The sequence below is a fragment of the Scylla paramamosain genome, chromosome 13 (genome assembly GCF_035594125.1).
Source record: "Scylla paramamosain isolate STU-SP2022 chromosome 13, ASM3559412v1, whole genome shotgun sequence".
Classification (NCBI taxonomy): domain Eukaryota; kingdom Metazoa; phylum Arthropoda; class Malacostraca; order Decapoda; family Portunidae; genus Scylla; species Scylla paramamosain.
Window position 1 is genome coordinate 20168294 of NC_087163.1, and position 66291 is coordinate 20234584.

Genomic DNA, 66291 nt, shown 5'->3' on the forward strand with positions numbered 1-66291 from the left:
TATCAGTAACAGGAGAGTTCCTAATCATAGAAGCATTGCTGACTATTATATCATTAGGTGTATGTCCATATAAAATGAGGGATGAAATAACTATACAAGACAGTTTTCTTATGTAACAGGGAAATGAGGAAATGATTAACACCAATATTTCTTCTTCACTTCCAGATTGATGACCAAATTTGTTTATTGATCAATTCTTGGTGCGAGTTGCTGCTTCTGTCCTGTTGTTTTCGATCAATGGACTCCCCAGGTGAGATCAGGGTGAGCTCCGGCCGCACCATGACCCTGCAGCAAGCAGAGTCCATGGGCATCGGACCATGCATTGAGCGCATGCTGAACCTGACCTACCAGCTCAGCCGCCTCCAGGTGGACAAGTATGAATACATGGCAATGAAGGTCATCGTGCTGCTGTCATCAGGTGAGCTGCACCACCTGCAGGGAGATACAGGGGGAGGGTAATGGTTGGATGCTTCCACTGGCATCACTGCAGAAGTGGGAGGGACTTGTGAGCCAGCCAGACCTGTGAGAGAAGACTACAACATTAAACAAAATGATGATGGTGATGATGGTGATGCTTTAAATGCTGCAGGAAAGAAATGCTTGCTGATAATATACTTGTAATATGATAAGAAATGTAAATTGTAAATCATGGTATTAAATTCAGATCTAATAAATGACAAAACATTTTCTTTTAAAGCAGATGATAAACTCCAGGAAGTTAGTCATTGTTATGAGATGTTTTATGAAGGGATTGTGCAAAGCAGGTGACAGTGTGGAAGTTTTTTTGTTTGATGGACATATCATGTGTCTTCAGTTGCACTTACGCTCTATGTTTATGATATACAGTGGTCAGTATTGGAAATTTGTTGTAAGCTCATCTGCACTACATTAAGTGTAATAATGAACAGCTATTTTGCTTTCATTGCATAAATCTACATTGTTATGATATCATGGGTTTGCTTCATGTTCACTTTTTCAGCAACAGTAGTACACACTATAAATCTGTCTATGTTCTTTTGTATTTGTATATGTTTTATTTGAAAAATTTTAATCTGTTCTTCCTTCTCTCTCTCTCTCTCTCTCTCTCTCTCTCTCTCTCTCTCTCTCTCTCTCTCTCTCTCTCTCTCTCTCTCTCTCTCTCTCTCTCTCTCTCTCTCTCTCTCTCTCTCTCTCTCTCTCTCTCTCTCTCTCTTGTCAGACAGCCTCTTTTTTCACATCATTTATACTAATTGGTGTTGCCAGTGTACTCTGTTTGCATCAGGACCACACCTCATAACTGCCGTCTTCCAGATGTGTCTGGACTCCAGGAGGGAGAGAAGGTGCGGGACTCTCAGAAGAAGGTGGTGCAGGCACTGCAGGAGTACACTCTCACTCATTACCCTCACCTGCCGCCTAAATTCGGGGAACTTCTCCTTCGCATTCCCGAACTTCAGCGGACCTGTCAGGTGCAGTTCAGCTTTAAGATTCTTTCCTCATTGAACTTCTTCACAGCTTGCTGAAGAGACACCCAAAGATTTGAGTAGCCGTGAAAATTATGCTTTATGCAATGTATTGAATATTAAACTGTGATTGAATATTAAACTAAATTCTTTTGCTTTAGTTAGTTATGTGCTGTATGTATGTGCTCTTGGTTCTCATGTTAGCCCAATTATAGACTGATTTCCTCTTTACTAATTTTATTATAGTGTTGTTCCACTGAACTTCATTAAATTGTTCTATTCTTTTCTCAAATGTCATCTGACATAATGTAGGGAATGGCTAACTATACCCACATGAAGTAATGCCACACAAGGTACACTACACACCACAGCCAAAATTTTGGTTATAGCGTTTCAGTTTTTCTACAATTGGTTTTACTTCCACAGGCGAGTAAGGAAATGCTCTCTATGAAGAAGAAAGAGGGCGATGTGCCAAGTTTCAACTTCCTCTTTGAGCTACTAAGAGGGGACCATTAGTTAAGGTGGGTGGTGCTCTGCTCTCTTTGCGTACTTGGACTCTTGAAATGTATCACTGTATTCACCAATTTTTGGAATAGAAGAGAATAGGGATATTGCACTCACTACTTGTCTCAAATAGAATGTAATGACTAAATAAACACTTATCATTTTTTATTCTTATCTAGTCATACCCTCCCTTGATCTCTTCTCTTACATAATGTTCTTCCTTCAGCCCTTTTTTACTAAAGATGTGTCCTGCTTCCATCAGTACACCTTACCTATCTCCTGAACACCATCTTAAGCAATGCATCTTCATCCACCTTCTAGATGTGTCCACTCCATCTCAGACTGTTTCTCTTTACTCTTTCTGCAGCTCCACATTTCATTTCTAAAGCCCAGTCTTCCACACCCACCATATTTCATCATCTATACTCTCATGGACAGGATCCTCCCATTGTACCTTGCACTGATTTTCAAGATGTGTTTGCTCAAGATATGATGGCATGAAACTGAGAAAGATGTCTTCCAGAAACACAGGTACATAATTGTTCTCCCCGGCAGGTTGGAGTGCAACCTCGTGTTAAGCATCAGTTGCTGCATCTCCCTCAGGTATGTGTGATCACTTTGGCCTCATGACGTGTAGTGTTGCAAGGGTACAGCATCAGTGCAAGAGTCAACAACATGCCATGATAACTCACCTCTACAGGGTTATGACCTAAAGTGATGACAACATTTTGGCTGTGATAGTGGACGTCACCATCTCATCCACCTGACTCACTGGATCAATAATTTCCTCCTCCAAGAGGAAGATTCAGGTATAAATCTGTACAGATTGTGTATGTTGAGCTGGAAAGTACAGGGAGTTACTGAGTAATCTTTGTTATTTTGTGAATAAGAGAGATGACTCAGCAGCACTCGGTATTTTAATATTACGTATGTAGATACGATTCAGATGTCCTACATGTAATTCTGAGATACCAAATGCAATATAGAGTTTTATAAGTGAGTCCACTGGGTAGATTAGAGAAGTTATAAGGATATGCGTGACCTGAGTTACCACGTGTTGAGTGAGCGCATCTGTCGCCACTATACCTGATGGGAGATCATCTGAGGCTGTGGCATGGGCTCCGGGCTACACGCTGTCTTCCAATGGATATACTCTCAAGAAGCAGTACAGTATTTTTTTAGGGAATATCATCTGCCATGCCATGTGTCCCGCATCACCATGTTGCCGACATTACCTCTGCTGTCTCCCCTCACTCCCTGTGGCCAAAGATTGTGATAGCTGGTCGGGCAAGCTGGGCACTGTGCACATTTGCATATTTCTTTAAATATGACACCCTGTGCACCTTTGTGTTAATTGCTATTTTTGTACTCTCTTTAGGTTAGTCTCTGCTCTCTCTGTAGATAGAGCCAGAAGACTTTATAAGTCAAACTCAGTTTAATTCTACATAGAAAACTTATTTTTGTTAAACAGTCTAATGATAAGTTATTTTGAATGTTGTGGAGATGTGTTGATGGTGGCTGAGGTGAGAGGGAGCAGCTGGGCAGATGAGGCAGCATGGGTGAGCAGCAGCAACAGCAGCAGCAGCAGCCGCGGCAGTAGAGGTGCCAGAGGGCCACCATAGACTGAAACTCTCTAATGCTAATTGACGATCAACAAAATCTTGTTGTACCAAAAGTATGAATTGAGATTGTGTAAATTGAAGCTTATATTAGTAGATGCTTTAATGGCATAAATCTGCCCGTTGACTGACAGTATTAGACACCTACTAGTCACTCGACAGTCACTTTTACCGCTAAAAAGTCATGCACTCTTGAAGAAATCCCAGTGATGCCCAAGTCAGTAGTATTAGAGAGCTCTGGTCTTGGTTCGGCTTTGTGAATCTGTGACAATTCCACTGTGCTGGGGAATTGTGCAACATGATCACGCTGGGCAGGTGTTGAGCGGCACCAGAGGGCCTGTGGGATTCTACCTCAGTCAGTCCCTAATTTCTCATATGCTGTCACTCCTTAGCTACAATTTCATGATGTCAACATCACAACTCCTGCCTTCACATTGTCATGCATTGTGGAGGCCTTGGGTTGTGAGAACTTGCATACATGTAACAGTACTCATATTTGCGTGTACTCATGAGTGAAGTGAATCCTGCAGCCTCGGTCCGCCCAACACCACAACCCACCAACCTTACACACAGTACCTGTCAACCAGCAACTAACCAAGTGTGGCAGTGTGGCACCCTAGAGTTATAACCCTTTCACTATTTTTATAGTTTCTACTACTCACCTTCTTTATATATGATATATTTCCTAATGCTATTCGATACATTTTATCTACATGAAAATTCTATCCTTGTTATATGTTGATATTGTTTTATATATTTAAAGAGATCTTATATGAAATTTTTCTTCATAACTCTACGTTTCCACATTGTCCAACATGATGAGCTACGAATACTGTAATATCTTCTGTGATGATAATTTAGCACTGTGTTCCATGTACTATACTGTCTCCCTATGCTACCCTTAGCATTCCAGGGTTAAACAGAAGTGAGAGAGGAGCACAGTGCAAGCTTTTATACTCAAACTTTAACCTATAAGATACCTAATAGGCTGTGGCCAATATCTGCTACATTTGTAAATGGAGGTGCTTCCTTGAGTGGTCCTCACCTGAGGCTCCGTGTCTCCAGAATCCTCAGCCTTCACTCAAATCCTTCCTCAAAAAAAGTCAACCTTCTCTCTGTTGGCCCAGTGACAACGGGCTTCAGGACAGGACCACTTGGAACAGGCCACGTATTATGCAGTGTATCAGTGTTGGAGTCTATGACGAGCTGTTTCTTAAAACAATAAGCTGTTTTCCAGTGTCTTTCCATTTTTCTAGTAGCTCTCAGTGTATCGTTGTTTTAGCCTCTCTTCCATCTTGCGCTGTGCACAAGATTATTTGGGAAGAGACGAAGAGATGGTACTATCGAATTTAGTGTTCTATGTTTTCTACAGAAGAGATTTTTAATTTATTGCATTACATTTCCTGATATATTTTTTTTCTCAGTTTCACACCACTTTCATGACGGCTGTTATTGGTAACATTCCATGAAGTCTAAGATATTTGTTGCCCTCTTTTTGATAAACAAGATTTTCTCATGTGATATTATTTTAATAATGAGCAATTCAGAGGCTGCTGGGTAACTCCAAAGAGTCGAGACGGCCTCATGAGAGTGGTGCTCGGGTCGGCGGCGAGATGGCGCGCGGGGGCCCTCCCATCTGGCCTACACCACAGTCACTTGTTCATAAAACTTGATTCATTAACTTTTTGGCACGATATGGATGTACGTAATCAATTCTTTTTAATCATTACTCATTACCGATGCATATGTCATCTTGAAGCCTTGAGTGGTCCGTGGGCGAGAGGGTGAGTGGTCTCAGGGATCCCCCGTGCAGAGCGCAGCAGAGACCGTCCAGGGTGCTGACATTGACAGAGGCTAGCGGGCGGGGCTCGAGCCGTCGGGGGTGCAGGGGCGGGACTCACCTCTCTTTTTCCCGATGCACCGAAAACTTGTCCATCTCTGAATTACTGTCACCATTCATTCTGGAGAAAAGAATCCACATAATTTTTTCATACTTTATTTTTACCTCATAACCATAACAGCTTTGTTTTCATACATTTTTTTTAATGTATAATTATAATTAAACTCGGGATGGACAAGTATTCCATGCAGTCCACCACCGCATCACGCCCCTGCCCCCCCCACGCAGCACACGCCCACACCAGTCCACCCCGGCAAGCCAAATCACTAGTCCTTACACACTTTCTATTTTTCGGAGCTCGACTCGTGAATACCACAAAAGGTTTACCAGATTAGCTTTCAATGCTAACACCAACAACCTTCGCCTGGTAACACTGGAGTTATTGGAATCTCTTGCCTCATTGAATCTCATTAAAAAGAAAATTAAAGAAACGAAAAGGTGATGTCTAAAATTGTTGTGAAAAAAAAGTATATAAATAAAATATATATATGTATATGTAAATTCCAACGATAAAGGAAGAAACCTGCAAATCAAAATGAACTGTAATCTGTGCTATGGAGGATTTTTCATAAAGCTAGGTCGTTTGTATTTTTGGTATCCTGTACATAATTGTTGTCTACTGGAGCAAGTACTTAGTATTTTAAGGAAACTTTTAATAAATATACTTAAATACCATGCTTCTCACTTCCCATGTCATGCCTAAATGTTTCCCATATGCATGTTCAGATCACAGAGTTGCTGTTTCAGGAGTGGAGCTGAGAGAGGTGAGGCCAGAGGAAGGTGAGACCAGTACACAGACAAGCAGGCAGGCAGAGAGAAAGAAAGAGGCACTTCAGGAGCACAACCAGTTAAGCTGTTTACCTCATTCTCCTGGCACTGTAGTATTTCTAGTTGCCAATAAAAGTAGCACTGCACAAAATTACCATAGCAAAATATGAAGTAAGTTTATCATTACACTATCTCTGCATTATCTTACAAGTAGTTATGTAGTAATGTAGATTTTGCTTGTAAGAGGGCACTGGCCAACAAAAAAAAAAAAAAGGCCACTGAAGTCCCAATCACTAAAGAATGATCAAAAGGATTTCATGTCATATAAAGGAAGAAATACAGAAACGGAAGGAGTTGCAGAGTTTACCAGAAAATGGGATGAATGATTGGGAATGCTGATACTGGTTAACTCTTGCATTAGAGAGGTGAGCAGAGTAAGGGTGAGATAAAATAGAAAGTCAAATGGAACTGTAGTAGTTAGTAAAGTCTCATATGAAACGCAAAGGCAAAATCTGAGTCATGAAGTATAAGGTAGAAATATTACACTAGGAAAAAAAAGAGGACTATAGATACCAACAGATTTCAAGTGAACTTTTTAGAGGTTACATATATAAAAAAAATTTTCTCTCTCTCTCTCTCTCTCTCTCTCTCTCTCTCTCTCTCTCTCTCTCTCTCTCTCTCTCTCTCTCTCTCTCTCTCTCTCTCTCTCTCTCTCTCTCTCTCTCTCTCTCTCTCTCTCTCTCATGCATTGTTTCCATTAGGTGTGTGTGTGTATATGTGTGTGTGTGTGTGTCTGTCCCTGAGCTAAATTCTATAAATACTACACTCACGTGCAGTACAGTTTGTACCCAACTTGGGACACGAATAAGTGTGACAACTAGACAGGATGATCATCCCTATTTCAAGCGAGTAGCGAATTACTAGAATATTTGCGGGAAAGATGCTTAGTTTATTAGGCACATAGTTACAATGTTTCCACACACACACACACACCTTGTCTCTTTCCGAAACTGGTCGCTGTGTTCTTTCCTCAGACTTTCATCCTCTGTACTCTCCTACTTCGATCCCCACTTACGTTAAATCCAGTTCTAGTTCTCTTCACCGCCTCATCTGCGTTCTTGATCCCATCCACTGCATCCATCTCCTACAGTACATGTGGCACAGGCAAGTGTTGTGTATATACATATATATTAAATTTATATACAAATACAAACGACCATGAGGGTTTTCTTGTTGTGCCTCGTGTTCGCACTGGTGGGGCTCGGAGCTTCCCTCAAGGAGAAGCACGGTGCAAGGGGCGTGGCGTCCGAAGTGAGCAACAAGCGTGACACGTGCGAGCAGCCCCGTCCCTGCGAGCCGCCCAAGAAGCAAGAGATATGTGAGCCTCGTAAGATGTGCTGTCCTATGAAACCTAGGCGTGAGCCATGCGAGCCCTCTCCGCTGTGTGACCCCTGCCCACCCTCTAATGTATGCCCGGAGCCTTGCCCAGAGCCTTGCCCGGAGCCTTGCAAGCCACCATGCAAAATGTGCGTGAAGGAATGTAAGGTACCTTGTCCTGAAAGCCCCAAGTGCTGTCTACAGTGCTCTGAGGAGGAGACTGAGCAAAATGTTGTTCTGGCAGCAGGGATCCTGTCCTCGTAACTTGGTAACATCGGATGTATCTTCTTCGCGACATTTCCCCTGCTACTCAGAACGATGAAGGAATAAAGGGCTTGTAATACCGAATCCATGTAAACATTCCGGCGAGTCAACTCGATGTCTATTTCACTTTTACCTTTGTCTACCATTGAAGTTGTTTTCTTTTAGCTTTATTACTGGTAGTCGTTTTCTTATTCTTATGCCATACTATAGTATAAGAGATCAGAAAGTATGAATATGTATATGTAATTCTTACTATCTGTATACATAAGTCTTACATAGTCCTCGTGGTTTATGTTATAGAAAAAATATACATTTCACACTGTCACATTCAAATAGCGTGCAAAGATCAGCTCCCATTGTTTTGTGAGCGTTGCATCGAACTTTGACGCAGCGCATGGCAACAAGATGGGCCTGGGAAGGGATCGAATTGACATGCAGGAAAAGTTAGCGTAATAATTAGATTATTGTTGTATCCAGTCACTTCAAACCTTGACGGCTGGTACGTGAGTCATGCGTGTGTGTGTGTGTGTGTGTGTGTGAAACAGTCCTTCATTCTTTTTTTTTCCTTCTTTTTCTTTCCCCCAATTATTGCTGATTGTAATGAACATCATACACAGAAGGGTAGAGGGCCTCATAAGGATCAACTACTGTGTACTTTGCCGCAATGTTCACCTCTGTATCCTTGGCCTTTAAACTTGTAGCAACACGCAGCTTGATTAAGGCATCCACACGTTATCAGTATACATACTCTCCATTGTTTTCCAGGCACAGTATCTTGACTAAACCGTACTGGAAATTAAAGTTACTCGGTCCTGAATCAACTAACTTAATTTGACCAAACATAATATAACCTTGCTGAAAATTAAACAGTTATTCGGCCATGACTGAACTAACCTAACTAAACTGACCTTATTTAACTTTAGGTAGCATAATGAAAAGAACTAATTACTTCCTTCCATTTTCTGTTGGTTTTGATAATGTTCTATATATTTGTATTAAAAGAAAATCCAATTATTAACCACTTAAAGTTCATTAACAATAATTTTTAGGCATGTTTTAATTATGTAATCTTTTTTTCTATATCTGTCTTTTTACCTTCACTATCACTATTTTAGAAGGTGATGTTATAATCTCAATGGTATCTTTTTTCTTTTTTTTTTTCTTTTTCTTTTTTCCTGCCTCCTCCCCCACCTTCTCACATCCTCCCCCTCTCATCTCCCTTCTTATTCAACCCCGCTTCAGCTGCACAGCGCCGCGTAAATGTTGACTATCCTAGAGTTTATATATATATTTTTTTCCTTCTCTCTCTCTCTCTCTCTCTCTCTCTCTCTCTCTCTCTCTCTCTCTCTCTCTCTCTCTCTCTCTCTCTCTCTCTCTCTCTCTCTCTTTGTTGCCCAACATAACGGCATAACTGGTAATTCAGGAATTCGACTGACTGACTGACTGACAAACCGACCTACTGACTGATTGACAAACCGACCTACTGACTGACTAACTGACTTTCTAGCTAACTGTTTGACTGACTGACTGAATAACCGACTTACTGTCCGAATGATTAACTAACTGATTGACTGTCTTATTAAATTATTATTTGATTTGCAGAATTTAATTGTTTGACTGACTGACTGACTGACTGAGTTACTTAGCTGAGGCGCCCATGTAGCTCTGCCGCAATGACTTTTTATTAATCTATTTTTTTTTTTTATTTATCTACTTATTTTCTTACACTGTTCTCCATTCAGGTACATAATATCAGTCTTTAGCTAACGGTTTTTAGCGTACGTTGTAGGTAAAAAAAAGTAGTAGTAGTAGTAGTAGTAGTAGTAGTAGTAGTAGTAGTAGTAGTAGTAGTAGTTTCTTTAATTTTACTAATACATTTTTTGTCTCGAAATTCTTCTTCTTCTTCTTCTTCTTCTTCTTCTTCTTCTTCTTCTTCTTCTTCTTTCCCTTCATTTTCCTTTTCTTTTTCTCTTTTTCTTTTCTTCTTATTATCATTATTATTCTTATTCTTATTCTTACTATTATTATCATAATAGTCATTATTTTCACCGCAAGTTATACTAATGTTCTTTACACCATTTTCTCATGACGCGGTACTACGGGCTCCCTGTTGGTCGCGCCAGTCCCCGTACACTCAAGGAAAATGGACAAGACGGGGTTGAAATGTCATGGCTGTGCTTGGTTACCTCGCTGCGTGTGTTGCTTTAAGTTAAATCTGTCAAAGCAAAACTGTCCCTTGTAGCGCCGCCTCCGCCTCTACTAAGCGTGTCAAGTGAGAGGAATCACGTTGTGTTGTGAAGGTGACTGAAGTAAATGTGTTATAAATTCATGCATGTAGTGAAGCAGTGAGGCTCGTATTCTCAAATGCTTCGAGGTCTCACTAGGACTCTTTTAAAGTGCTACAGCGATGTCTAGTCTGGTTTCTCTCTTTCTCTCTCTCTGTAGATGCAGAATTCTTTTTAAATTATCACCAGAAGGATGAAAGCATTCCTGAACTACTTGTAACTTCTAATGCAGTCTGTTAGAAGTTGTCATGCTGAGGTGTCGAAACGTACAAGAATTCGAACTTAAATGTTATGTTTGTTTATAATGTAGGAAATGATACTCGAGTTAAATAATAATCTTGTGTTAACGTATATGATTATTTTTTGCGTTGATTCCGTGTCTTCGTTTTATGTACTAGTCTCGTCTTCGCTATTCTCATGCTTGATTAGTTGATGTTCATTCTTGCAAACTCAGTCACATTATTACATTTGCTGTGGTCGTAAAAGAAAGAGGACTGATTTGTTTTCCCCTTATTTATTTAATTTTATCTTAATTCATATTTTCAATCTATCGTTCGCTTTTATCAGAGAGGCAGCTATCGAAGTCACGTGTACATGTGTGTGTGTGTGTGTGTGTGTGTGTGTGTGTGTCCGGAATAAATCAGGTTTGGCGTGTGGAGAAAGAGGATCAGATAACAGCAATTATCTGCCAACCAAGCCTTCATCCTTCCATCACCATAACCCTTCATAGGCAAAAAAAAAAAAAAAAAAAACGACAAGGTGCCTTCTAAGCTACGGATTTGCCTGTCAAGACGAAATTAGCTGATTCACGTTATCCAGTACCCGGTGAAAGCCGTTTATTTATATCAAGAACTACTGATATTAGAATGCGGGTGAAGAAAAAAAAACGAAAAAGAAAAAGTTATGATATTTAACAGTATGGTGGGTAACATTGCATTACCTTTTTTTTTTTTTTTTTAGAAAGTCTAGTTTGAGCATATTTTAAGACAATGATACTCAGCCAGGGGTAAATTTACCCCTTGGAGGTAAAAGAAAATTACATGGAAGGGGGTAAATAAGTAAATAACCTGATAATTGAATAACAATTCAATTAAATTTCATTTTGTAAAATCGAGAATGCTAAGTGTGTGTGTGTGTGTGTGTGTGTGTGTGTGTGTGTGTGTGTGTGTGTGTGTGTGTGTGTGTGTGTATGTGTGTGTGTGTGTGTGTGCGCGCTCGTGAGGGATAGGGACGAGGTGGAAGAAGAAAGTCTGTATGGAAGGAAGGGGATAGATGAAAAAATACATCGAGGGGATTAATGACAAAGGAAAGGATGAGAATCACTGTCAATACAAGGACTGAAATTGTCATCATGAAGAAACGTGAATATTTACTTTCTTTTATCATCTTTCTTTACTTACTTTACATCTTGAACGAAATAACTTAACAACATGATAGAAGCCTCATTAAACTAACACTCACAATCAAAAGATGTGGAGGAACCAATGCATTTAGCCATACAATATTCAAACAATTAAAACAACTAATTACACCACTAAGAGAAAACATGAACAGTTCTCCTCGTATTCCAACACGAGCACATCCTTTCTTATCTATCCCGGAAAGTAATGAAAAAAAAAAAAAAGTGAATGCGGGAGACGGCGAGGCGAGGGGGAAGGTAGTGACCCATATTAAGATAAGGATATATAGGTCAGGCTCCGTGTGTGGGGCTTTTACTGGGAATGTACATGCAGGGAAACGACTCTCCGCGACTTCTGGACATGCATTTTGTCAACTTACCTTGAAGTGCCGCCGTGAGGGTGTTGTGAGTAAGGAATGTCTAATCTAACGTAACTCTACTACCATCGAGTGTGTTATAAGTGGTGGCAGGAATGTCTAACCTAACTTATCCGTACCGCTATACATCCAGGAGGGTGTTATGAGTGTTGGTGAGTAAGGAATGTCTAATCTAACTTAACCGTACCTCTAGCAAGATGTGAGTTACAACAAGCGGTGGCAGCATTGTCTAATTTAACTTAACTGTACTGCTATAGGAGGGCGTTATTAGCGGTAGTGAATAAGGGATTGTCTAGTGTAATCGTTCCGCTGGCAAGATGTTAGTTACAAGATGTGATAAGTAAGGAATATATAATAGTCTAACTTAACTGAAGTACTAACAAGGGACGTGTTACAAATAGTTAATGGTAACGAACAGATAACTTAATTTAACCGGCAGTACCGAGCACCTAATCTTATCTAATGTAACTTGATGAATAAGTAACAATTCAATCTGTATGCTAGTAACAAACACCTAACGTAACCTAACTTAACGAAAAGCAAGTAACGAACTTGTACTTAATCAAACCTAACATAACAAATATGTAATCTAAGTTAACCAAACTGAAAATAACGAACACCTCATCTAAGTTAAGTTATGGACAGAAACAAGTAAACAACTCCTTGCCTGAATATGTATGTCCCCCTTCCTACGACATGACCTTGTTTTAAGACAGGAATTTCAAGGCACCTCCGTTTCTGAATTGCTTCTTCCTTTTTTGATCAGAGACAAATAGATGAACTTTTTCTTCTTAAATTGTTTGTCCTTGGTCTGTCTCCTTTACACATAACAGAAAAAGAAAGAGAGAGAGAAAAAAAAAACTAACTTAACTTTGCCTAACCTGACCAAACATGGAGGCAGTAACAGGGACGAGACATAAAAAGTGACAGAAAAAAAATAAATGAAATTCGCTGGAAATTATATAGAACTACCATTTCAATCTATACTCTGAAGTTACAAGAAAATTTAACCGGATTATTACATGGGAACTGTGGGGAAATATTTACGCAGTTTGTTGGGTAGCTATACGAAGACATGTCTGGACTTTATAGTTGACAGCACGCGTGAGAGAACATGGAATGAGGGAGGAGGAGGAGGAGACGGTGAGGACACATTGCGTGGTAGGAATGTATTAACTCTTAAGAAAAACGCGAGGAGAGAGGGAGAGAGAGAGAGAGAGAGGGTGTGTGTGTGTGTGTGTGTGTGTGTGTGTGTGTGTGTGTGTGTGTGTGTGTGTGTGTGTGTGTGTGTGTATGTGTGATAGAGCACAGGAAATTATGTTGTAGCGTTATCTTATCTACACTGACCACCAGAGCAAGCAGCGGTGATAGTATAACAAATACTACAGTTTACACACATCCTCTTATTTTCAAAAGTTTTGATGATAGTCACATTCGTAGGTTTTTTTTTCCTTTAATGGCGCAGAATCCTTCTCAAACTACCACCAGAATCAATCAAAACACTCATGAAAACCACAACAACAGTCCCTAGAACCTGTTAAAAAGTTATAGATGTAAGACCCTGAAGTGTTTAAGAATGCGCTCCCCTTAGGTATGAGATAAGATACACACACACACACACACACACACACACACACACACACACACACACACACACACACACACACACACACACACACACACACACACACACACACACACACACACACACACACACACACACACACACACTTCCCCTCCCCTTAAACACACAAAAAAAGTAATATATAGTAGTAAGAGAGTGGCAGTTTATCGCCGACCGTATCAAATAAACTGCCATGGGATAAGTCAAAGCAGACACATGACAGCGCGCTAAGACTCCGCAGCATAGACATTTAAAGGGAGTATATAGCGATCGTTTAGTTAAGACGTGTGGGTGGGTGTGAGTGTGTCTGGGTTGTAAAGTCGAAGAGGGGTAAACTGTCTTGCATCTTTATTTAGAAATGGATACAGATGGTAAAGGGTAGGAGAAGAACGAAGCAGTTAATAGGAAAAGAGGAAGACGAAAATAAACAGAACGAGGAATACGAAGAGCAACGAAGAACATGAGAGATGAGCGACTATAAATACAAAACGTGCAAGATTGAAAATAGAAGAAATATGCAATGGAGAGAAAAATGAGAAAATGAAAGGAAGTGTAAAGAAAAGATGCGTAAAGATCACAAGATATAAACAAACATAAATACAAGAATAGGACAGAAGAATGAAGGAACGAATATGGAAAAAGAAGAAAAAGGAAGAGAAAAAGGAATGAGAGGAAGAGAAGTAAAGACGAATTCGAGGTAGAGAAACAACAAAACGAAGAAGAGGAGGATGAGTGGGAGAAGGGAAAAGAGGAGTTTGATATTAATACCTCTTCTATTTGCATTTCATATGAAGATTCCTGGCATTGCTTTGATGTTGTGGCGGGAAGCGTTCGAGGTAAAAGACCTTTCCTTTCTTTCCCCACCACAGCAACGACCATATTCTGAAACACTTCCGCACCGCAATAACTGAAATGACACAAGGGGGACGGGGGGGTGGTTAAGGGTGTTTCTATGGTGTTAGTGACAGATTAACAACATTTCTACATTATCAACAGGAGAAACAGTCTTAAGAACCCGGCTTATCATATCCGTGGCCTTTGAAAATATTTGTGGGGAAAGAGCAAAGAGTTTATGAATGCGAGCCCAAAGCCTCGATCCCGCGCTTCTAGCCTACTCTTCCTTCTCAGTGTCGCCAGCAAAATAATGTTCTTTTACCGTAAAAGAGAACCAGGACAGTTTATCTCCCACAGCACGCACACACACACACACACATACACACACACACACACACACACACACACACACACACGTCAGTAGTAAATTTGCCTCGTTTATATCCTGACGCAGTAAGAAAAGAAAGAATGTAACGAAACTGAGGCAGATGATTTAGATGAGCGAAAAGGACAGATTTCAAAATAAATGGATAAATAGAAAGAAGCTATTGTAAAAAATAAACAAGTGACGAACTTAAGCACAGAGGGAAGATAAGATAAGCATCAGAGGTAGAAGCATATGTACAGAGAGAGAGAGAGAGAGAGAGAGAGAGAGAGAAATAAAAATAGCTACGAACGAAAAAATCAGAAATATACTAAACAATAATCGAATAGAACAAAAACAAATAGAGATAGAGAGAGAAAAAAAAGAGAAAGTAGACTGACGAATGGGGAAAAAAAGGAAAAAAAGAGAAAAGAAAGAAAGAAAAGAAAAACTGTGCACAAAATTAAAAAAAAGAAAGAGAAAGTAAGGATAAAAAAAGTTAAAAATTTAACAAAGTCCCCCCCAAAAAAACGAACAAAAAGCAGGAAATCAGGGGAAAATCGAGGAGGGTGGAGTGATTAAATAAGTGTCCGTGTTTACTAATGGACCTCCTTCGACCCGGTGAGCGAGAACAGGAATCGATGAACGCTCTTCCATTGATTTCCTCTGAATTAGATAGGAAGGGAAGGGAGATGTCCGGGAGAGAGAGAGAGAGAGAGAGAGAGAGAGAGAGAGAGAGAGAGAGAGAGAGAGAGAGAGAGAGAGAGAGAGAGTCAGTCAGTCTAGAGCTTTCTTCAGAAAATCAATATACAGGGAGTTACATACATACATACATACATACATACATACATACATACATCTACGTACATAAATGCTACATACATTTGCTAGAAGTAATGACGTCACAAAACACAGTTAATTTTATTGCCTGTAATAATCTAAAGACTATATAATGAACCTTAATTAATTAATTAATTTATTTATTTATTTATTTTTATTTTATTTTTTTTTTTTTTAGAATTCCTCGAATCAAGAACTAAAGATGCCACTGGTGGAAACAATTGCCTGAAACTCCAAATTTATTTGTCAATTTTTTTCTTGCTTGAAACATTTTAGCAGGTAAAGAACACCACTATATTTGGCAACTGCGTATAAGGGACGGGATGGGACAGGTACAGGTATGAAGATTCATTAACAGGTAAATCAGGTCATGAACTTACCTGCCTGACCCTTCAACACCCCTCTCCTTCCCCTTCCCCCCGTCCTATTGCCCTTCCTTTTTCTTCCCCGCCCCCAACTTCCATTACCCTCCCCTTCCTTCCTCCTTCCTTCCCCCAGCCGTCCTTCAATCTTCCTGTTCCTCCCCCTAGATTATCCTCGCCCCATCTCCTCTCCCCTCCTTCCCCCTCTTCCCATTCCCCATTCCTTCCTTCCATTCTTCTGTCCCCCCCTCTCCCTCCACCTTTCACTCCCCTCCCTCTCTCTTTCTTTCTTCTCGTGACCTTGCTCTTCTTTATATTTACTTTCATTTGTTTTTTTTCTAATTTGTCTTCATATTATCATGTACTTTTATTATTTTCATTTACGTTTCCATATTTTTCATTTATTTTTTTTCCTTTCTATTTTATTCATGTTTATACTCTCTCTCTCTCTCTCTCTCTCTCTCTCTCTCTCTCTCTCTCTCTCTCTCTCTCTCTCTCTCTCTCTCTCTCTCTCTCATGTCCTTTTCTTTCTGTTTTTTTTTTTTTTTGAATGGTGTTGATTTTGCTTTCTGTTTTCCTCCTTCTCTTCTCCTCTTACCACCTCTCCTTCCTCCCTTTCATTATTTTTAGCATAATTTTTCTTCTATTATCCCTCTCCCTCTCTCCTTGTCTCTCTCCTCCCGCCACCCTCCTTCCTTCCCTTCAAGTTGCAGAGGCAAAATAGTGTTTTCTTTATATAGCTCATCCAATTAGCAAGAAAGTTATAGATATATACCTAAAAATAAAGAAGAAAATATATAGACTCGATAAATACACGCTTCTACTCCGTATCAGTTACAATATATATATATATATATATATAGAGAGAGAGAGAGAGAGAGAGAGAGAGAGAGAGAGAGAGAGAGAGAGAGAGAGAGAGAGAGAGAGAGAGAGAGAGAGAGAGAGAGAGAGAGAGAGAGAGAGACAGACAGATAGATGGATAAATTAAAAAGATGATGTTTAATAGAGAGAGAGAGAGAGAGAGAGAGAGAGAGAGAGAGAGAGAGAGAGAGAGAGAGAGAGAGAGAGAGAGACCTTGGTAATGGTTTATCATGCATGCTAAAATCTCTTTTGGCTTAATTTTCTTTCCTTTCACACAATTAATCTACCACTCCATCCATCTATATGTCCGTCTGTGTATCTGTCAGTCTGTCTATCTATCTATGTATTTATCTGTCTGTCTGTCTATTTATCTATCTACTTATCTATCTATCTATCTATCCTTCAATAATCCTCAAGTGATCAGTTATTTATAGTCTTTCTGGGAATTATTGTTCATATTGTTCTCATAATTTTCGTATTCGAATATGTAGAAAAAATATAGTAATTGTTGCCCTCAGCATTAATAGAATTAGATATTTTACTCCTTCATTGGAAAAAGTACTTAATATTTTTATTTTCTATCTCTTTAATTTTTTTTTTCATTTATTTATTTGGCTTCTTTTTAAAGGTATACATATTTCTTTGCTGGTTTAGAAAAGACGCCAAGAGGACACTGTCAGTGCCTTTAAATTTAAGAGCATTATTATTATTATCATTATTATTATTATTATTTTGATATGTAATATCCTAGAGAGAGAGAGAGAGAGAGAGAGAGAGAGAGAGAGAGAGAGAGAGAGAGAGAGAGAGAGAGAGAGAGAGAGAGAGAGAGAGAGAGAGAGAGAGAGAGAGAGAGAGAGAGAGAGAGAGAGAGAGAGAGAGAGAGAGAGAGAGAGAGAGAGAGAGAGAGAGAGAGAGAGAGAGAGAGAGAAATAGCTGAATTACAATGTATCCTAATATTTGTCTTGTTACCATATATGCATAGATTTATTTAGCCGCCGTTGCTATACGTGACGATATTGATGATGATGCTGATACCGCCTCCTCCTCCTCCTCCACCTCCACCACCACCTGCATAACAAAAACAACTATGATAGTAACACAAAACACGTATACGTTAGGTATTATAGACGCATGTAACAGAAGCAGCAGGTGTACTTGTGTAAACGAGAGTCTTGGGTATAAGTAAGAGAAGGGAGAGGGAGAGGGAGAGAGAGGAGAGGAGGGACGAAGTGGGAGAGAGGAGGGAGAATGGAGGCAGAAAGAGGGAGTTAGGTGGGAGACTAGATCAGGTGGAGGAGGGAGAAGAGAGGGAGGAGGAGGAGGAGGAGGGAGACAAAACCAGAAAGACAGGGATGAGGGGTAAGGCACGGAGGGTAGGGGGGAGGGAAGGTCTGGGTTGGGGATTGGATGGGAGGGAGGAGGAGGGAGGAAGGCTATGAGTGGAGAAGGGGAAGGTTGGAGGACGAGGGATAGGGAGGGAGGGCAAGAGAGAGAGAGAGAGAGAGAGAGAGAGAGAGAGAGAGAGAGAGAGAGAGAGAGAGAGAGAGAGAGAGACGCTGGTAGGGAGATGGGGAGGGGGAGAGATGGAGAGATGGAGAGAAAAAAAATGGAGTGGAATTTCCGTTCACTGAGACTATACAGTTGAGGAAGGTGAACTGTTGTTGTTTTGGTGGTGATGGTGGTGTGTGTTTAAGCATGTGTGTGTGTTACGTGTGTGTGTGTGGGGGGGGGGGGAGTTGAGTGTATTAATGGTGATAATAGCGATGGCGACAGCTGTTTAGTGGTGGTGATGGTGGAGATGGTGGTGGAGGAGGTGGTGGACGGAGACTGGAGGAGGGGATAGGTATGATGGAGAGATGAAGGGAGAGTATACCGTGTGATTTTCCTTCCCCTCTCCTTCCTCTCCCGTCTTATGTCGTTTCCTCTCTCTCCTCTCTCCTAGCCTCTCTCCTCCTCCTTCTCCTCCTCCTTTTCCTCGCATTCTAGAAAAGGTGTTTTTGCATTCGTTCTTTAGGCTCAAATTTCTTTCTTCTCTTTCTTTTTTTTTTGCTGAGTTAACTATGTGAAAAAAAAAAACTTTGTGACCTCGATTTTATTCTTCAGTTTACTTATTTTCACCGTGGCATGTATTAAAAGACGCAACATAACATTACAGATACGATCGTCACTTGTTCTTCAACCTTCATGGACAGTCAGAGCATCCATTGAGTGCATTTGGTAAGCAAGTCGGTTACACGCACAAGACAGCCATGATAAGCAATTACTATCGACTAAAAATATCTCATTGTCCTAAAGAGTGGAGCAACGGCCGATATACGCATGTCATAACACCAGTAACCTCATTGTTCGTGGCGGAAAGGAGCGATTGGGTGAAGTCGACTGATGCCAGGATGTCCACAGAATTTGCTGCAGTAGAGGGGGATCTTGAAAAATACCCAGATCACCCGCCGATCTGGTTGGGTTGCCGCCAAGTCTGCAGGTGGTCGGTCGCTCGGTCGCTGGTCGCATGATCCCAAGATTTGTAAACAAACCAAATTAACTTTCGGGTGTGAGGAATCCTGTCAAAAAGCTATTCTTTCCTACTAAGCCACCGAAGATAGGGCGTGCGGTCATCACTGGATGGTTCAGCACGTCGTAGTAACCCGTCATGCAGCGATGTGATGCTAGTGGGTGCAAGGTTAAAAAAATATCATACGTCTGTGAGTCACATACTTAAAACTGGCTCATCTGTTGTTCTTGGCGACGGACGTGTGTTTGTGATTATTTCGAGAGTTATGTCGTTAGATTCTCTTATACGGATGAGATCCTGGCCTGGCGCCTTCATGTACTTTATGCTTCAGTGTGCCGCAAGACACACTTCCTCGTTGTGACAGTATTACCATGGCCTTTTCAGCCTCACTCATACCCAGTGGCCTCGAGAACATTGAAATCAATCGACCTGGAAGTTTGAGAGAGAGAGAGAGAGAGAGAGAGAGAGAGAGAGAGAGAGAGAGAGAGAGAGAGAGAGAGAGAGAGAGAGAGAGATGGATAGTAATAAATGGAAAAAAAAATTATATATATATATATATATATATATATATATATATATATATATATATATATATATATATATATATATATATATATATATATATATATATATATATAATATATGGAAAAAAAATCCTCACCTTCCCTAGTCTTCCTTTCAGTCAAATTTAACACAAGGATTTTGATGCGAAGGAGGAGTTATAATAGTTGGTGATGAAATTTGAGGAAATAAATACCGAAACATAAGCGGTGAAGGATGAAGAGGAGGGAGAGGAGAGAAGAGGAGGAGGAGGATTTTATTGATGCGGTGAGTGAGTGAGTGGGGAGCAAATGAGGATGTGGTAGTTGTGGTCGTGTCGTGGGTGGGAGAGGGCGCGGTAAGTGAAGCCAAGTCGTGTGTGTGATGCTCGGCCGGACCGGGTGTGCCTGCCAAGAGCGTGCCAACAGTGCCTCCCAGTACTTGGCCCTTCCTACCTCTCCTGTGCATGGTCGCTGCCCCACAACACACGCCGCGAGTTCTCAGCTGTCTCGCTCCGCCCCCTTGTCTTCTCCGCTTCATATTCCATTTCGACATCAGGAATTTGAATGAGTTAACGTTTTTTTTTTTTTTTTTTTTTGTGAGGTTCTTTCAAGGTCTTCATGCAAGTGATCACCTTCACACTGCGGCGACACAAAGCCAGTCTCCATGGTGCCTCCTTCCCTCGGGCATGAGATGACTTACAAACCTTTCTATATCGTATATTATGACATTGGCCAACAAACACATGCAAGTTATTTATTCTCAGAAAATCGTTCGTTGTGGCACGTCGCCCAAGGTGTCGAGAACCACTGAGGGGGGGAGGGGAGGCGGGGGAGGCGCCCCGTGTCTTATATTTACTTAGCACGAGACCAAGACAGGAAAGACAAAAAGGCGCAGAGTGAGTGTTTCAACGAGACTGGCGGTGAAGCAGTGAGCGTCACTGCCTCATAGCTTGTCACGATGTCCTGCTTTACTATGAAGGGCGTGTGCTTCAGGCTGAGGACGATCTCCTTCCTACATAACTTTCACACACCCTCCCACCAGCCTCTCTCAACTTCACCCTCGCCCCAGCTGCACGTCATGCAATCATCGCCCTGTTTTCCTCATTGACTCAGGGGCACACTGGCATATGCGTTGTAGGTATAAAATATAGAAAGCACACAAACACATGGACGATATCTCAAATTCAAGGTGTGTATGTGTGTGTGTGTGTGTGTGTGTGTGTGTGTGTGTGTGTGTGTGCTCCCTCGAGAACACAGATAACATGTTCATTTAGGCAGTCACTATTAATAAGAAGCATAGCACTCGTTATAAGTAAGGTATGCTGGTGTGTTTTGTTCCCCGAGCTAAAAGCCGCAGAAGGTCTGGATCACGGCAACACAAGGAGGTGCTGAGCTAGGCCCCGTAACAGCAGGATCAGCTGTGGATACTGCTAAGGTGACACGTGCTGTTTGCAAACGTTAGCGCGCACAGCCTTCAGGGCTTATCTCACTTACAAGATAATATCCTATGTTTCTCAGCGACAGCAAAACATTATGCCATTATTATGTAAATACTTGGCAAGCGTATTTACTTAAGTCTTCACTTAAGGAATGCAAACAAAATTCGTGAGTAAAAAGTTACTTCCTTATATACGTAATGTAACTTGGGTACGTAGTACCTACATAAGAGTACGTGTAGAGGTCAATGAAATGCGTCGAGCTGAGGGGAGATGAGATGGGGGCGCGCCAAGGGAACGCTCGAGACACCCTGACAAGCACGTGAGAGGGCCAGCAGGGCGGGGAGAGGAGAGGAAGGGAGGGGTGCCACCTGCTGAAACAACGCTTCGCCAGCAAAGGTGGGAACAAGGCGGGAGCACGGGACGCCCTCCACCAATGACAACTTCAGTAAAAGAACCTAGACAGCCCAACAAGACTGACGCTGCCATCGTGTGAACATGCTGAAGCTTGTGACCTGAGGCGGTACTGACCTCTCGGGACCCAGCGGACGGGAAGGAAGGAAAGGTTGTTACTCATCGTTTCTGTTGATTCCTCCGGGCTGGTATTCTTCTCCAAAGTTTGTCTTATACATCCTTTCCAAACGTTTCCTTGTGTCCGCTGCTCCCAGGAGGGCTTAATGTCAACACACACAAGGTGCAACATCGCACAGATCATAGTTCTTTTTAGCCACCTTGAGCCTCTGTGCCAGCATGTCCTGACCTGTCACTCCCCGGTTCCTGACACACTCCTCTGTAATCTGTAGTCTGTGCTGCCCAGGCCGCAGGTGAGCCTCCTTCGATCGGTCCTTCCTCCCACGTGCACCGTCTGAGTCAACCGGCAGCGCGTCACAGTAGATACCGCTGACGCAGGTGAGTCAGCGAGGTGAGTCAGTGAGCTTTGAGGAGAAAACACTCAGTCATGCTAAGATGCTGCAACATACTGGTTGTGTTGAAAAATAAAGAAAAAGTTCAACCTGACCTCTGCAACCGAGTGACAATGGTGGTGGCAGACAGGCAGAGGGCGAGAAGCTCCTATTCACCTCACCGTCAGAAGTCAGCGGGAAGCAGTTGCGTGTGGCCCTGAGCCTCTGAATCAACTCTTTTTTTCTTCTCTCTCTCTCTCTTGACTGTACTGGATCTTGCACATAGCACTAGATGATAGGCAGGGATGGCATGATGTGTTGATCATTTCTTTGCAACCGTAAGTGGTAAAATGATGCAGGGAAGTCAACTCGATCGTGAGAGTGACGGCGGTGACGTGAGAGGTGAGGGAGGGGACAGAGGGGCCGTGCCAGCCTCGCCGCAAAGACCATGAGACACGACATTCCCCCCTCTACCTCCGCCCCCTTCCTGCTCCCGCTATCCCTGTTCTTGTCGTCTTTGCTCCCTTCCCTGTTCTGTCCATCTCTATCTTTCTCTCCATCTGTTGTTACCGTTGTTGTGCGTGGATGGTATAGTCCAGTGTCTGTCCCTGACCCGGCGCTGTAGGAGCATCTCAAGGACGCGTGACAGAGAGCAGTCACGAGATTGACTTATCAGTCGTTCGAAGAAGATGCATGAATCTAACAACGGTGCAGCAATAACCTTTTACGCTTGTATTCTTTCTAAGAATGTCCTAGGATCTCCTCGTACCAGCTTATTTATTTCTTTTTCTTTTTCTATTGTATGCTGGTTTTCAGTAAGTATTCTGGGCAGACATAATGTCGAGGCCAGCAACACGGAGCCCGAGTCAGACAGAAGGAAGTGAGTGCAAGATTACGGCAAGCACCTGAAGGAACGTTATATAACATGCTGGGAACAATAAATATCGTTCAAGGCAGGCAAGATAATATTTACATTAAGTTGTCATCAAAACATCGATATATCTAGACCTAGTTTATTTTAGGCTACGCGTTGACTATTATTAGAGGGAAACAGCAAGTTAATTATCCCAGCAGGACACAAGCCTGTTGTTGACCGGTACTTAGAGCGAGTCGGATTCTTCCTTCCTCGGTAAAATATTGCACAAGGTTTCTCGGAAACTCACCAAAGGCGAGGACGCAGTTTACAAGCGAGGATATATTACAATTTAAGCGACATACTTCCCTCAACATCTTATCACTGCTGACGTAATTGCTAGTTAATGTGATGTAGTTGAACGTTCCCCGATAGATAACCTTAATTTCATAATTTAGAGGCAAGAATGACTTTCGGTGATCAAGTTTCTCTTACGTTTAGTCTTAAACCACATTTCGTCATGACCTGGCTTTGCGCATGCGTCCACGGCATTAGAAAGTCCTGGATAGCGCGCTAAAACAGCACCAAAACTACTTATAAAGCCACGAAAACAATATAAAACCATACGGATGAACCATATCTTACCACCTGATACTTACTATATACACATTTTTGAATTAGAGCATGAAATAAGGCATTCGCGAAAATAAGAGCGTGGCAAAGGCAGGTGCGGGCGACGCATGCGCGGCGGGTCACGGTGTGCTGAGCCCTGTGTGCCTCCTAGCGCTGCCCTGCACATACACCCTTCCTCTCACAACTGATGCAAAGCCAATGCATCACCTTTGATAAAATTTGTACGACGCGCCTTCTTCTGTGTCCAGGAAGTGAATTGAAACATGAAATTTAAATACTGCGGCAACAACAACGCACAGGTGAGAGAGAGTGAGATCTGAGAATGTGAGGGAAGGCCGAGCAATGGCTGAACACTCCCTGGCCTCCTTATTTCATACCCTGGTACTCCACTGTACCTTCCCCAGTTTATGTTGGCCTACGGAAAGCTGGAGAGTTGTAGGGGGAGTAAAGTGGGAGGTGGGGCTGGAGTAGGCGGGGGTGTTGTGAGGGGTGTGGGCGGGGGAGGGACCAAACGGGGCGCTGAGATAGGCCTCCTTTAGTACATTCTTCGATAATTCAGCTCCTTCTGTATGCCTATGGGGTTCAGTAGCGAAATATATGTGATGTGGATGATATTTCGGGTCCTTTAGGTGTGTGGAATGAAGGCAAGAGCGAGTTGAGAGGGCTCAGTGGAGGTAGGAGGAGGAGAGGCGAGGAGTGGCAGCCATACTTAGGCGTTCTCAGCTGACACGCCACTTGATCCCTCGGAGAATTGTTATGTCTCCAGCCCTTCCTGCATAAGTCTCATCTTTTTGGCTCCGTAGCGTGGCTGAGACAGTGTCTTTGCAGTGTTAACCTACACGGGGACGAGGTGGGAGTTGTGAGGTGTGAGTTGGGTTTGGTGAAGTGTTGGGTGCACACCTCCTGTGGCCTTGGGGTGTCTAGTCTTTGTCTGGGTATTAACTTAGGTTTCCTGTGAGGTCTCGTATCTCTCCTGGCCTTCTTTCTGGCTCTCCTTGTCCCCCATATGGTCCCGGGGAAGGATCTGACGGCTTCACACCTGCCATGGGAGGATTTGTAAGAAGGGCACTGTTGCTCCTTTTGTGTGGTGGTGCAAGAAGTAGCCTTGGATTCTCAGGGTCAGGGGATTGACCCTTATTACTTACGGTGTTGGGTTCTGTATGTACTCCTCACTGGGACTGTTGGGGTGAACTGTTTCTATCCTGGGGTTTATGGGGTGGTTGTTGAGACATGCTTATGGATGTGATGTTAATTTGTGAGTGGATGGCATCATAAGTATTTTTCTTGTGCTTCTAAGAATGTTCTGTATTATTTCTTTACAGTATTGCTGTAGGTATTTTAACTACATGTAACATATGTTGAGTCTTTCAAGAAATTTTGCTGCACTTGGTATTTTTCTTTGTTAACTCAAAAGCAGATGTTCAAGGTAGGTTGCAGTCTTAACCCTGATTTATGTATGCCAGCCGTATCAGCACCTGCAGTAGAAGATAATTTTGCTGAGAAAGTTAATGTCTTACCATGCCTATAATGTGTATATGTGTTACTGACCAAATGGACTGAGTTACATGAGCAGAACAAAGTACTTACTGTAAATATTAGAGCATATTCATTGTATATGTATTCATACATAGTTTTTATTGTGTGTGTGTGTGTGTGTGTGTGTATATATATATATATATATATATATATATATATATATATATATATATATATATATATATATATATATACGAGAAATCAGCCAGTTATGTTGTAATTAGATAGGTAGAATTTAAAAGTTTGCATTACTCAACACATCAAAGTGGGAAGGAGAGATTATTGATTTTTATCTTTCATTGCAGCTGTCCAGTGGGCGAGGCTACACACTTATGGAGCTACTGAAGGGCTCTGGCGAATTCTGCAAGGCACAATATCACATCAAATAAGTGAAAAGAAGAATTAAAAGCCTGCATCGTATGCCAATATATATGTGAATTATTTGTGTGTCAGTGTGTGAATAGTGGGAGACTGAACTTGGAATGGGGTAAAGTGAAGGCACGAAAGTGAGTGGGGTCCCCAGTGGCTGCGTTGTCTCTGTTACTGCGGCTGCTGCCACCACCACCATCACCACCATCATCGCCACCGCCACCACAGTCATCGTCACCATCCTCATCTCCATCACCATTACTGCCCTTCTGCTTTAGGGGCTTCCTGTCCCAAGTCCTGCAGGAGAGGACACAAGCCATCCTGGCAGTATTTTTTGGCGAAATCAAAATTGGAGATTATCGGCATTGGTGGAGGAGGCTGGAGAGTTGCTCCCTCGCCCCATCCAACCCTGAAGCTGTATCCAGGCAGCCCCCTTCCTTCACTAGCTCCATCCTCAGCAGGCTTTTTACCATTCAGTTTCTATCCATGAAGAGCCAAAGTGCGTGTGTTCCAGTTGAATGTATATAGCGTGATTGCAGAACGGTGTATAATATCTGATAACTGCCTTTTTTTATAAATACGAAGTACACATATAAAAGTATATAAATATATACATATATATATATTTGTAATTATCAAGATCTCACACAACCATACAAGTCAGTGAGACCTCTCTCCCCACTCTTGGTGGAAGGTGCCATCCTGCTCTGGGATTGCCATCACCTTCCTGCATCACTCAGTAGCAAGCAGTACTTCCAGACATCTCCAGAAGAAAGCAACTTGCCTCTCCATAGTATCTGCAAGAGTCTACGCATAACCCTTGTTCTTTTTTTTTCGTACGAGCGTTATGAGTGCAAACAGTGCAAACATGAGATCCAAGAGCATCCGACCCGCCCCCTCCGAGATTGAATACAAGAACATGCGCTTCCTTATCACCGATCGACCAACAGATGCCACTATGCAGTCGTACATTGAGGTGAGAACCAATGCCTTTCTGTCCTCTAGTTTAATGAAATGCTGCTCTATTTAACAGGTGTGTTATGAATATGTAGTTTTTTGTGGATGCATCAGTTGCAATCTATTCCGAGGTTAGATTGAAATATTGAAGCTAGAGATGGAGTTGAATCTAATTATTGTTCATTGTAATGATTTCATGTATTCTGTTGATTGATGTGCCACAAGTCAAGTTAGTGAAATAATTATTTGGAATTGTTGCAACTTTTTTTTTTTGTCTACTAATAGTATTTTTGCACATGTAAATGTAACAGTGAAAGTTTGATATCTGTGCTTATAGATATTTATTTATATTCTATTCAGTTTATTTATATATATTTTCTTTGTTACCTGTTAGCTATATTTTTTCCTTATTTATTTTGCTGAAGTTTCAAACTTCAACTACTGTTAAAATAGGGCAAGCCTACTTTAAAGTATATAGAACTTTTGCCACTCATCCGAATGATGTCTGGAATCCTTAGTGTTTTGAGTGTAGATATAAAAGCTGATGTGGTGGAAAAGAGAGAATAAGAGAAGAAATAAACCTAGATGAAAACCATACAGTAATAATGATGGTGGCTGACATCTTCTTTGTTCCTTTTCTTTGTTCATGTTATGGAGTATTAACATTGACCACAGACACCCAAGGCATCTACTAACACACAAACCAAACATGTCAGTTTTGATTGTGAGAAGCATAAGACAAGAGACAGTGCTGACAGGCTGTATAGAGTCAGCTCACAGCTGAAAGGACATGGGGTCTGCATCCCAGGCTGGGATGTGTCAGAGCCTCATAATTTAGCACAAAAGGTGTCCGACTTAACTCTTTCAACCACAGGGAGATGCCTTTGTCCTGCTGCAGAAACTTGAGGTGCCATCACACTAGCACATTTTTCATGAACTCTTTGTCAGCTTTTTGAAAGTCGAGAATTTCTTGAGCATGCCCCATCACACACGCACAGCTTTTCATCTACACTTTGTCAACAGTAAACAGTAAGCAAACATGGCTTGTGGCACTCGTGGAGAATTGGGGTCCTGGGCTGGCTGCAGTGGCTGGGCCTGCGGCCTGCTGGTATGAGTTGCCAGTTATGCAGTGTTACCATGTTGAGTGAGGATACTGCCATACTGGGCAGGTTATGCATTTTTATACACCATTGTCTAATATTTCCCGGTCACCTTATTTATTATGCTTTGCCACACACACTCCAGGCAAGTAATGATCACAAAATTTGTGTGTGTGTGTGTGTGTGTGTGTGTGTGTGTGTGTGTGTGTGTGTGTGTGTGTGTGTGTGTGTGTGTGTGTGTGCATGCGTGTGTGCGTACACACCTTTGAGGTGCTGCACACCATTGCCTGATATGATGTTCTCCAGTCATGCTCTCTGTCTTACTCCCCTGTCTCTCTCCCCCCCCTCTCTCTCTCTCTCTCTCTCTCTCTCTCTCTCTCTCTCTCTCTCTCTCTCTCTCTCTCTCTCTCTCTCTCTCTCTCTCTCTCTCTCTCTCTCTCTCTCTCTCTCTCTCTCTCTCTCTCTCTCTCTCTCTCTCTCTCTCTCTCTCTCTCTATATATATATATATATAATATATAGCTACATTGGCTGCTGCCTACTAGTCTCTTCTGCCCAACATGGTAACACTGCAAGAAAATGCATAACTGGCATCACATACTGACAGGCCTCAGGCCCAGCCACCCCAATTCTCCACAAGTGCCACTCCTCTGATGCACAGGCAGGCACTCACTGTTCTGCACTTCATTACAAGTTTTGTAAATTGTAATCGAGCCAAATGAGTTAAAATGGTATCCAGCTTCCAAGAGTGGAGAAACAGGGACCTTCCAAAAGTGTAAACATCTATCAAGTCATGCAAGCCACTGTGTGTTGTTATGTATTCACAAGTTAAATGTAATGACATGTGAAATTAAGGGATTTATATATTCTTTATTTAAAATTTATGTAATTGATGAATCAATTTATTTAAAAAAATAAGATTTAGCATATCTTCATATTATAAACAATGGATTTTCATTTGACAACAAAAGTTGATGACAGCCCTCTTCTGTGAAGGCAACTGCCTCCATTTGATGACACTGACAGTAAAAGATGATGGAAAGAGGTAAAGGTTGATGGAAACCAGAGTTGACAGAAAATGTGTTAGTGTGATGGCACCTTTACTGGCTGATGATGTCGAGTGTGCCTTCTAGTGACCACATAACACTTTCATAAGCTTTGCCAGTTATGAACTGTAGTTGTGAACCTGTCTTTAGGTGATTAGAGGAAAGCATAATGTAGAATACAAACATAAATAAGTAGAGTTTGTTTTATGTTTTTTAAAAAGGAGTTTCTCCTATTGATTATATGGTAGAAACAAAGAAACAAGGAGACTTGTTATGTGATTGATCCTGTGGGCTTATTTCAAAGTAAATTCCCCTTCTATGACTTGTCCAGGATAGGTACCCAGTCCCCCCACTCTATTCCTTTGTTATGATTGTTGAAAATTTGCCTGTGTTGTAATCAGATATTTCATCAGTAAGTGTATTTAGAACACTTGGACTTTTTATTAGTAGTCTAACCTGAAATTACAAGCTTCCAAGGCCCATAAACTAAGGGGGCATTTAAGCAGTAGGTGTCATTTTTGACAGTAAGCTCGTATTACCTCTCTGTGCCTCTCCTCCCTTAGGAGCTGATGAAGCATGGGGTGCATGACGTGGTGCGGGTGTGTGAACCCACCTACAAGACTGACGAGCTCAAGAAGGCTGGGATTTCAGTGATGGATCTGGTGTTTGATGATGGAACATTCCCACCAACAGAGGTGAGGCTGGCTTCATTCTTCCTCTGTCTGGTGTTTAGGGGTTGTCTGGAGACATGGTTAGCTCATTGATAATTTTCCTTGTGAAGTTCATGACTAAAAATGGTAAATCCTTTTATGTAATGGAGTTCTCTTGTGATTTTGACCATTACTGAATTAAATTGATTCTGTTCATGTATTTCTTTTTGTGCCATCCTCTGTATAAGAAAATCCTCATTTGGTAAGGTAAACATGTTTGTGTGTGAGGTGGACGATGTTTTCTGTGACATGCTTTTGTTTGATTACTTTAGGAAGCAGGTTTTGAAGCAGTATTAACACACAGGTGGTGGAGGAATGGCTGGGTCTTCTCCGTCGCCGCCACCGTGAGGAACCCGGCTGCACCATTGCTGTCCATTGTGTGGCAGGGTTGGGCCGGGCTCCCGTCCTGGTGGCTGTTGCTCTCATTGAGCTTGGACAACGCTATGAGGATGCTGTGGAGCTTATCAGACAGTAAGACATTTTCATTGCCTGATATAGAGATTTTTAATTATTTAGAACATCTTCCTTTTCCTTTTGACTGCTCCCATTAGAGTTCACCACAGTAGATCATCCTTCTCTAATATGCTCAGTATTCTGTGCCTTTCTCTGTCACTTCCACCACTTACATGTCTTCTTTCACTGCATCCATAAATCTCCTCTTGGTCTTCCTCTCTTCCTTTTGCTGGGTAGGTCATTTCCAGCATCCTCCTTCCCACATATGCCTCATCCCTTCTGACATGCCTGAACCATCTTAATCTTGCCTCTTGCCTTGCCCCCAAACCAATGTACATGTGTTGCCCCTCTGATGCGTTTGTTCTTTATTTTGTCTCCTTTTGTCATTCCAAGAGAATACCACAGCATCATCAATTTCACTACTTCCATCTTGTCTCTGTTATTGGTAGTTTCTATACCATATAGCATGGCAGACCTTGGTACCATTTTGTATATTTTTCATTTTGTTCTTGCAGAAAGCTTTCTGTCACATACCACTCCTTTCACCATCCTCCAGTCTTTCCGTCCAGCCTGCACTCTCTTCCTAACCTCTCTAGCACACTCTCCATTCCTCTGTACCATTGACTTCAAGTATCTGAATTCATCAACCTTTGCCATCTCAACATTCTACAGCCTTATTGTTTCCTGGTCATCTCTTTTGAAACACGGGTGCTTAGTCTTGGATCTGCTCACTCTCGGTCTTCTGTTCTCTGGTGTTTATCTCCATCTCTCTAGCTCAGCTTCCACTTCTTTACTGCCCTACACTGAAAATATTTATTAATGTGTTAGGTATCTCAGAATGTGAAATATTTGTACTTATGCAATACACGTCCTTTACTTCATAATTTGCAGGAAGAGACGAGGAGCCATCAATGCCAAGCAGCTGGCCTACCTGGAGAAGTACCGTCCCAAGTCTCGACTCAGGCTAAAGAATGGCCATAAGACTGGTGCATGCTGCGTACAGTAAGGGTAAGGAGGAGAGCACACTGTTGTGGCACCTTGACATACATCACACTTTGTTGATGCCATGGTAATCATTTTGTAGACTTGTTTTTTATTTTGTATTTGCATCATTACTTTCATTTTATCAATCAGTTAAGGGTTTGTTTACCTGTAAAGCTACTGCTGTCCAAACATTATACAGGATGCTGAGGTAAATGGAAATTGTCATTATTATTATTATTATTATTATTATTATTATTATTATTTTTATTATTATTATTATTATTATTATTATTATTATTGCCATGTATGGAAACTTGTGTATGAAATGCCATTTGTGGAAACTCAGTGTACGGGAAGTGATGTCAAAAAAATATATGGTTGGGGGAACTATATTCCAGATAGCATTGGCAATAGAAATGCATATCCTCCCTCTGTTTGTGAATAGGGATTATCTACTAATACAATTGTGTTTTGTTCTGATGTGTTGATGCCCCTTTCTCTCAATACTATAAAGAGATGAAAGAATATCATGGGGATGTTGCCACGAGTGAAGGATGTTACTGATGATCATGTAGTCATTTGGGGAGGGGGGTGGTTCCCTGGAGCTCCTTCAGTCCACACCTGTGTGAGGTTCTTATTCCTTGAATTTCAAAAGACAAAACTTTTAAAGGAATGTCTGGATGTAACATCACACCAAACCTCATGCCTCAAGATCGCCAAGCCTTAAATGTAATGTCAGCAGTACATAGTGGTCTGCAAGTGACGTGGAGTTGAGTGAGTTTGTTGGGTTAGTCCAGTCAGGTTTGTTTCACTGGAACGTGCCAGATTGCCGAAAGCATATCTCACACTCGTAGATCTTTTTAAGTAATTTGCAGAATGACTTCTGCTGATATTGCATAATGAGTAAAAGATGAAGTGGACAGTATTTAGGCAGACTGCAAATGAGTAATGGTTTGCATGGCAGGCCATCTTTTGTGTAATTCCCATGCATTTTAATGTGTATAGTGTGTGTGTGTGTGTGTGTGTGTGTGTGTGTGTGTGTGTGTGTGTGTGTGTGTGTGTGTGTGTGTGTGTGTGTGTGTTTGCATTGGAGATCAAGAATTTTATTGTAGTAATTATGCAGCATTCATGATATGCCCTTTCTTTAGTGTTCTGAATATCTTGGGCATGTATAGGTAGACCTTTAGTTTCATTGATGAATCACAAATTTACACAAATTTAAAGACATGGGGATATCTTTAGTTTTGTAAAAGACTTACAAGTGGATGAAAGTAGTACTGTTAGGAAGACGAGTGTGAAAAATAAGAATTTGATGTAAGAAATGGACAATTTATAAGTGACAAGTTTTTCATTCCTAAAACAGGCAAACTATTGTTCATGTATTATAGTTATGTTGACTATTCTGTTATTTCCTTCCAAATCCACATTTTCTTACTTCATATGGCTTATGTTATGGAAGTGAACATTATCAGATTTAATCCTCGCTTCGAATTTTAGCCTTTTTATTGTTTACTCTGTCCAACTCTGTAGTGAGCTATGGACAAAGAACAGTGATCCCTGAAGCATGTCTGTGACACTTCAGCAGGTTTTATTATATAATTTTTCATACGATTCTGTTTATTCATGTGGATTCTAATCCTATGATTTTTATTATTCATACAGATATCATAACCACCTCCCTTACAGGCCATCTTGCCATATTGTTATCCTGTAGTCTACAAATTTGTATGTGTAACATTTTGCTTGCAGTTTACATTTCACTGAAATGCCTATTTTTGTTTATAAATGTCTTCAGTATTCAGCTTTTTACATTGAACCATCAAGAATATGAAAGTGTTAGTGTTAGTTCCTACATGGTGTAAATGTCTATAACCACTGATGACTTAAAACTGTGAAACTGTGCAGTGTTGCACTGATCTGGGAAAATTGTAAGGGATGCTCATCATTTGTTTTCAAACTCAAAATGGCAAGTTTTCTTGGCCATAGAAACATACAGCAGCTTTCCTGATTTCTTGTAAAGTGCGGCTTCAATCTAGACTTAGCTTTACAAATTGGGTAACAGTGGCAATCTTCATAACAATTTGTCAATTTTTTTACTTATTTATTTATGTATTTTTTATTTTTATTTATTTATTTTTTTTCTCCATGACAATATGTAGATAGATTCATAGAGTGGCATTCATCAAAATGTGGCCATTAGTGGACATGGCTTAGTGTTTGCACTTCTGTGGTGATCTGTTCATAGGGTTTCATTCATACAATTAAAATTCACTGTGAATAAGATCCATCTCTGAACATTCAAGTTGGAACCACTGTATGGCACATGAGAATAAGCTGAGGGTAGCTTATTCTGCCTCTGCTCTGAGGATGAATCTATCATGGCTGTGACTATTGGCCATGCATTGCCAGCCACTAACATCCTTTCCTTCTCCCTAAGGGTGTATGGAATGTCTGCCCGTGTAAAAGTTATGAGTGTTATTTATTTTCTTAATGTCTACAGTCAAACCTTGTTTTTTCTAGCCTCAGGGAATAAGGATAGAAATAGGAAAGTCAGGGAAGGCTTTGTGAAGGATAGAAAAATAAACTAAGATCTTGTCAGGCATTATACTGGGTTGAATTAACAAGGTCTGAGTGTTTTCAGTTATGCCAGGGTTGGAGGTGAGCCACCACAGACTAAGCTTACTGCACAAAGATAAAACCATGGCACGAGGCATTCCAGTATGCCAAGAACAGTTTTACTTTGTATTAGTCCCGACTCTATAGCATTTGGAGGCAAACATTTTTTTAATCACTAGATTTTCAGCTATGTTTTCAAGCCATCAAGACATTTTGTAGTAGAATGTACCCATTTGTGTTCCTCTAGACATTTATCAATCAAATTAGAGACAAAGGTGAAAGTTATATATCATTTAATGCCACCAGGTTGAAAAACTTGTAAGCTGCTGTATATGGATTCATTGAAGGTTTTAATGTGGAGACACAAGCTGGCCAACTCTGGTAAGCTTCCTTGACTTGGCACTTGGTGAGTGCCATCTTAATGTGTGGGGTTCCCAGGGAAGGTCCCAGAGTCGTGTGGAGGAGGTACATTATGCAGCACTGCATCTAGTACGGATTTGGTGCCTTTTTATTTGAAATTTTAATTCTGTCAGATAGAATGAATTACATGGATTATGCACTTCTATGAACCAATTAGAAATGTTTTTAGCATTTTCACAAAAAAATATCATTGCTTATGTGCATGTTTATTTGATAGTGTGTTGAGTTTATATACTATTTAACCCAGAATGAATGTGTTAAATTCATGAAAATTTCAGCTATAAAAAATTGAGCTCAGCATTTTGGTCTCAGTGTGTATTGTAAGATCTAATGTCTTGTGTATTTTGAATTGCAAAGTCTTCACTTTTTCTAAACTTTGATGCAAGACTGGACAAGATGGCTCCTCTCCTATATATTTTTTCAAGGCTTTTTCTTCACTCTGAAGTAGTAATCCTGGCTTTCAGATTACTTGTTCAGAGAAAACTGGCTTGACTGCTACCCTCATGTTTGCTAGAAGAACTTGAGATGTTGAAATTTCAGCAGTGGCTTGAGTTCATTTTGTGTGGCTGGAACATGAGGGTGTTAGTGAGTCAAGGACCCCAGTCTTGACCTGTCCATCAGTGTGAAGTAGGCCACAGAAATATACATCATTAATTCTCTTTCAAGAATTACCAGAGGAGAGCTCACCATCAGTAGTTTTTCTTTTGAGTCCAGTTTGTTTATTATTATTATTATTATTATTATTATTATTATTATTATTATTATTATTATTATTATTATTATTTATTTATTTATTTATTTATTTTTTTAAGATTGTAGTCTTAAAGCTGTGGTGCCTAGTTTTATTTAAAGGCCTGCCTTGCATTATAATCATGTACTCGACTATACTTACAAGCAGTTTTATTTTAAATTATAATGTAACCTACTGTGTATTTGCCCCCATGCTATTTCATTAAATTTCGTTGATAAGGTCGTGGCAGTGACCTCGGTGTCGGACACGGGAAAGATATTTTTCTGAAGGGAAAAATAATTTCTAATCCGCACTCATACCAGGTCCCGTACGCTGATCTTGTCTTATCTTAATTTTCCTTCTTGCAACCTGCTCCCCTCCACCTCTCCTCCCCCCTGAGACAGTCTCCTGGTTAAGTTACAGAGTGTGGCCACGGTAAAGTGTGGTGGCCAGCTCTCGCATCACTGTATTACATTGTTGGCCCTCGCGCTGTAGATGCGCTAGGTGACCCAAGTGTTGTTGCGTGAGGGTCCTGGTGGCGCTGCTGTGGCATAATCTGTAAAGCCCTTGTGGAGCTGGCCAGGCCACACACAGCCTTTGTAAATGTCTGTATTTTTGGCTGACGATAGCAGTGTGAACTTGTTCATAATAAAAGTAATGGTTTTTTGTTACGTGATTCATTATCCAGTTTTGCTACAAGTTGATTGGTTACTACAGCACAGTGGGAGTAAATGCGTTAACAAGTGTCCACTCTATAGATCATAGGTTGAAAATATGTTCCTCCTGTACTATATTGACGTGAAAGGGAAGAACAGATGTGAAGAGGTTGCGACAGACTAGCCAGTAATGGAACCTGCAATGGAAGTAGTAGTAAGAGGTAAGCAAGAACTCGCGTGTTTCCAGAAACAAGGTATATTGACAAGAGATGATTGGGGGGACACCTGCTTACTTTCATATGGAAGAATAGGACAGCAAAACTTAACCGATTTTGAAATAAATAAATGATTATGACAATAGCTTGCTATCTATTCTACTCATGGTAATTTATATTCTAGCAGGGTGTGATAGCAAACCTAGATAATATTGCCTCATGAGACTAAGCTAAGGCATATCTGTTTAACCATCTATGATAAATCCTATTATTAATTTCTTCATTGATTTATTTATTCATGTATTTTATTTATTTTTCAAGAGGGGTCATGTAGTATACTTTTGTTCAATAATTGGGAAAAAAATGGTATAGTTAACTATTAGTATTGATATTAATTACATCAGTATTAGTAATAACAGCTGTTGATTTGATATGGTTGTGACTTTCATAGTTTGTCTGTGCTGATTTTCATGCCTGAAAATGACGTCACTGGTCGGTGTTGTCGTCTTGGTGATCTTTGTTATTAATGCAGTTTGTTTACTTGAGAGAGAGAGAGAGAGAGAGAGAGAGAGAAATTTTAACAGTGTAGAAGAACTTTCAAGAGAGTGAACTTTCTAATGGGCAATACTCCAGAACACATATATATGTTCGAGAATCAGTAAGGTAATTGCAAGTATATTCTTTATAGTTTAGATGAGTTAACCAGCGAGTGGTGGATGTGAAGCAAAAAGGTAATTATTCCATCAGTGGTCCGCCAACTCCAGGGAGTAATGCAATGACGGATTATGGAAATAACCTTAGTTTACTTAGTATACTAATTTCCAGACACTTATACATAATTTTACCCAGCTCTGTATTGCCTTTATTATTTTATTGTTAGTGCAATGAATAGAGATGTCGTCAGTTCTCACAAGGTCTTAGAATTTTAGCTCCTTGGAGCTCCTCCCACTTGACCACTGAAAAACAGACCAGCGGAGTTGACTGGCGATCTGCCCAAGGAAAAAGTGTCATACATTGGCAATGTGTCCTCACAGAGATCGCAGCAGCCTTAACCACTTGGTCCTTGAAGTTTGTGCTATTTAGAAGCGAACTGCTGGTGTTCCAGATCTTGTGATATTGTCAGTTGAATAAAAGTTATCATATAGGATCGATTTTTTTTTTTTTCCGAAGGAAAGAGACTGGGAGACGCATTGGTTATTTTTGGTTAATGGTCGTTACATTTAAAGAACAGTCATATAATAATATCCTGTAGCCTGGTTAAGACATTCTGGGTCAAAATGATGCCTGATGTTGGTCAATATGATTAGTAAAACTTGGTGCATGGTACTGTACCTGCGGCAGTTATGAAATGAAATGTCAAAGCATCTCTTTGCTGGTATTTTTTACACTATTTTCATTAGGTTAAGTTAGGTTAGGTTAGAAAATATCCAAACAATAGTCAATAAACGGAAAATATTTGCCATCCCCCATACACTATCCAGGCCCATCCTAACCGGCAAATTTGCAGTTTAACACAATACATCCTAACTTCTTTTTCTCTTCCTTCCCCAGCAAGCTTGGGAACCTGGTGAGAATGCAAGGTTTTAGGGTGGGGGAAGCTAGATTTAAATATCCTTAAAATATCTTAGGAAGATATGCCATATTTTGAAAATTTGGGGAATTTGTAACCTAATTTAACTTAACCAAACCACTGGACCACCCCTTAAGGACACTAATCTAACCTAATGTAACCAAACCGTATACCTTAATAAGAGGTGGAAGGCCCTGGGTGTGGTTGGTCCACCTCCTCTTCCTCAGTACTTGATTGATTTCAGCAAAGCACTGTGTCCACCACATATACACATGGTGATTGGCCAAAAAAAATTGACTTATTGGCTGGAAGTAAAAGACATTTGATGATGTTCCAATACATCATTAAAAGGAGAGCTCTCATTAGCTGAATAAATGAGATACAAGAGAGCATGCACCACTCCATACTGGAAACCAGCATACCAACACACACACTACACTGTATCCCTCCAAACGAGCCTCATCAGCAAGGACTTAGATATTGTCATGTAGCACAAGACGGATCATGTCACTGTAATGTAACCAGGTGTGACCACAAAACAAAATCCCCACTCACATGTTGTACAGTGAGTATTTATCACCATATGTGCATAATTTATCTGCTCCACAGGGAGCTGTTATTGGTAAGGTTACTCTGTATTATTTCTGGTGTCTCCAGTGTGGCTGATGTTTGCTCACTTACCTGGTCTGGTTAGGCTGCCCCATACATTGCAATCAGGATGGTCATGGTAAGGCCACTTTAATCATATATTAAGGACAGTCCATATTTGCCAGCATGCCAGTCTACAAGATTAAGGACAGCCCATATTTGCTGGCACGCTAGCCTACAAGATTAAGGACAGCCTATATTTGCTGGCACGCTAGTCTACAAGATTAAGGACAATCCATATTTGCTGGCACGCCAGTCTACAAGATTAAGGACAGTCCATATTTGCTGGCATGCCAGTCTACAAGGAGACTGAGTTGTGTGCCATAAGCAAAGATGGAAAATAATTATGGTGTTTGATTACTAGATATTTTCAGTGAATAAATGTCTCATACCAAGGCGGTGTTATTCATTGTAATAGTATAGTGCAACTCCTAAATTATCATGTAAACGCCCCCTCCCCCATAAAGAAAATCAGTGAATCCATCATGGTGACCTCATCTAGCAGTGAGTTTTAGTAATTGGTACATCATATACTAAAGAATTTTCCACAGTAATAAACAGTGGATTTTACCAAGCTTATATTTGTGTCCTCTAGTGTGAGACTAGGAAGCCAATTGGAAGAAATCAGAAGGTGAAATACTGCATTGATGGTGGAATATTTCCCTCAGTCTACAAGGAGACCTTTATGAAGTCAGTTGTCAATAATCTCTCTTTCACAGAGTACAGATCTAAGTGTGTCAAATGTTGACTGTAGGTTAGATCTGTAAGACCATCAATTTATTTTGTCCATTTATGCTGCACAGACTCCTGTAGCTGCAGGTCACAAACATAACTAGTGTTCCATGTACAAGATCCATATTCAAGCACAGCTCTTATGTGTAGATACCATAAAATTCTGGGAGCAACATAAGATAGACTGTAATAAGTTGGTAATTAGTGGAGCATCTTTATAAACTGTTAACCTGATTTGTATAGTGCTATCACCATAAATGCCTTAAATGTCTTTGTGACAGTCAACAATGTTCAGGTCATTACTATGTAAATTATGTCTTTGGAGAGAGCCAACATTATGCCAAGAGGTGACACCTCTTTGACAATGAAGGATAACATTTTGTTTAGTTGAGATGAAGGCCCAAGACATGGCAACAGTATTAATTGTACAGGTGGGCATTGTCGCAATAATTTATCGCAGTAATAATATTGGGTTATTGGCTATCCAATAATTATTTTTCCTGTGTTATCAGTTAATTGGTATTGCTGATACTTTTAGTTCCAATGTAGCAATAATCAATAATTTTGGTTTTTGGAACATATTCATGTTGAAGTTTCAATTTTTCAAAATCAAATGTAGTTATTTTACTGAAAACATTACTTTTCACTAGTGAAGAGACAGGATTAACACTGAATTTGAATTTTTCAAAAATTTTTCAGTTTTCTAAGATAAATATAAAAATAAAGATCTGGATTTATTGACTTTTTATTTAAAATATCAATATCATTATCACTAGTATCAGAATTTTGGATTTGTTGATTTATCAGTTATCAGGCGATAAATTTATCGCCAGCTATTAGTTATCAATCATCGCTGAGAAGGTTATTGTTATCGATTATCGGTTATTGTGATAAATTTTTTTTTCCTATTGTGCCCAGCTATGATCAGTTGTGTTTGTCTCACTGAGCTCTATTGATTTCACTTGCCATTGAGTTATTGGGATTGTGATAAATTCTCTGATATAGTCTTAGGTCATCTCCAAAAAAAGTTTCCACTTACAACATATATAGGATGGTAAGAAATTGACATAAATAAGAAACAAGAGTGGTCCCAATACCAGCCCTTCAGGAAGTCCACTCATCACTTTTCCACAACTGGTTACAACACCAGATCAGTAAGAAAATCTCCAATCCAGTCAAGCAAAGAATCACTGATGCCTAATTAAGGTATTTTCTTGATTAATACAGAATGACTTACAACATCAAAAGCTTTGGAGAAATCAAACTTTACTATATCATCTATATAACCTGAGTCATACCATCAAGTCACATCATCATATGTAAGTAACAACTGGTCATCAATAGCTCTGCCAGATCTAAAGTCAAATTGACAGTCTGGTTTCAAGGTACTGATATAAATTATCCATTATGATTCTCTTCAATGTTTTGCAGCAAACTGATACCAAGCTGATTGGTCTGTAATTGAGAGAAATGTAACATGAATTTTTCTTAAGAAGTGGCATTATGGTAGACTTCTTCCTGTCAGATGCCACTGTACCTGATGTAAGAGATTGAGAAAAAGGGGTTGGCTAGACTGTACGGTAAAATATTAATCTTAGCAGCAGCAAGTTTTTAAATTATGATGTGGGTATATTTGATGTTTTCCTGCAGGTGGTGTGATTGATGTGTTGGCATGGAGAAGGTGAGGCAGCAGGTGGAGGCATTGGGGGTGCAGGAGCAGCAGCAGCTGATAGTGGATCTCATCACCAGCAGTGCTCCAGAGGTACAGCTCAACCTCCTGCTTCCATCTGTTACTGCTGCAGCAAGGTGAGACAACACTCACCTGGAAAATACCTGTCATCCTCATTTGGCACACAAAACTCTAGCAATTCACAACACAAAACACATATTGATACATGGTGCATTTTTTTTTTTACAAGAGGACTACATCCCTTCATCCTTGAACAAGCTTGTAGGATGAATGATAAAGCAGTATTTTAGGTTAGGGAATGCAAATATACATTCAAGACTAACTGATTGTCTTGAGCATCTTAAGTAATCTTGTATCTTATGAACATCTGAACTAATTTAGCAGCATAGATATCCTAACATGAACTCTATTACTTCTGATTATGTTTATCTTCCAGCATCATTGCAGATCTTAATGAGCTCTGGACAAAGCAGTATTAAAGTGAAAACAAATATTTTTTCAGTTATGTCAAGTGGCGTTTAGTAACCAACTTACAAGGACAAGATACTCCAGACCTTCTGGTTCTGTTGCCTCCAGAGCTACAGCTGGAAGTTCTTTTGTATTTGGATGGTCCAAGTCTCTTGCATGCCTCTCAGGTGTCAAAGATGTGGCATAGGTAATACTGATTTGATTATTCTTCCCTGTGAAATATAGCTTGAAGAAACTGGATTTATGAGCATCTTTAATTTAGTAGCATAAATAATCTTATATGATATCTTTATTCCCTGTGATTATGTTTTCTTTTCAGCATCATTATGAATCTTAATGAGGTATGGTTAAAGCAATGTCGGAGGTTAGGAGTGAACATGAGCAAAGTTCCTGGCTGGGCTGACTGGCATAAGGCATACATAACATCATTGCGGCAACAGGTGTCACTGAAGAATGGCACAGCATTCTCAGAACGTTTCATGCAACTCCAGAATTGCAAGAAGGCTGTTAAAGCAGTAGATTATCAAGATGGGTTCCTATGTACTGGTAAGAAGTTTTCAAGTCAGTCTTGCAACATGTATTTTCATTGTCATTCATTTTAACTTTACTGCTTTATATTATGCACAACCACCCATATAGACTTTAACTTTGACCTTTCTGTATTTCAGTATCAGAAGAGGACTATATAAATATTTGGCAGCTAGATATGAATATTCCAGTGATGACATTTCCTGTTGAGCGAGCTGTGTCCTGCATTAAGTTTCACCCCAATTCTCTGCTTCTTTGTGGTCACTTTGTAGGCACCTTGACCTCTTGGGACCTGAGTAGCATGAGCCAATCTCGATGTACAGTGTGGGAACATTCTAATACCCGAGATCATGATAACTTCAAAAATAGATTCAAGATGCATGCAGGTCCTGTGTTCAGTTGTGACTTTTCTGAGGAACTGGATCTTTTAGTGAGTGGGGGTGCAGATGAATGCCTCAAATTATGGTCCTTATCTGCAGGGGTACAAGTCAAGTCTCTTTCCAATCAAGACCACTGGGTTTTGAGAGTCATACTCATACCAGATTTATCTTTGACCTCCAAGCACGATATTGTTTATATGACACGAGAAAATGTCAAGAAAATATCGTGGCCCTCAATTGTGAAACGAGATTGTGAGTGTAATGTGCCAGAAAAAGGTGCTGGCAGTTCTGCTTCATCACCCAAACCTTACGGAGTGATTGAAAAGATATCAGACAATTTTAAAATAAGTCTAAATGAGGGACATACAAACTTTTTCACTCCTGGTTTACAGTTCAGTAGCAAATACATTGGAATAATAAAGCAAGATGCAGAAGAAAAGCATGCCAATTTATGTGTGTTTGACATCGAGACATTTAAACTGGAGCATAATATATCTCTGAATATTAAAGTAAAAAAGTTACTTGCCCTTGGAAACAGATATGCACTGCTGCTCACTATGGGCAGTGTGCTGTACTCCTCCACACTGGTCATCATCGATATCGTCACAACAAAAATTATCGGCACCCGCTCCATACCTCACTCCAAGTAGGTTGAGAACTCACTTTAGTTCAAGGTTGAATGAGTTCCTTAATGTCTATTTTATTGAAAATTAATATATTTGTGGGTCACCAATGAGAGTATTAACTGGAAAATTAAACATGTTATTGTTTAAGACTGCTGGTAGTTCCATATTGTAATAATTTGGTGATTTTGTGTTGTATTGATAATAACTGACCATCTCTCAAATGCAAAAGTTAACCAGTATTCTCAATCATTCATCTCTTTCTTAGGTAGACTCTGGAACTCCCTGCTTGCTTCCACATTTCCAACTTCCTATGAGTTGAACTCTTTCAAGAGGGAGTTTTCAAGACACTTATCCTCCAATATCTGATTATTCTGTTCAATTTTGCTTTAGGGACTGGCACTCAGGTGGGCCTTTTTTTTTATTTATTTATTTATTTATTTATTTATTATTTTTTTTGTGGCCCTTGGCCAGTGGTCTTCTTACATAGAAGAAGAAGAACAAGAAAAAAGACAATTCTCATGCTTATTGATAATAGATTTGATTTTCCTTTACAGGATGACCACTCCAGATGGAGCCCAGTTGGTTGTGGGTGATGTTGAGTGGCTGAATGGGCTGGGGATGCACTTGCCAGAACCGGCCCGTTCACTGTCTGCTTTCCAAGCCGAGAATTCAAATTGTGCTACAAGAACAGGGATTATTGCTGGAGCTGGAAAGAAGCTTGCCAGCCAAGGCTACAGAACAGAGATCAGTGTAAGTAGTATGAACACAGTGCCACATGGTAACACTCAAAATATAAATGTGCAACATAATGCAGTGTCATGTCCAAAACGAAAACATAAATCAGATGAGTGCTGCAGTGAACCGTGTGGTAGTGAGACTGCAATGGATCACACAAGTCTTGATGCTTCCTGCTGTGCACGTGGTGACACACAGAATGACTTTGATGTAGCCTTGCATGCTGAGTGTGCTGGTGATCAGTGTCTTATGATGGACATTTCTCCAGAATTAAAGGCTTGCCAGGCTCTGGAGCAGCCAAGCTTCTTAGTGCTGGCTGCTGGAGTATTAAATGAACCTGGCCGTCTATTCACCCTGTGGTGGGCCCAGTCAAGACACACACACAAGTGCAAGAAAGAGTAGATATATATATTAGCAGATTTTATTTATATAATTGGAGTTCAGTGATATATATTAAATGCTTTACATAGGTAACTATTGCATCTTTAAGTTGAAAACACTAATTTTTATTATGGAAAAGCTTGATCAATTATACAATATAAATAACTATTTCTTTGAACTTGTCCTATAAGAGGCTAAATTTTGTGTCCACTCATCTGTTTCTTTCACTGCTCATAACAGTGAAGACAATAGTTTTGAAAGCTACAGGACTATAAGCTAAGAAATTCTTAATAATTGTTTTATGTTTATTCTTATCAAGTAAATCTGACATTAGTGCATTTATTTTACAGTAAAGTGTAATTGTTTACATTTTACCTTTTAGTTTCATAAGACATACCAGTAATTCATCATATTTACAATATTTGTGTCCCATATATTTTTTTCATATCATATACATACATAGTGTTATTTTATGAAAAGCAAAAACTGGTAAATAGTTTTAGTGTTTTTTATCTAATGAAAGCAAAATCAAGGATATATATATATATATATATATATATATATATATATATATATATATATATATATATATATATATATATATATATATATATACATATATATACATATATATACATATATATATATATATATATATATATATATATATATATATATATATATATATATTATATATATATATATATATATATATATATATATATATATATATATATATATATATATATATATATATATATATATATATATATATAGACACACACATCATAGGTGGGTGTCATCGCAATAAATTGTCATGATAATGATATTGGGTTGTTAGTTAACTGACAATTATTTTCATGCGTTATCAATTCATTGTTATTGCTGATACTTTTCGTTCCAAACTGGTGATAATTTACCATGTAACAAAGTTTTTTCTCTTTTTTGTCTGGTCAGTAAATGTTATTTCCTTAATGCTTTTACCTAGAAATCAGAGAAAATTACAATTATTCCCTTTAAACTTTGTTTTTTCTAATTTGGACAACAATGACTTGAAACTAACTTGCTATCATATATCCAGACCTTATGTCATTCATTGTGCCAGTGCCACACTGCTCTGAGGTCCCTGTACCCACTCTTCCAAAGAGAGAGTTGCAGGCTTTAGAAAGGAAGAAGACAAAGTCATTAATCCAGATTTCAGAGGCACAACTGAGGAGAGAAACCTTTACTACCCTACCCAAAATGACTTCAATGACCTGATCAGAGATTTTTGTCTCACACAGTCCAGTGCCGAGCTTTTGACATCAAGACACAAGCAGTGGAATGTGTTAGATGAAAGTGTAAAAATCTCAAGTCAGAGAAAGTGTCACCAGCATTTTTCAAACTTTTTTACTTGTCAAGATGAGCTTTGTTTTTACCACAATGTGACCAGTCTGTTTGAGGCAATCGGAGTTGCCTGTAACTCCAACAAGTGGTATTTCTTCATCAACAGCTCATACAGTAGTCTCAAAGCAGTGCTGCTTCATAACAGGAACATGTATCCATTTCTTCTTGCTCACTTTGTCCAGCTCAAAGAGGAATACAATAGTATCAAGATCTTGCTAGATACCTTGAAATATGAAAAGTATGGTTTGGAGGTTATTGGAAATTTGAAAATGATGACCTTCTTGACCTTTCTTAAAGGCAGTTTTACCAAGTTTCCTTGCTATCCTTGTCTTTGGGACAGCAGGAACACTGTGGCAGGCTATCACAAGAGGGACTGCCCACAGTGGACTGGGTTTAGTGTCAGGAAAAATATCAAATGGGAGCCATTGTTGGACCCCTGAAAGGTACTGTTTCTTCCACTGCACTGGGCCTTATGAAACAGTTCATCAGAGTTCTAGATAAGGAATATGCAGCTTTCAAGTATCTCTAAGATTTCTTCCCTAAGCTGTCTGTGGTAAAAGCAGATGCTGGTGTCTTCATCGGTCCACAAATAAAGGTCATGGAGTGCAAGGAGTTCCCCAAGAACCTCACTAGAATGGAGAAAGCAGGATGGAACAGCTTTGTCACAGTGGTTCTTGGCTTCTTGGAGGATCACAAACCCAAAAACTACATGGAGCTTGTTGAGATTTTGATGAGAAACTACAGCAAGATGGGTTGCAGCAGGATGTCCCTCAAAATCCATATCCTTGACACTCGTCTTGATGAATTAAAGAGAACATGTGGGCATACTCCGAGGAGCTAGGTGGGTGCTTCCTCAAGGATGTACTTGATTTTGAATGGCACTACCAAGAGTAAACATGATGGGAGACTATATTTGGGGGCTGATTTGTGAAAGTAATTTACAGTATAAGTATAAATTACCGAAAACCACTCATTTCTAATGTTTTATCATTTCACCTGTGTAATCCTAGAATAAGTAAATGCTACTTTTGTATCATATGTCATTTTGTTTCTACTTTGTGCAAATGAGAGTTCATATTTGCCACCTTATCACAATGGGAATAGGTAAATTTCACAAATATCATTATCCTGGCCACAGAAACAAAGTTAGAAATAAATATCAGAGTTTTTATATGTTTTCTAGGCATAAGCAAATAGAATATAACGGTTGTTATCCAAGGACAAAAATCGTGTTATACAGTGAATTGATAATTTTAGTTTTTGGAACATGAGCATGTTGAAGTTTTAAACTTTCACAGTAAAATGTAGTTATTTTACTTGAAACAGTAATTTTCATTTGCAAAGAGACAGGATAAACATTAAATTTGAAGCTCTTTTAAAGAGTTTCTAGACTTTCTAAGATAATATAAAAAATAAAGATTTGGATTTTGTCAATTTTTTATTTAAAATATGAATATTGTTATCATTAGCACCAGAATTTTGGATTTATAGATTTTTCAGTAATTGGGCACTAAATTTATGGCCAGTTATCAATTATCACTGATAAGGTTATTGTTATTGATTTACCGGGTATTGTAATAAATTTTTTCATTATCACATCAGCTAATATATATATATATATATATATATATATATATATATATATATATATATATATATATATATATATATATATATATATATATATATATATATATATATATATATATATATATATGTATATTTTTTTTTTTTTTTTTTTTGTCGGAGGGACACTGGCCAAGGGCAACAAAAATTCGATAAATAAAAAAGCCCACTGAGATGCCAGTCCCAAAAAAGGGTCCAAAGCAGCAGTCAAAAATTGAAGGATAAGTGTCTTGAAACCTCCCTCTTGAAGGAATTCAAGTCATAGGAAGGTGGAAATACAGAAGCAGGCAGGGAGTTCCAGAGTTTACCAGAGAAAGGGATGAATGATTGAGAATACTCATTAACTCTTGCATTAGAGAGGTTGACAGAATAGGGGTGAGAGAAAGAAGAAAGTCTTGTGTAGCGAGGTTGCGGAATGAGGGGAGGCATGCAATTGGCAAGATCAGAAGAGCAGTTAGCATGAAAATAGCGGTAGAAGACAGCTAGAGATGCAACATTGCGGTGGCAAAAAAGAGGCTGAAGACAGTCAGTTAGAGGAGAGGAGTTGATGAGACGAAAAGCTTTTGATTTCACCCTGTCTAGAGTGGTATGAGTGGAACCCCCCCAGATGTGTGAAGCATACTCTATACATGGACGGATAAGGCCCTTGTACAGAGTTAGCAGCTGGGGGGAAGATAAAAACTGGTGGAGATGTCTCAGAATGCCTAACTTCACAAAAGCTGCTTTAGCTAGAGATGAGATGTGAAGTTTCCAGTTGAGATTATAATTAAAGGACAGACTGAGGATGTTCAGTGTAGAAGAGGGGGACAGTTGGGTGTCATTGAAGAATAGGGGATAGTTGTCTGGAAGGTTGTGTCGAGTTGATAGATGGAGGAATTGAGTTTTTGAGGCATTGAACAATACCAAGTTTGCTCTGCCCCATTCAGAAATTTTAGAAAGATCAGAAGTCAGGCATTCTTTGGCTGTGAAATGTTTACTTCCTGAAGTGTTGGATGTCTATGAAAAGATGTAGAAAAGTGCAGGGTGGTATCATCAGCGTAGGAGTGGATAGGACAAGAAGTTTGGTTTAGAAGGCCACTGATGAATAATAAGAAGAGAGTGGGTAACAGGACAAAACCTTGAGGAACATCACTATTAATAGATTTAGAAGAACAGTGACCATCTACCACAGCAGCAATAGAATGGTCAGAAAGGAAAATTGAGATGAAGGGATAGAAGCCATAAGAGGGTAGTTTGGAAATCAAAGATTTGTGCCAGACTCTATCAAAAGCTTTTGATATATCCAAGACAACAGCAAAAGTTTCACCAAAATCTCTAAAAGATGATGACCAAGACTCAGTAAGGAAAGCCAGAAGATCACCAGTAGAGTGGCCTTTACGTAACCCATACTGGTTGTGAAGTGATAGATGTCTAAGAGTTTTCCTGTTGAGGATAGATTCAAAAACTAGATAAGCAGGAAATTAAATCAATAGGATTGTAGTTGAGGGATTAGAATGGATCACCCTATTTAGGAACAGGGTGAATGTAGGCAAACTTCCAGCAAGAAGGAAAGGTAGATGTTGACAGACAGTTGAAAGAGTTTGACTAGGCAAGGTGCAAGCACAGAGGCACAGTTTCAGAGAACAATAGGAGGGACCCCATCAGGTCCATAAGCCTTCCGAGGGTTTAGGCCAGTGAGGACATGGAAAACATCATTGCAAAGAATTTTAATAGGTAGCATGAAGTAGTCAGGGTGGAGGAGAGGCAGGAAGAAGCCCTGAATCATCCAAGGTAGAGTTTTTTGCGAAGGTTTGAGCAAAGAGTTCAGCTTTAGAGATAGATGTGATAGCAGTGGTGCCATCTGGTTGAAATAAAGGAGAAAAAGAAGAAGCAAAGGAAATATAAAGTGCATGAGATTCTGGTGATGGAAGGCTTAAGTACCTTTTGTGGGCCACCTCTCTATCATGTATAGCATGAGAACAAGCTGTGTTAAACCAAGGTTTGGAAAGTTTAGGTCAAGAAAAAGAGTGAGTAATCTACACCTCCATGCCAGACACTATCACCTCTGTTGTGTGCTCAGCACACAAAGACGGGTCTCTGACATCGAAGCAGTAGTCATTCCAAGGAAAATCAGCAAAATACCTCAGGTTCCCCCAACTAGCAGAGGCAAAATGCCAGAGGCACCTTCGCTTAGGGTGATCCTGAGGAAGGGATGGAGTGATAAGACAAGATGCAGATATGAGATTGTGATCAGAGGAGCCCAACGAAGAAGAGAGGGTGACAGCATAAGAAGAAGGATTAGACGTCAGGAAAAGGTCAAAAATGTTGGGCGTATCTCCAAGATGGTCAGGAATATGAGTAGGGTGTTGCATCAATTGCTCTAAGTTGTGGAGGATAGCAAAGTTGAAGGCTAGTTCACCTCTGAAGTGAGAGGAATGCCAAAGCTGGTGGTGAACATTGAAGTCTCCAAGAATAGAGATCTCTGCAAAAGGGAAGAGGGTCAGAATGTGCTCCACTTTGGAAGTTAAGTTAGTCAAGGAATTTCTTATAGTCAGAGGAGTTAGGTGAGAGGTATACAGCACAGATAAATTTAGTCTGAGAGTGACTATTGTCATAGCCAGATGATGGAAAACACGGAAGATACAAGAGCATGGGCACGAGAGCAGGTTGAGTCGTTGTGCACAACGCTTTGGATTGAAAATGAGGTTAGAGAAAGTAGGAGGGAACAGAAAAGGGGGTACTGTCAGTTGCCTCAGACACCTGAGTTTCAGTGAGGAAAAGAAGAGGAGAGATGGTGTTCTGCAGATTGAAAATTAGATCTTAGACTGCAAATGTTGCAGAAGTTAATGAAGAAAAAGTTGAGGGGGTGTGTCAAGACACTTAGGGTCGTTATCAGAAGAGCACTCCAACCTGCGGACATTTGTGGTCCCCTCCCCAGATGGGGACTCCGAGGATGGTGTAGGGGTCACCATGATAATTTTGAATTTTTGAGTGAAGGGTGTGTGTGTGTGTGTGTGTGTGTGTGTGTGTGTGTGTTATTAGGTGCTTGTATTTGAGTGTGGAGGAAGAGAGTTGTCTTTAGAAGGCAGGCTGTGACTGCCCCCTTGTGTTGTGAGACACAAAGGGAAATTTTCAGTGAGGTCACAGCAGGGTTTAATGATAAGTTCACAGCACCCCCTGATCCAGTGCTTTAGACCTCACTGGGAGTAATTATCATTTTGGCAGGTTCCTATATATATATATATATATATATATATATATATATATATATATATATATATATATATATATATATATATATATATATATATATATATATATATATATATATATATATATATATATATATATTAAAGCATCACAAAGCTGAACTTAATGAGGGGAAGACTGATCTGACTTATCCAAAAATCCATCTTATCTGAATCCAACATTGCAGTTAAACTCCTTAATCCCAAGGTGTTCAGCAAGCCTTCCTGCAGCATGCTGGATGTCCAGGCCACTCACTGTTACTCTTTCAGCTCCTTGCACATACTATTTGATGACACGTTTGTTGAGATTTTTATGCTGCGCTGCCTTCACTCTCTGCAGGTCCTTCCCTCCCTCGAAAGTGTCTGATTTAGTGAGTTTTTATATATATATATATATATATATATATATATATATATATATATATATATATATATATATATATATATATATATATATATATATATATATATATATATATATATATATATATATATATATATATATATATATATATATATACACACTCTATTTCCTGCATTATTTTGCATTATTTTGAATTATTTTGATTTGTAATCATTATTTAATATCTTATAAACACATATACTTCATTTTGCAAACTATTGTGTCAAACAGAGGTATTTTAGGTGTCATTTGTACCACTAACAATAACTCCTAGGTACACCATTGTGGTATAAGACATAGGGTCATTTTCCAAATGTTCCTTTTATGGAGAGAAAGAAAAAAATGTGTGTATAACCTAGGAGTTATTGTTAGTGGTACAAATGACACCTAAAATACCTCTAATTGACACAATAGTTTGCAAAATGAAGTATATGTGTTTATAAGATATTAAATAATGATTACAAATCAAAATAATACTAAAATATTAAAATTAACAGTCTGTTAGATTATTGTCTTGATGACTTTGATATAGTTATGAGACTGTCATTATCCAACCACACAGTGACAATGATGGATGGATGTGACTCTCCCTTGTCCAGATGCATCATTAATTATAAGGATAAACCAATTTTGCCCACTTTTATAGCCACCCAGTGAGAACGATGGATGGATGTGACTCTCCCTTGTCCTGATGCATCATAAAGATGAACCAATTTTGCCCACTTTTAAGATATGGAGTCAGATTTGTGTAACTTTCAGGGCACAGTGAAATAATATTTGTTTGAAATGTGGGGAAAACAGTGAGGTGCAGATAGGCAAGAGAAGACAGAGGTGTGGGCATGTAAGCTGCAGCTGGTGCTGCATCCAACCCAATGAGTACATGCATGCCACCACACTGGTAGAGAGCTAGCAATGATGCATGTTATTCTATATCTACTCTTTGCTGAGCTAAAACACCAATGATTTGGACAGTAACACCATTGCAAAGGAGAAGGATAGGCACTTTTTACAGTATTTTTCATGATTCTAGCTTAAATATTAAAGGAAGTGTGACTAAGAATAAGAGTAACTTTTTTTCTTAAAGAAAGGTGGAGTTTTTATTTTTTTCTAAATATATCTTGCCAAATTCTAGGTGCATCTTATACTCTGGTGCATCTTACATGATGGCATATATATATATATATATATATATATATATATATATATATATATATATATATATATATATATATATATATATATATATATATATATATATATATAGACACAAACACACACACACACACAGTGAAACCTCCATAAACCAAACTAAATGGGGGTGAGGTGGCTGATGGTTTCTTTGAAAATTTGGTTTATCCAACAATACACATTTTTGGCTGGTTTCCATGTACATAAACATGTACTCTTATTGTTATTTGCTGTGTATTTGTTAGCACATTATAAGCTCCAAGATAGATATTTACAGCATATTTTGTTATTACACACTGTACACATTGCATCAACTGGTCACTTAACTGGTCACTTAACATTACGCAACTACACACTTAGTGTTCACTTATGAGCTCACTTAACTGTACACAACACACTGGTCACATAAGAGCTAACATAACATTATGTACTGTATTACTAGTGTACTTTTGCTTGTCACTCAGAGTCTGAATCAAAGATTCAAAGCTGGTGGCTCTGGCATGATTGGGGATGGAGTGGAGCTGGGCAGACTGCCTGGGGAGGTTGATAAGGGCATTCATGCTATCTGATATTTGGCTTATATATATATATATATATATATATATATATATATATATATATATATATATATATATATATATATATATATATATATATATATATATATATATATATATATATATATATATATATATATATATATATATAGTGGATGTAATTAATCTAAATTTAATTTCAGAAAGTTGCAGAGAAAAATTAATAGTGTTTAGGTTGTTTGGAAAGAATATAAAGAGAGGATTGTGTGAGGGTAAAGTGGTATTGTATGAGACTGAAACATGGAACAAGGGAGCAGCAGAAAAGAATAGGTTGAATGTAGGAGAGATTAATGCATTTTAAAAACTTAAATGAATTAATCAATCATGATGGATGAATTATAGAAGGTAGTCAAGAAGATGAAAGCAGGAAAAGTTGCCTGTTTGGATAAATGCGCTGTGGAATGTTTGAAAAGTAGAAGAGCAGTAGTTGTTTAGTTGTTAGTAAAAGTGATAAATGCCTGTGTCATGGTGCCAGTTGACAGAGTGAGTGCAATGATAATTGCTTTGTATACAGATAAGGGTGGTAAGTATGAATGTATTGTTTTTAGGAGCAGAAGTCTGTTGAGTGTTGTATATTAGGTGTAAGTATTGAGGGATTAGAGAGGGTACAGGGAATGATTTAGGATAAGTAGTGTAATTAAAAGTGTTCAAAAGTGTGAGGAATGTTTGGGTCAGTGTTTGCTGTGAGACAAGTGTATGAAAAGTATTTGAATGTGTTTGGGTGTGGATTTCTAGAAAGTACTTGACAGGTTTTATTGTAAGGGATTCTATTTATCTATCTACCTATGTATCTATCTGTCTGTCTGTATATTTGACCTTTTACTCTTTTTAGAGCATCCCCCAAGGTGGGTAGCTGTGACAGAGCTTCCATCTTTTCCAATCCAAATACTCCTGTCCTGTTTGTTCGAGCTTGTGATCTTTTCTAACACCTCCATCACACATGTACTGTTTGACCTTATCCTTCCACATTCCAAGTGGCCTTCCTTTTCTATTGATATCTTCAGCTTTGCTCATATACACTTTCTTTACAAATTCTTCACTCTTTATCCTCTTAGTATGGCTGTACCATGGATTATGGTTTGTTTAGAGATGGTATGGGCTAGGTCATATATTGTTAAAACTAATGAAAAGTTTTTATGTGAATAGTAGAAAGTGTATGAGGATGGCAAATAGTGGGAGTGATTGTTCTTCTGTTAGAGTTAGAGCAAATGAGGAATGAGTGATGTTAGTTTGGTTGGTTAATGTTTATGTGGATGGTGTTGTAAACAAGGTCAATGTGAGAGTGTTAGGCAGCAGCTTGAGTCTGGTTAGTGTAGATTGTAGAAAGTGGAATATGAGTCAGGCAGTTTGTTGTTGATTTTGCACTGGTGACTGGTTCAAAGTAGAGACTGAGACAACTGGTCAGACTGTTAAGTTTGTACTGATATTTTATTTATTCTATAGAGAAAGTGGCCCATACTTAGTGCTGATGTCACATTATTTTATTTATTTTTTGTATGTATGATGATGACACATGATGTCACATCAGTAAGTGATCTGATGATGAAAAGTAACTTGAGACCCATGTGTTTTAATGTGATCCACTTACCAACTCCCCAAAGAATACATATCGAAGTGCATTAATCCTTACATGGACACTCAGAGTGGTGCATCTTACTGATTTCTGCTCATTGAGGATATATGAAAACATTTTTATTTTCATATGGTGAAATCTTCCTTTATGTTGGGAATTTGTTTGTTGCAGTCCTCAAAGGTCCTAATTTTGATGTTACTGGTATGGCAAATGATTACTGGTAGATGAGAGTAGAGAGGAGAAAGCACTTTATTTACCACCAATTCTTACATCATGTCCAAATCTTTCCTGAATAATGGTATTAATCCATGGAACAGCCTTGCTGACATCAGCATAAACTCCTGGCAAGCCAGCTTGGCCACAACCAATACCCCAAGACACCACACCAGCCTGTAAGAGGTGGAGAACATATTGGCTTGATGCAATAGAGTAGTAGAGAAATAAAGTTGAGGGCCTATGTAATACCATGAGTCATCACTGGTGAGTGAGTGAAAGCCAGGGATGTAGAATTCAGACAGAGAAGATGAATCTGAAGCAGATTAATCAGGCCCATTTCTGTAAATGTTGCTTCTTAAAAAGCAGCAAGAATAGTTACACAATGCATAGTGAAAAAATGGCTTACCTGGTAGTATTTACTGGGATCGTTAGGCTTATGACAGGCCAAGGGTGAGCCACCATCTCCCTCGCAGGCATCCTTGCCTGCCTCTCCTCCGGCGCACAGGAAACTCTCATGCAGATGGAAGCTTGTGCCCAGACGTGTTTTTCTCATTGCTCTCTCACAGGAGTCATGGTCCACCGGTGGCAGATCAATTGACTTCAGGATCTGGAGAGTCCATAACAATTTATTGTGAGAATTGATCATCATTATCATTGGAAATTTGTGTATATAAAGACAGACATGTTGAACTATAAATGGTCTTGTGGCTTACTTGTTGAAATTTGCCAGTCTCACTGAACATATCTTTGCCCCACCCAGACACAACACATGTGTGGTCTCTGAAATCATAGTTGGGGGGTGGCAGACAGATGGTGTCAACAGTATGGCCAAGTGTTGCTGGCTGGTCAAGGATGAGAAGGGCCACATCATATGCCAAGATGGTGCCGACATAGTTGGGATGTAGCAGCACCTCCTGAACTCCATACTCCTGATGTGCCACAGACTCAGACTGTTCTCTGAAGTTCCATTCTCCGAGTCTTACGGCCAGCTCACTCGCAGTCTTACTGTGACATCAGAAATTATTGTTATATAGAATAATGAATTGAAAAAAAGTTATTTCTCTTCAAAGACCAGCAGTGCAAGGAGAGATTTAAGAAGTGTGAAAGAATGTGCAAGATCCTTGTAATGGATCAACAAATGGAGGAGCTAGAATGCAGTGGAGAAAAACAAGACCATGTAGTTAAATTGGAAAAATAAGATGATGCATAAAAAGAGTATTACTGATGACTAAAACTGTAGTAATCTGACAAAAAGCATAACCTGAGAACCTTACTCTTGCATATAATGGGCAGCAGTGAGCACTATCTGGCTGTGGATGAGTGATCCGCCACAGATGTACAGGGGTGCTGAATCCGGTCCAAATGTCTGGGCTGTCATTACAGCTGTCATCCAAGGGAACTCCCCAAACTGAGATTGACGATTCTGTGGGAATTTTCACGCTTTTAATCAGAATTCATGAAAATTCTTAATCTGTGTTTGAAATTAAAACATTTTACATGGGAAACCAAAATTGAAAGAAAATTAACCTCAAATCCAACAAAATTGGTGACAATTCCTTGAGTGTTGCGCTTGCCACAGGTTGGGGAGAAGGGTAAAGTTTGGGGCTGCAGAGAGGTATCAATGTTAAAGCAGCACACCTCCTCTGGTGTAGGACAAGAGATGCCAGCGGTGCGCACATTAACTTGTGTCAGGAAGCTTCCATCAGCGGTCAGTTCTGCAAAGACAAACTTCTTTTAATCGTTTTATCTATTTTTCTTTGAGTCTCTTTAAATATTTAGCTTTTTTTTTTTGCAGTATATGTGTCACTTTCCCTTAAGGATTTATAGATAAAGCAAGCAGTCTGTCTATCATTATATAAGAAGATTATGGTGTGTTTTGTGTTTGATGGTGGAGAGCAGAGTTGCATGAGATTGGAACTATGGTGAAAATGGATGATGGAATTATCTGAGATGCCCAATGCCTACTTAGTTTGGTTCCATGAGTAAGATGTAGTTGTCTTTCTTTGAAGCACTACAATTTTCATTGCTCTCTTTTCCTCATAGACAATGTGGTTGTTAGGTAGCTGTGTGTACAGTATTCCTTTACCTGTTTTACCTGTGAGACTGTCTAGGTTAGAGTATGCTTGCCAACTCTAACTGTTCAACCTGTTATTGGATGAGCCACTTTTGCCTCTTGTGGTTATCTCAAGTCATGGAGAGTTCATTGTTTAAGGATGAATGCTTGGTTTTCTGCTTATGTGTGCCATTAGCTCACTGAGTTTGTTTTGGAGGGGCAAAGAGAGTGAAATTATTCCTGATTACTGGGATGGAGAGCAGTTCTTGGTTTCTTTTACTTTGGAAAATGGACCACTCAGTTATGTAGATAAATAGATTTAACTTCAAAATATTAATTTATCATATTTCATGTAATTTGCGTGTTTCCTGGTCTCTGCTCTAAGGTAGATTTTTTACTTGATTCTTTTTTCTTTTTCATTTTTTTTCTTAGACTTTTTCCATGATGAATATCATGCACAATGTCCATTACTTTTAGTTATCTCTCTCTCTCTCTCTCTCTCTCTCTCTCTCTCTCTCTCTCTCTCTCTCTCTCTCTCTCTCTCTCTCTCTCTCTCTCTCTCTCTCTCTCTCTCTCTCTCTCTCTCTCTCTCTCTCTCAACCCTTACCTGTGGGGCTAGTGTCATCCTTGCACTGCCAGGCAGGAGCACACTTGCAGTCCCCACTTACAGCTCCATCAGGGTTGGGAGCAGATGGTTCACAATTCTCAGTGGCACCATCCACTGCAGCCGTCAGCCGACAAAGCAATTCTGCATCCGACAGATTTGATGTGTCCACTTGTCTCCTGTCCCTGCCTGAGGATGAGGAAGAGGGGTCTGGCAGAGCCCTTGCTGCCACCACCAGTAGCAGGATTCTCCACCCCAAGGTAGACATGTTGGTCTTCAGGACTTGTACTAAACCTGAGCTTCCTCCACACTAACCTATGTATGGGTAGAGATTAAGAGTGAGGGGGTGATGGTGGTCATGCTATTTGTACTAAGATATTTGTAATGATCTCATGTAGTTAGTGGTGGTAGTGGTGTCAGAAGTAGTAGTAGTGATAGGACAAGGAGGATTAATAGTAATAATACATAGTAGTAGTAGTAGTAACAGTAGTAGTAGAAGGAGGAGGAGGAGGAGGAGGAGGAGGAGGAGGAATAGTAGCGGTAGTAGTAGTAGTAGGAGGAGGAGGAGGATAGTAATATAATAGTAACAATGGTAGGAGGAGGAGGTGTGCATAATGTTCCATAGTGTCTGGACATGAACCATGATTATTTACTTATTTATCTACTTACTTTTTCATTTATTCAGTTATATTCTATTTTGCCAAGCGCCAAGTATTTAATTCTCTCTCTCTCTCTCTCTCTCTCTCTCTCTCCTCTCCATCTCCTCTCTCTCTCTCATCTCCTCTCTCTCTCTCTCTCTCTCTCTCTCTCTCTCTCTGCCATCGAACCTCATTTCATATTCCCCCGTTTTCACTCGTGAACTTTTTGCTTTACTCATGACAATAGGGAGGTAAAACGACCTTGATTGAACTTCTGACTATTAAATCAAACACGCACGGAAGGAAAGCAGGTGGCGGGCTTTGCCGTTCTATTTAATAGTCTTCATCGTATGCATGTGTAAATGCGTAAATGAAAGAAAACGAAAGGTAGGAGAAGAGTAAGAGACGCAAATCGAAAACGTCCGTAAATTAAAAGGAATATTTTGTCCATTGGAAATTTGGGTGATGATGGAAAAAAAAAAATAAATAAATAAACGCTTTGTAAGGACAATTCATGCATTACTGGGGAAGACTGGAACAGAGAATGTGAGGAGGAAACGTAAATCGAATACGAACTATAAATTAGCAACAATACTTTATCTCTGCGAAAGTTTTCTTGAGAGAACAACTGAAATCAAACAAACGAACAAACAGACGCAGGGTTACACAAGTAGCTACCATGCGTGTGAATTAATTTGGGGGGAAAACAAGAAAAATGGAAGAAAAGAATGTAAATCCAATCAACCGTAAACTTCGTAGACAAGCTGAATGTCGGTGAAAAATTGCTTGAGGGAACTGGAAAACCCCGGATCTCGTGACGTTCCCTTTCTCATTGTACTGTACCTACATTTCCACGAAGTACCGATCAGTCCTTCTTTTCCTCTCTTAGAAATGTCAACTCTCACGCATACAATCTCTGCAGACACTTGGCAATACTGTTCAGATCTCCGTTTCCAGCATTCCAGGTCTTCCCTTATGCACCTCTCACACTTGACGACACGGGGCTTACCGAGCGATGAGGGAGCCACGCACTAACTGATCCTCGCCCCACCAACACCGCACACACCACTGACAGTCTCACAGGCCCAGGTATCAGCCTCCCTCCTTGGCGACCCTGAACCACCCCACCTTACCTGGCCCAAGAGGGTTAGAGCGAGTTGCCACACACACGTGGACATAAATTTTACTACATACACTCACACACTGATATCATTTCATAGGACTTTAGTGACTATTCGTTGACTAACTAACAGAACGCTGCCTGTGTAATAGCGCCTTGAATCACACAATCTCGTCATATTTCGTTGTCGCGGCGCCGTTCTGTGGTAGGCATTCCCTGGTGTGGCAGACAGTACACAAAATAAAATGTTTATTGTTATTATTTGTCTGTAAAGAGAGCTCCATGTATCTGTTTTGTTTAAGATAAAGTTTATATAGCTGGTCTCGTCCAAGAGTTCGAGGTACTGTACCCGGCTGACACACACACACACACAGAGAAGCCAACAAACAAGTACTTTCATTGGGAATCTAGGAAAGAAATCATCCAGCAACAGGGAGTCGAAACATTAATGTATTTTGTGTTATTATTTTTTTCATTATTTTTTTTTATTTTATTTATTTTTTGTCATGGATTGGAGTTCTTGGACGGTGACGTCACTATCAAGAGGAAGGAAGGGGAAGTCCCACACCACAGCGGCACACACACACGCACACACACACACACACACACACACACACACACACTAGGATAGATATTATCAGTAACTGAGACGAATGAGAATTGTTCCAGTACTTTTCCCATTATCTTCGCCTCCTCAGCCTACCCATCTCTGTTACTCCTACGAAGCTCCCCTTGACTGCCTCCTTACTCTCCCATTCTCATTATAAGCCAAAGTTACGGAGTCGCAGTTGGTGTTTTATGATTCAAACTATTTGTTACAAGCCATGTTTGATTTTTACTTATAATTTCGGTCGTACGGTTTGATCACGTGACTGCGTTTTCAATCTGTTATCGACTCCGTTTATTATTCATGGTTATTAATTTTTCACTTTGATGACAGAGAGAGAGAGAGAGAGAGAGAGAGAGAGAGAGAGAGAGAGAGAGAGAGAGAGAGAGAGAGAGAGAGAGAGAGATTTCATTTTGGTTTTACTTCTCATATAATTATAACTTCTCTGATGTAGTCTCTCTCTCTCTCTCTCTCTCTCTCTCTCTCTCTCTCTCTCTCTCTCTCTCTCTCTCTCTCTCTCTCTCTCTCTCTCTCTCTCTCTCTCTCTCTCTCTAACACTTGTTTTCTTCAGGTATTCCCAGCATAATCTACAATAACCACATGTTCCCTCCCTCCCTCCTTCCTCTGCCGACACTTCCTTTCACAAAAAACCCATCATTAACAGTTAATTCGTCCCGGATACCCCAACCTCTCTTCCTTTCTCAACCACCAACAAACACCACCACCACCACCATCAATGTAATTCACAGCCACACACGTAATGAATTAAGTGAGGAGTGATTGCAGGAAAGTTTCTGTATAAGGACCGTTGCTAGAGGAAAGTTTTGAAAAGATATAAATTTTTTTTACTTCTGAATCTTGCATTCTTTCTTCTTATCCGTTCATGAATGTTAGACGAAAGAGAAGGTGTTGAATTAAATGAGGTATATGTTTTTCCTTGTGTGTTTTTTTTTTTTTTTACGTCATAAAAATTCATTAATGCTAGGGCAAGAGGAAAATGTTAAAAGAAGGTTTAGTTTTCCCCTTTTCCTTTAATTCTTTATTCGTTCATGAGTGCCGGGATAAAAAAAAGTGTGAAGAGTTCAATTTTCTTCTCCCTCTCTTACTTCTTTCTCCCTTTCCTTCTTCTGCATACTTGAACTCTTTTCTTAGTTTATTTCTCTGTCTTTTATGTTCTTTCCTGCTTTCTTTCCTTTGTATCAATGAATGCCGGTCAAGAGGAGGGTATAGAAAGACGTTCGTTTTCTTTTTTCTTCCTTTTCACCTGATTTCTTACTTCTTTCTGCATTCTTTTTCAATCTCTACCTTATGCACATGTTGATGATTAGTACAAGATATAAGAGCATAACATAAGGGAAGCTGCAAGAAAACATTAGGTTTACGCGTGGCAGTCCCTGTACAAAACCCCACCCACTCGTACATACACCTGTCATCTTCATTCTATTTACTCTGCACTAATAGCATGATTATTAAGTCCACTCTAGTCTTTATTCTGTCAATCGGAAGGGTTATTTTTGGCGTCAGGCTAAGAGGACGGTTTATCATGGTACACTGAGATGGGCTTTTAATGTGGGATTTTTAACTCTGACGTAAACTAACCAAGCCGCTCACTGGGAATCCGCGAATCTCTCTCTCTCTCTCTCTCTCTCTCTCTCTCTCTCTCTCTCTCTCTCTCTCTCTCTCTCTCTCTCCTTCCTTTGTCCTCCGTTTGAAAAAAAATAAAAAAATAAAAAAATAAAAGAAAAAATAAAATAAAAGAAATAAAAAGATTGATGGTGTCTGATGATGGCGGATGTAATCTCTCTCTCTCTCTCTCTCTCTCTCTCTCTCTCTCTCTCTCTCTCTCTCTCTCTCTCTCTCTCTGATCACATACTATACGTTTTACTACTACTACTACTACTACTACTACTACTACTACTACTACTACTACTACTACTACTACTACTACTACTACTACTACTACTACTACTACTACTACTACTACTACTACTGGTTTCCTGTTTCCTGTTGTTGTTGCAATAGGAGTAGTAGTAATAGGAGTAGTCCTACTACTACTACTACTACTACTACTACTACTACTACTACTACTACTACTACTACTACTACTACTACTACTACTACTACTCCTATTACAACAACAACAGGAAACAGGAAACTAAGCACACGGAACGGAACGGGACGGAACGGAACAATGCACGTGGGTGTGACACGTGTGTGTGAGGCGAAGTGTTTCGAAGGGTGGGTCTTGGAGATGGTCTTTGTACTGCCTGAGGGACCAGACGGCGGGAGACGAGCCACATTTCCTCATTTTCTTGCTCCATTTTCTTTTCTTTCTCCCTCATAAGCTTCCTCCTCCGTCAGTATCCGTGTTTTTCTTGCTCTTTGCTTTGGTGCACCTTCCTTCTCTTCTTTTTTTTCTTTTCTTTTTCTTATTCAGTCACGAACTTCTTCCTCCTTCTGTATTTGGTTTGGTAAGCCCTCCCTCTCTTCTTTATTTCTTTTTCTTTTCCTCTTCTTATTCCTTCACTAGCTTCCTTCTTCAGTATCTCTCTTACTCTGCTTTGGTAAATATACAACTTTGCTCTCTTTGTTCTCTTCTTTTTTTCGTTTCCCGCCGTCCTTCAATGTCCTTCCTTGCCCTCCCTGCCTGTCTGCCTGCCTGCCTGCTTTCCTGCTTACCTCCCTCCCTCCCTCCCTCCCTCCTTTCCTCCTTCCCTCCCTCCCTCCCTCCCTCCCTCCCTCCCTCCCTCCCTCCCTCATCTCCCTGCTGTCTTAACCCGCTCCTCCACGCAGCAAAACGTTGATCTCTCCTTGCGGTCGTCCTTACCGCCACAACGTCAGGAGGAATCTGAAGGGGAAAAAAAAAGAGGAAAGTGTGCTGCTTATGAATTGTTTATGTTCCTTTTGTAGATTTTCCGGCATTTTTTAAAATTTTGTCTTTTTTCTTGTTGAGTGTTGGTGTTGCCATCTCTCTCTCTCTCTCTCTCTCTCTCTCTCTCTCTCTCTCTCTCTCTCTCTCTCTCTCTCTCTCTCTCTCTCTCTCTCTCTCTCCAAGGTTGTTTGTATTCCCATATTTATGATTATAAAAAGTAAGAAGAAAAAATAAAACGTGAAAATCTTAAGTGTAATGCAACCATGAACACAACGAGAGAGAGAGAGAGAGAGAGAGAGAGAGAGAGAGAGAGAGAGAGAGAGAGAGAGAGAGAGAGAGAGACAGAGAGAGAGAGAGAGATTTTTGGCTAAGGTCCAGCAGCACTCGTCTTTTTAATCCTCTCTCTCTCTCTCCTCTCTCTCTCTCTCTCTCTCTCTCTCTCTCTCTCTCTCTCTCTCTCTCTCTCTCTCTCTCTCTCTCTCTCTCTCTCTCTCGTGGTTCCTGGAAGAGGCTGAGCAAGAAACCGCCAGGGAAGGTGAGGCTGTGGGTGAGCGGGTCTGGCTGGACTTTCCTTAGCAGCACCTTGGCCCTAGAAGGCGGGAAAAAAATGGCTAGAATTTTAGTTCCACTTTTCTTGGATTACGAAAGGCAGACACATATAGGGGTTTGGTAGTGTGACGCTAGCATGGTGCAGTTCTTTGGTGGCTGAATGAATTTGAATTGGGAATGTTTTAATGCAAGGTTACTTAAGAAAGGATTTGAAAAGTTGTGAGGAGTATGTATTGACAGTACTAGCCTTGGTATTGTATTTTGAAACGCTCCGTTCCCTCACATAAGGACTATATATTTTGAAAGGTTCTCATTGTTTTTTTTTTCATTTTAATTTTCATTCTTAAACCATGAACAAAAGCATGAAAACATCCTTGAAAACCTCAATAACTTTCACTTACCTTACCATACCGAAGTGCCTGTCATGTGACGTCAGCGATCATGGAGTGCCAATCCTCTCTTCTTTCTGCCATCCTAACCAGATCCTCGGTGTTTCATCCCATGTTAATACTTTCCAGCTACCGCCCTTTAAAAAAACAGTTGTGATAAGACGCCTAGAAAGTTTGTGAATTTTATCCCAGTGACTGTTCCCGTATTTCACCTCATTTATAGCTACATTCCCTTAATATAGTGAGGAAATCCTTGAGCTCCTAGCGTTGATTTCAGTATTTTTTTTTTTTTTCTAGTTTTGTAGGAAGAATATTGTACCATGTTATAATTGATTTAGCTTTACGTATAGTTAAAATATTGATGCTAACGAAGTCTCCCCTTGAGGTTTTGAAGAGAATGGAAATGATCGCTGACAGGCTAAACTACAGTACTGTGTCTAAGATCGTTCTATTATTTTGCGTTACTTTCTTTGTATTTCTTTGCGTTGTTCTTTCCTTCATCAAACAGTCGTCTCTTCTTCCCCTTCATGTTCTCTTCCCTTCCTCTTCCTCACTGTCTTCCCTTTTTTACTTTGTGTTACTTTGTTTTCTTTGTGTTGCCTTTTCCTTCATCAAACAGTCATCTCTCCTTCCCCCGTCATGTTCTTTCTTGTTTTCCCTTCTTACTTCTTGTCTTTCCTTTATTACTTTGTGCTGCTCTTTCTTCCAATAGTCAGTCTTTTCATCCTTCTTATGGTCTCTCTTTTCTTTCCTCCCTCTCCCTGCCTGCCTTCCTTTGCCCATCTCTGTCCATCCTTTGTCTCATCCCTAAAGCGTCACTGCACAGAATCCTTGACAAGACTGGCATTTCCCTGCTTAGATATTCATTCCAGTGTCCATGCATCATGACTCTGATTTTTCTGTTTCTGACTCCATGTAGCTCCTTTACCATCATCACTACCATCATCATCATCATCATGTGCCGTCAAATTCTCGTTTTTCTTTTTGTGATGTTTATTTTCTATTTGATTTATTTGATTTCGCTCCCATAGTCATGATCACCGTTACCTTATTCTCTCTATCTATAAAACTCACAAACAAAAGTAAAGGCAAAGAAAAATTAAACTTGTCAGTACTTAAATTTTGTTATTTTATTGTTCACAGTACATAGCGATAAACATAAACATGTCGTAAAAAAATGTGAATGGATCTGAAGGAAAGCGCTTGAATTAGGAAAAGTTGTTAAATATGAAAGAAAAGACTTGATATAATTCATGATCAGTATGCCAGTTAATGTGTGTGTGTGTGTGTGTGTGTGTGTGTGTGTGTGTGTGTGTGTGTGTGTGTGTTTGCCCACCTTCATAAAGAAAGGTACGAGAGAGAGAGAGAGAGAGAGAGAGAGAGAGAGAGAGAGAGAGAGAGAGAGAGAGAGAGAGAGAGAGAGCCGGTCTTTTCCTAGAATCACTGATGAGGCACAATAGGGAGGAAGAGTACCTGGCTTGGGGAGGAAGGGAGGTGGGGAGAAGTCTGAGCCAAGTAACAGACCGTGAGGCAGAGGAGCGCGGCAAGGAGAGGGGGGGGCGCAAGAAGAGGGGGAATAAACCAGTAAAGACCGCATTTTGAAACTCGGCTTTTATATCTTTCACAATGATATAATAATAATAATATATCTTATATTTTGCACAATAAACAACGGAACTCTGGTAGGTTCAGGGCACGAAAAAGATGTAGGAATTATAGTTAGCTCTGAACTCCGTCTAGGAAAGCAATGCATAGAGGCCAGAAATAGGGCAAATAGGGTATTAGCATTAATTTTTAGGGGAGTCAAAAGTAGAAAGCCTGAAGTAGTATTAAAGTTATTCTTGGCGCTGGTCAGACCTCATCTAGAATACGCTGTGCAGTTCTGGTCCCCACATTACTGGAAAGATATAGGTCTATTAGAATCAGTACAGAGGAGAATGACTAAAAGGATAAAGGGGATGAGGAATATTCCTTACGAGGCGAGATTGAAGCTGCTAAATTTACATTCTTTAGAGAGACGTAGGTTAAGAGGGAACCTGATAGAAGTCTTTAAGTGGTATAAGGGTTATAACAAGGGGGATGTAAGCAAAATTCTAAGGATCAGCAACTAGGGTAGAACAAGAAATAACGGGTTCAAGCTTGAAAAATTTAGGTTTAAGAAAGAGACAGGAAGAAATTGGTTCTCAAATAGAGTGGTAAATGAGTGGAATGGACTCAGTGATCAAGTTGTTAGTGCTAAGACATTAGGGAGCTTTAAGAGAAGATTAGTCGGATTTATGGATGGGGATGATAGGTGGAAATAGGTAGGTATGTTTCATACTGGGACTGCCACGTGTAAGCCTGGTTGCTTCTTGCAGCTTCCCTTATTTCTTATGTTCTTATGTTCTTTCTTATAAGGACTCACAAGCCTCCCACACAGATAATTATACGGGTTTTTCATGTGTGTTTATTCCTTTGATTATGTTGTACCCTTGTTGAATTATCTATGGAATCATGAAAACACCCTTGAAAAATTCGAATAAATCTAACCAGAACCTCTTAAGAGTAGATTATTTTCAAACTCTACAGAGATAATCAGCTGAATTCTGAGTTCTTATGTATTTTTTTCTCTTTTATTATGCTGTGTCCTTGTTAAATTATCTCAGGAATCATGAAAACAAACACCATTGAAAATATGAGTAACTTAGCCTCTTAAGAGTAGACTGTTTTCAAAGGCCACAGAGATAATCATTTGGGTTCTTATGCATGTTTATCCCTTTACTTATGCTGTGCCCTTGTTAAATCATCTCTGGAATCATGAAAACACCCTTGAAAATTTGAGTAACTTCATCAGAGCCTGTTACGAGTAGCCGAGTAAGACGCTCAGGTGTTTGAGAATACGCTTCATTTAGAGAGAAGGATTGAAGTGGAGTAGGAAGATCAGGATAGATTATCAAGACACCTTTTTCCCTTTCTCTTAGTATGGAAGAAACAATTATCCGTACGAATTTCTGAATAGGTATTACATTTTTTATTTCACCTATTAAGAATCTTCAGGGAATGTGACATTTAATAGTAATGCAATAATAATAATGGAACTAATATTTTCTCATGTATTTTTCTCTTATGTCAGAATATTTATGTGATAAATGAGATGCTTGTGTTGATCGGAAAAACGTGCAAAGAATTTACCAGTTAGGTAAATGGTGAGGGTAAAAGGAGGAGTGACTCAAAGAAATATAAAATGGTAGAATGATAGAAAAAAAAACAAGGGAAAAGGCGAGCATTGAGAAGAAAAAAAGTAACAATCCGTTCACGTCATGGAGGGAAGTCACAAGGTTGCTTTTGTGTTTTTGTAGTAGTAGTAGTAGTAGTAGTAGTAGTAGTAGTAGTAGTAGTAGTAGTAGTAGTAGTAGTAGTAGTAGTAGTAGTAATAGTAGTAGTAGTAGTAGTAGTAGTAGTAGTAGTAGTAGTTGTTGTTGTTGTTGTTGTTGTTGTTGTTGTTGCAGAAGGAGAATTTGTCATTGTTGTTGTTGTTGCAGAAGGAAGATTTGTCATTGTTGTTGTTGTTCTTTTTTTTTCGATTTCAGTTTCAAGAAATATTTTTTTCTTTGTATGTTTGGTTGTTATACAAGGGAAGAGTTGAAGAGGAGGGGACAGGTTTTGTTGTTGGCCTTGAGGGAGGAGAAGGAAGAGGAGGAAGAGGAGGAAAAACAAAAGAAAAACAAAAAAGTAAATAGAAACGACATAAAATAAGCTTGCGTTTACGTATATACGTTTTTATTAGTAATATGAAGGAAGAGGAAGAGAGGAAGAAGAAAAAAAGGAAGAGGAAGAAAAAATCAAACGAAAGAGAAAGAGGAGGAGGAAGAGGAAGGAGAAGAGGATCAGTAGAGGTCAGTAACTCGATGGAATGCTAGTGGTCACCGGTGGGAGCGCTGAGGGTGGACCTTGAATCTGTGGGAGTGGGAGTTGCGTGTGCACTGTGACTCGTATTCCGAAACACCTCGTTCTTTCACCACGAT

General features: G+C 39.7%; 4 protein-coding genes across 15 annotated transcripts in view; 3 read left to right on the top strand and 1 right to left on the bottom strand.

The window, feature by feature from the left end:
* LOC135106471 (nuclear hormone receptor FTZ-F1 beta-like) overlaps positions 1–6134 on the top strand; it is a 186785-nt gene extending 180651 nt beyond the window's left edge. For all 10 annotated transcript variants that reach the window (XM_064015490.1, XM_064015493.1, XM_064015491.1 and 7 more), the window contains 4 exons: positions 166–418; positions 1291–1445; positions 1866–1960; positions 2499–6134. In XM_064015490.1, the coding sequence (XP_063871560.1) occupies positions 166–418; positions 1291–1445; positions 1866–1955 (498 nt within the window). In that variant the 3' untranslated portion in view covers positions 1956–1960; positions 2499–6134. The remainder of the gene's footprint in view (positions 1–165; positions 419–1290; positions 1446–1865; positions 1961–2498) is intronic.
* A 17671-nt stretch (positions 6135–23805) lies between these two features.
* On the top strand, positions 23806–35278 carry LOC135106475 (PRL-1 phosphatase-like). Its single transcript, XM_064015504.1, has 5 exons — positions 23806–23991; positions 25534–26573; positions 29262–29393; positions 29713–29879; positions 30753–35278. Exons 2-5 carry the CDS (start codon positions 26445–26447, stop codon positions 30865–30867), a joined length of 543 nt encoding a protein of 180 aa, XP_063871574.1. The 5' UTR covers positions 23806–23991; positions 25534–26444; the 3' UTR covers positions 30868–35278.
* Positions 35279–35985: 707 nt separating this feature from the next.
* Positions 35986–43405, top strand: LOC135106476 (F-box/WD repeat-containing protein 2-like). Of its 3 annotated transcripts, XM_064015508.1 has the most exons (7): positions 35986–36145; positions 40083–40238; positions 40625–40777; positions 40910–41136; positions 41259–42144; positions 42679–42874; positions 43128–43268. In XM_064015508.1, exons 2-7 carry the CDS (start codon positions 40105–40107, stop codon positions 43131–43133), a joined length of 1602 nt encoding a protein of 533 aa, XP_063871578.1. In that variant the 5' UTR covers positions 35986–36145; positions 40083–40104; the 3' UTR covers positions 43134–43268. The 3 variants fall into 3 exon arrangements, with proteins under 3 accessions (XP_063871578.1, XP_063871575.1, XP_063871577.1); XM_064015505.1 differs by having other exon boundaries at positions 42679–43405; XM_064015507.1 differs by lacking the exon at positions 35986–36145 and adding an exon at positions 39662–39751 and having other exon boundaries at positions 42679–43405.
* Positions 43406–53355: 9950 nt separating this feature from the next.
* LOC135106477 (phenoloxidase-activating factor 2-like) lies at positions 53356–57870 on the bottom strand. The gene is made up of 7 exons (XM_064015509.1): positions 57760–57870; positions 56116–56427; positions 54983–55170; positions 54730–54878; positions 54169–54460; positions 53862–54062; positions 53356–53629 (listed from the first exon to the last, which is right to left on the bottom strand). Exons 2-7 carry the CDS (start codon positions 56378–56380, stop codon positions 53489–53491), a joined length of 1236 nt encoding a protein of 411 aa, XP_063871579.1. The 5' UTR covers positions 56381–56427; positions 57760–57870; the 3' UTR covers positions 53356–53488.
* Positions 57871–66291: the final 8421 nt, after the last annotated feature.

Excerpts from the sequence above, each read along its gene's own strand:
- LOC135106477 (XM_064015509.1), bottom strand. The coding sequence starts at position 56,380 with ATGTCTACCTTGGGGTGGAGAATCCTGCTACTGGTGGTGGCAGCAAGG. Across the intron at positions 54,461-54,729 it reads GCTGCCCATTATATGCAAGA|TAAGACTGCGAGTGAGCTGG; the intron begins GTAAGGTTCTCA and ends CTGATGTCACAG. Across the intron at positions 53,630-53,861 it reads ATCCCAGTAAATACTACCAG|GCTGGTGTGGTGTCTTGGGG; the intron begins GTAAGCCATTTT and ends CACCTCTTACAG.
- LOC135106475 (XM_064015504.1), top strand. The coding sequence starts at position 26,445 with ATGAGTGCAAACAGTGCAAACATGAGATCCAAGAGCATCCGACCCGCC. Across the intron at positions 26,574-29,261 it reads CTATGCAGTCGTACATTGAG|GAGCTGATGAAGCATGGGGT; the intron begins GTGAGAACCAAT and ends CTCCTCCCTTAG. Across the intron at positions 29,880-30,752 it reads GCTGTGGAGCTTATCAGACA|GAAGAGACGAGGAGCCATCA; the intron begins GTAAGACATTTT and ends CATAATTTGCAG.
- LOC135106476 (XM_064015505.1), top strand. The coding sequence starts at position 40,105 with ATGGAGAAGGTGAGGCAGCAGGTGGAGGCATTGGGGGTGCAGGAGCAG. Across the intron at positions 40,239-40,624 it reads TCTGTTACTGCTGCAGCAAG|TTATGTCAAGTGGCGTTTAG; the intron begins GTGAGACAACAC and ends ATATTTTTTCAG. Across the intron at positions 40,778-40,909 it reads GTGTCAAAGATGTGGCATAG|CATCATTATGAATCTTAATG; the intron begins GTAATACTGATT and ends TTTTCTTTTCAG.